This window comes from Bombina bombina, chromosome 3 (assembly GCF_027579735.1).
Source record: "Bombina bombina isolate aBomBom1 chromosome 3, aBomBom1.pri, whole genome shotgun sequence".
Taxonomy (NCBI): Eukaryota; Metazoa; Chordata; class Amphibia; order Anura; family Bombinatoridae; genus Bombina; species Bombina bombina.
In genome coordinates this window covers 503,719,696-503,791,784 of record NC_069501.1, presented here as the reverse complement: position 1 = coordinate 503,791,784, position 72,089 = coordinate 503,719,696, and the positions used below count along the sequence as shown (strand labels likewise).

Genomic DNA, 72,089 nt, shown 5'->3' with positions numbered 1-72,089 from the left:
TACCCACTTTTCTGCCAGGTTTGCAGAGGCTTATACACCTGGAAGGAATATATTCGTTGATGAATCCCTGATGAAGTATAAGGGAAGGCTGGGATTCAAGCAGTATATTCCTTCCAAGCGCTCCCGGTATGGGGTAAAGGTGTATAAGCTCTGTGAGAGCGAGACTGGGTATACTCAGGCCTTCCGGGTGTATGAGGGAAAGGATAGCCACCTTGACCCTCCAGGTTGCCCAGAACATATGGGAACCACTGGCAAGATTGTCTGGGACCTGATATTACCCCTAATGAACAAAGGGTATCACTTGTACTTAGACAATTTTTATACAAGTGTCCTTTTGTTCAAGCTACTGTATTGCTTTGATACAGTAGCTTGCGGTACTATTAAAAAGAACCGCAAAGGTTTCCCAGGACAACTTGTACGCACCCGGCTACGAAGGGGGGAGACCTCTGCTCTGCGCCAAGAGGAGCTGTTGGCACTGAAGTACAGAGACAAGAAGGATGTATACCTTCTTACCACCATCCACACAGAGAGGACGGTGGCGGTCTCTGTACGTGGCAGAGCTGAGATCATAAGGAAGCCAGTGTGCATCAAGTCTTATAACAGACATATGGGTGGGGTTGATCTGGCAGATCAGCTGCTGCAGCCCTACCTAATTATGCGGAAGACAAGGGCCTGGTACACAAAGGTTGCAATTTACCTAATGCAGATTGCAACCCACAACGCTTTTTTGTTGTTCAAAAAAGCAAACCCCGGAATGAAACTGACTTTTTTACAATTTCAGCTCCAGATCATTTCGGGGATTTTGTACCATGATGCACCTGCTCCCCGGGCGGTGATGGGAGAGAGCAGAGTTGGGGCTACTCATTTTATTTTTAAAATCCCCCCTACTGCCGCAAAGCAGAGACCACAAAAAAAATGCAGAGTCTGTACCAAGAGGGGGCAGAGAAGGGACACTGTATATCACTGTCCTGATTGCCCTGGACAGCCTGGACTCTGCATTGGGGACTGCTTCAAGCGGTACCATACAATGGTCAATTTTTAAAAAATAAATAAATTTGCTGTTATTTTTTTTTTGTTATGTTTACTGTTAAATTTTTTGTTATTTTTTTACTTTTAATGTGCCAGATTTTTACATTTCACTAATATATTTTTTTTTCTAAAATGGGGCTGTTCTTTTTTTTTTTTTTACAAAAACCCCTGTCAAACCTATGCATGGGGACATAGGTGTACTCAGGGTGCCTAGCAGAAAACAACCTGTAGTATTTTTTTTTGCACTAACTTACAACAGTCTCTCCTAAATCATAGTCAAAAAGCAATGTGTGTGTAAAAATGAAAATTGAAAAAATGCCACCATACACTTTCTCCAATTTTTTTAGCTAAAACAGTTACTTCAAATGCATCAAAGCACACCATATACAATACCTTGGGGTGTCAACATTTCAAAAATATGCACATTCATGGCAATAAATAAAAGTGGGGTTTACAATAGGCCCCAAACTAAAGATAGGCCTATCAGAAGAAATACTCTCACTTAATAACTAAAATCACAAGTCATAAAATTGTAACATAACCTTCCCAAAATCCTGGCAAACCTATGCATGGGGGGCATAGGTGTACTCAGGGTGCCTAGCAGAAAACAACCTGAAGTATTTTTTTGCACTAACTTACAACAGTCTCTCCTAAATCATAGTCAAAAAGCAATGTGTGTGTAAAAATGAAAATTGAAAAAATGCCACCATACACTTTCTCCAAATTTTTTTAGCTAAAACAGTTACTTCAAATGCATCAAAGCACACCATATACAATACCTTGGGGTGTCAACATTTCAAAAATATGCACATTCATGGAAACAAATAAATTGGGGTATGTTAAAATACCCCCAAAAAGACAATAGGCAAAGAAAATATGTTAAATGTGAAAAAAAAATCACAAACGCATGTTGGACATTTGGCATTACACCCCCCGAACAAGCCAAGAAACTTATGCATAGGTGGTATCACTGTACTCAGGAGATGTTGGTGAACACATATTGGGGTCTTCTTTGGCAGTAACACATAACAGGAGCTGAGAATTCATGTCTAAAGTACAATGTGTGTGAAAAATAACACACAAAAAATGACTGCCTAATAGTTTGACAAAGAATTAGTGCATGGAAAGTGTTAAAATACCAGCATTTGAAATACCCTAGGGTGTCTACTTTTCAAAAATATATGGTTTGATGGGGGTAAATTACATTGGCCGGCTTCAGAAATGTCCTACATAGGACATGGGTGCATGGGATGTGAAAATTCCAAGTTGAAAAACTGGAATGCGCCCCCTAAAAATAAGGCCTTTTAGCCCCCAGAGAACCCAACACACCTATACATGGGTGGTATCACTGTACTCAGGAGATGTTGTTGAATACATATTGAGGTTTTTTTTGGCAGTAACACATAACAGGGACTGAGAATATATGCCTAAAGTACAACGTGTGTGAAAAATAACACAAAAAAAATGACTACCCAAAAGTTTGACAAAGACTAGTGGTTGAAATAGTGCATGGAAAGTGTTAAAATACCAGCATTTGAAATACCCTAGGGTGTCTACTTTTAAAAAATATATGGTTTGATGGGGGTAATTTACATTGGCCGGCTTCAGAAATGTCCCAAATAGGACATGGGTGCATGATGACAGATGTGAAAATTCCAAGTTGAAAAACTGGAATGCGCCCCCTAAAATTAAGGCCTTTTAGCCCCCAGAGAACCCGACACACCTATACATGGGGGGTATCACTGTACTCAGGAGATGTTGTTGAATACATATTGAGGTTTTTTTTGGCAGTAACACATAACAGGGACTGAGAATATATGCCTAAAGTACAATGTGTGTGAAAAATAATGCAAAAAAATGACTACCTAAAAGTTTGACAAAGACTAGTGGTTGAATTAGTGCATGGAAAGTGTTAAAATATCAGCATTTGAAATACCCTAGGGTGTCTACTTTTCAAAAATATATGGTTTGATGGGGGTAATTTACATTGGCCGGCTTCAGAAATGTCCCAAATAGGACATGGGTGCATGATGACAGATGTGAAAATTCCAAGTTGAAAAACTGGAATGCGCCCCCTAAAATTAAGGCCTTTTAGCCCCCAGAGAACCCGACACACCTATACATGGGGGGTATCACTGTACTCAGGAGATGTTGTTGAATACATATTGAGGTTTTTTTTGGCAGTAACACATAACAGGGACTGAGAATATATGCCTAAAGTACAATGTGTGTGAAAAATAATGCAAAAAAATGACTACCTAAAAGTTTGACAAAGACTAGTGGTTGAATTAGTGCATGGAAAGTGTTAAAATACCAGCATTTGAAATACCCTAGGGTGTCTACTTTTCAAAAATATATGGTTTGATGGGGGTAATTTACATTGGCCGGCTTCAGAAATGTCCCAAATAGGACATGGGTGCATGATGACAGATGTGAAAATTCCAAGTTGAAAAACTGGAATGCGCCCCCTAAAATTAAGGCCTTTTAGCCCCCAGAGAACCCGACACACCTATACATGGGGGGTATCACTGTACTCAGGAGATGTTGTTGAATACATATTGAGGTTTTTTTTGGCAGTAACACATAACAGGGACTGAGAATATATGCCTAAAGTACAATGTGTGTGAAAAATAATGCAAAAAAATGACTACCTAAAAGTTTGACAAAGACTAGTGGTTGAATTAGTGCATGGAAAGTGTTAAAATACCAGCATTTTAAATACCCTAGGGTGTCTACTTTTCAAAAATATATGGTTTGATGGGGGTAATTTACATTGGCCGGCTTCAGAAATGTCCCAAATAGGACATGGGTGCATGATGACAGATGTGAAAATTCCAAGTTGAAAAACTGGAATGCGCCCCCTAAAATTAAGGCCTTTTAGCCCCCAGAGAACCCGACACACCTATACATGGGGGGTATCACTGTACTCAGGAGATGTTGTTGAATACATATTGAGGTTTTTTTTGGCAGTAACACATAACAGGGACTGAGAATATATGCCTAAAGTACAATGTGTGTGAAAAATAATGCAAAAAAATGACTACCTAAAAGTTTGACAAAGACTAGTGGTTGAATTAGTGCATGGAAAGTGTTAAAATACCAGCATTTGAAATACCCTAGGGTGTCTACTTTTCAAAAATATATGGTTTGATGGGGGTAATTTACATTGGCCGGCTTCAGAAATGTCCCAAATAGGACATGGGTGCATGATGACAGATGTGAAAATTCCAAGTTGAAAAACTGGAATGCCCCCCCTAAAATTAAGGCCTTTTAGCCCCCAGAGAACCCGACACACCTATACATGGGGGGTATCACTGTACTCAGGAGATGTTGTTGAATACATATTGAGTTTTTTTTTGGCAGTAACACATAACAGGGACTGAGAATATATGCCTAAAGTACAATGTGTGTGAAAAATAATGCAAAAAAATGACTACCTAAAAGTTTGACAAAGACTAGTGGTTGAATTAGTGCATGGAAAGTGTTAAAATACCAGCATTTGAAATACCCTAGGGTGTCTACTTTTCAAAAATATATGGTTTGATGGGGGTAATTTACATTGGCCGGCTTCAGAAATGTCCCAAATAGGACATGGGTGCATGATGACAGATGTGAAAATTCCAAGTTGAAAAACTGGAATGCGCCCCCTAAAATTAAGGCCTTTTAGCCCCCAGAGAACCCGACACACCTATACATGGGGGGTATCACTGTACTCAGGAGATGTTGTTGAATACATATTGAGGTTTTTTTTGGCAGTAACACATAACAGGGACTGAGAATATATGCCTAAAGTACAATGTGTGTGAAAAATAATGCAAAAAAATGACTACCTAAAGGTTTGACAAAGACTAGTGGTTGAATTAGTGCATGGAAAGTGTTAAAATACCAGCATTTGAAATACCCTAGGGTGTCTACTTTTCAAAAATATATGGTTTGATGGGGGTAATTTACATTGGCCGGCTTCAGAAATGTCCCAAATAGGACATGGGTGCATGATGACAGATATGAAAATTCCAAGTTGAAAAACTGGAATGCGCCCCCTAAAATTAAGGCCTTTTAGCCCCCAGAGAACCCGACACACCTATACATGGGGGGTATCACTGTACTCAGAAGTTGTTGTTGAACACATATTGAGGTGTTTTTGGTCAGTAACATATAACAGGAACTGAGAATCCATGCCTAAAGTACAATGCGTGTGAAAAATAACACACCAAAATGACTACCCAAAAGTTTGACAAAGACTGGTGGTTGAATTAGTGCATGCAAAGTGTTAAAATACCAGCATTTGAAATACCCTAGGGTGTCTACTTTTTAAAAATATATGGTTTGATGGGGGTAATTTGCATTGTCCGGCTTCAGAAATGTCCCAAATAGGACATGGGTGCATGACGACAGATGTGAAAATTCCAAATTAAAAAACTGGAATGCGCCCCCTAAAAATAAGGCCTTTTAGCCCCCAGAGAACCCAACAGACCTATACATGGGTGGTATCACTGTACTCAGGAGATGCTGCTGAAGACATATTGGGGTGTTATTTGGCAGTAACCCTTAACGTTCTCAGTAAATGTATTCTTGAATTGCTATTTTGTCAAAAAATCACCACTTTTTTTTTTCAAACTTTGGCATAGATTGGTGGTAAAATAGTTGCATGGAAAGAGTCAAAATACCCCATGTTTAATACCTTAGGTTGTGTTCTTTTAAAAAATATATATATGTGAAGGGTTAATCAGGGATTCCTGACAGATATCAGTGTTCCAATGTAACTATCGCTAATTTTTTTTTAAATTTTTTGGAAATAGCAAAGTGCTACTTGTACTTATTGCCCTATAACTTGCAAAAAAAGCAAAGAACATGTAAACATTGAGTATTTCTAAACTCAGGACAAAATTTAGAAACTATTTAGCATGGGAGTTTTTTGGTAGTTGTTGAAGTGTAGGAGATTTTGAGGGTCAAAGTTAAAAAAGTGTGTTTTTTTCAATTTTTTCCTCATATTTTATAAATTTTTTTATAGTAAATTATAAGATATGATGAAAATAATGGTATCTTTAGAAAGTCCATTTAATGGCGAGAAAAACAGTATATAATATGTGTGGGTACAGTAAATGAGTAAGAGGAAAATTACAGCTAAACACAAACACCGCAGAAATGTAAAAATAGCCTTGGTCCCAAACGGACAGAAAATGGAAAAGTGCTGCGGTCATTAAGGGGTTAAAGGTCCATTATAGAGGGAAAATTATATGCTCTAATTCTTTACAGCATGCACTTTTAACAATAGCGACCCTGCAGTGCTAAGTGTTCAAAGGAGTCAAAGTGATGGTAAATTCTAGGGTTTCAGGTTTCAGACGCTAGGATTTACCATCACTAAAAATAAATAGTACTTTCAGTCATCACTTTATAAAAAAAAATGTGCTAAACTTACACTTTCTGTGTCCTCAGTAAACTCAGTGGCTCCGGCCACCCACATCACAGCGCTCTGAGGTGACGTTTCCACCTCCAAACCAATAGCCATGCTGGCATACAGAACACTGTCATACGACTAGCACAGTTATTGGTTTAGAGGTGGAAAGGAGACCTAATTGAAACAAAGAGTGCTGTGCCGTGGGGGGCCAGAGACGCTGAGTGAAGCGAGAAGGCCACGGCACAGAAAGGGTAAATTTAGCACATTTTCTTATAAAGTGACAACTGCAAGTCCTATTTTTTGTAGTCATGGTAAATCCTAATTTAATTTAGTGTTTAGCCCCTTGACGACACACGTTGTACTGGGTACGTCATACACAAACTGGTCATTAAAGACCTGTACGTCGTTAGGGGTTTAAACCGGCTGAAAGCGATCCTGATCACTTCCAGACGCTTTCAAGGTATTGCCGTGATGCCTCGATATTGAGGCATCACTGCAATACCTTATTTGAAGATCTGTGAGGACAGAGAGAAGAGAGGCGCCTTATGGGACAGTATCACTCGTCACAGGGAGGATAAAAACAAACAGCCCAGAGCGGGGGTACTCACAAGAATGGCAGCATAAAGGTATGCCTCACAACGCAGGACGGGACCTTAGTCGCCCGACAGACAAGCCAGCAGGAGAAATCCCAGGAGTCCAGGACCCAATCAGCAACCGCTAACTGCAATACGTCACAGAGGAGCTGTCTGTGGCGCGTCCAATCACCGGCTGTTACCTGTTTGTATTTCCAAAAGATATTGTGATCCTATGTATCCACTCATCAGCTTGAGATGACACATTCTGTTCTAACATCCATGGCAGATTCTCTAGGAAAATATCCCCTGATGGTATATTGCTAGATGTAGATGAAGTATTCACTCTTCTGTTTGGCCAATGTCAGATTTATATGTTTATAATTTACCTGTGACTGTTATGGGTAAACAGCACTGGGAGGCCCTGACCGCTCACAGAAAGACCGGGAATACATGCTGATTCAAACCTGAGCGTAACGGACCGGTTGCTATGGCCATTCTTGTGAGTACCCCCGCTCTGGGCTGTTTGTTTTTATCCTCCCTGTGACGAGTGATACTGTCCCATAAGGCGCCTCTCTTCTCTCTGTCCTCACAGATCTTCACTTTGTCTTCTCTTCTAAGAGTGCTGCCTCGTCTTCCGAGTGTTTTGCTGGTTCAAGAACCTCCTCATCTTTGTGATCATTCCTTGGTCAAGCTCCACTTCACTATTTGCGCACCTCCAAGAGAGTCCACTTTCTCTTTTTCTCAATACCTTATTTGGCACACCGATGCAGAGAGGGCCACTCTGTGGCCCTCTCTGCATTGGCCAGCAATGGTGCCGATCGTTGGTGGGTGGGAGCAGCTGCAGGGAGGTGGGTGGGCGGCCCATCGCTGGACTAGTTTCAGCAAGGTGGGCGGGAGAGCGCGTGTGGCTGACCGATCAACAGATCAATGCTGGATCTATGGGAGAAGGGAGAGGGGAAATATTGTTTGGAAAGGGGATCTGGGAGGGGGTAGGATATTGAGGGGGGCAGCTTCACTACGGAAAAATGGGGTAAAATAAAAAAAGCACATTTGTTAAGAAATTGGGTACTGGCAGGCAGCTGCCAGTACCTAAAATGGCCACATATAGGAAGAGGGGGGAGGTTAAGAGAGCTGTTTGGGGAGGATCGTGGAGGTTGGGGGGTTAGGGGGGGAACCTACACTGCAGAAACTATGTATCTTTTTTTTTTTTTTTAAAAAAAGCTTTTATTTCAGTACTGGCAGACTTTCTGCCAGTACTTAAGATGGCGGTGACAATTGTGGGATGGGGAGGGAAAAGAGCTGTTTGTGAGGGGTCAGGGAGGGATCAGGGGGTTGAATGTGTCAGGTGGGAGACTGATCTCTACACTAAAGCTAAAATTAACCATACAAGCTACCTAATTAACCCCATTCACTGCTGGGCATAATACAAGTGTGGTGCGCAGCGGCATTTAGCGGCCTTCTAATTACCAAAAAACAATGCCAAAGCCATATATGTCTGCTATTTCTGAAGAAAGGTAATCCCAGAGAAGCATTTACAACCATGTGTGCCATAATTGCACAAGCTGTTTGTAAATAATTTCAGTGAGAAACCAAAAGTTTGTGAAAAAGTTAGCAATTTTTTTTATTTGAATCGCATTTGGCCGTGAAATGGTGGCATGAAATATACCAAAATGGGCCTAGATCAATACTTTGGGTTGTCTACTAAAAATATATATATAAATATACATGTCAAGGGATATTCAGGGATTCCTGAAAGATATCAGTGTCCCAATGTAACTAGCGCTAATTTTGAAAAAAAGTGGTTTGGAAATAGCAAAGTGCTACTTGTACTTATTGCCCTTTAACTTGCAAAAAAAGCAAAGAACATGTAAACATTGGGTATTTCTAAAATCAGGATAAAATGTAGAAACTATTTAGCATGGGTGTTTTTTGGTGGTTGTAGATTTGTAACAGATTTTGGGGATCAAAGTTAGAAAAAGTGAGTTTTTTTCAATTTTTTCATCATATTTTAAATGAGTAAGAGGAAAATTACAGCTAAACACAAACACCACAGAAATGTAAAAATAGCCCTGGTCCTTACAGTGGCGGATCCAGAGCCTGGTCTCGGGAGGGGCACTTCCAGATTTTTTTGTGGCGGGGGATAGAAAATAATGAGTGCTTATAGAACAGACTATTTTATTTAACCTATCGTACAGCTCTAACCTTATTTAAAAACAGTCACATTTGTCTTTCCAAATTATGGATTTAAAAAATTAGAAACAGGTGACATTTAACCACATATAACTTTATTATTTAACAGTTTTGTAGACTTATTTTAGCTAAGCTGAGCAACAATTATCCTGACTGATATGCACCAATAAGTATAATCAATATTTCTTACAAAAACACAATTAGAAGTCCCTGTGTGTGTATTTGTGAATGTATGTGTGTGTGTTTAACTATGTGTGTGTATATTTATGTGTGTGTGTGTGTGTATGTATTTGTGTGTGTATGTACTGTATGTTTGTATATATATATATATATATATATATATATATATATATATATACACACACACACATATATATATACACACACATATACATATATATATATACACACACACACACACACACACATATACATATATATATATATATATATATATATATATATATATATATATATATATATATATATATATATATATATATATATATATATATATATATTCAAACTAAGGAAGAATCTAGAAACTGCAATATTTCTAATTATTTATGCACATGTAGCTCCTCCTGTTGTCAGATTTACACACAGTCATACACAATCTTAAAACTTCACAATGAAGTCTGCTTATTTATAGTCTCTCACACTTAACTACACACACATGCTGTCAGCCTAACAAAGCACACTCAAACATGCATATATATATATATACATACACACATTCACATACTCTGTCACAGACATTCAGTCAGACATACACAGACTGCCTCACATATAGTGTCACACATACACAGTCACACTCACACATACAGTTACACACACTGTCAATGCTGTCACACATACACAGTCACACACATACAGTTACACAGTCACACATACAGTTACACACACTGTCAATGCTGTCACACATACACAGTCACACACATACAGTTACACAGTCACACATACAGTTACACACACTGTCAATGCTGTCACACATACACAGTCACACACATACAGTTACACAGTCACACATACAGTTACACATACACTGTCACACACACACTGTCACACACAGTTACACAAACACTGCCACACATACAGTTACACACACAAACACAGTACATGAATCATAGTTGTAAAAAGTATATTCATATAACAGTGGTTATGCAAAATAGTGGAATGGGTAATAAATGATCAATTTTTTTAAATAATAACTATTTTCAAGTAGACTGTCCCTTTCTCCCAAAGAAGTGCTGTTCAGAAAAGGAACTGTAAAAATGTGTGCCTTTAAAAGCTTCTCTAAGGCAAAATGAACACACAGGTGCAGGGCAGCATTTACTATAAATTGACTTAGAAGTGAATTTTAATGGCCTGATTCAGATAGAGTATTAAATAAGAAATGTACCTTTTTCTCTGTTTGTAGGTAGTAGTATATAAATGTAAACCTAGTACCTACCTACTCAGTCGCACTCGCAAGCAGGGCAGCATGTGTAGACTACAGAGCAGAACGCAGGTCTTTTTTTGCTGTTGTGACGTCACGCGCGTGATCACGTGACGTCCGACAGTCTCACAGAGGCAGCATGCAAGGTGCAGGCTGAGCCTGAGGAATCAGATGACATGATGTACGCACGGCGCAGGGTCAGGGTGCAAGTGCAGACTAGTCCTGCTGCCGCCACTACAGCTGACTCAGAGACAAGTTCAGTATATTCTCGGGGGGGGCAATTGCCCCGTTGCCCCCCCCCCCTGGATCCGCCACTGGGTCCTTAAGGGTAAGAAATTGAAAAATGGCCTTGTCCTTAAGGGGTTCGAGTGATGGTAAATCCTAGCGTTTTTGAACACTAAATTAAAGTGATGGTAAACTTTCCCCTTTGTATAAACAGATCCGTTAGCGATATTTTAGGTGGAGTTTAGTTCATCAGTTGTAATTAAGATACGCTTTAACTTTTTAATGTAGTGCTGAAATTCTAATACCCCGCACTCGTCAAAAATATTTTTTTGTGAGCTAACAGTTTAAACAGTTCTCTAATTGGAGCTTTAGCTACAAAAAAATATTGTGTGAGTGCCATATGGCTAAAGAGTCGATTGGAGAACAGTTCAAACCGTTAGCTCACAAAAACAAAATTCGTTTTAAAGTTGGTGGCCGGAGTGCGGGTATTTGAATTTCAGCGCTACATTTAAAAAGCAAGTTAAAGCGCATCTTCATTAAAACTGATTAATTAATCTCCATCTAAAATATTGCCCACATTCTGGATCAGTTTATACAAAGAAGAAAGTTTACCATCACTGTGTCTTTCTCTATCTATATGTGTGTGTGTCTGTTTTTCTCACCTCTTCTTCCTTATTTATTGCTCCTTCAGTTACTGTCTCTCTTTTGCCTTTTTTTTATCTCTGTCTCTCTCTTGTCCCATCTCGCTCTCGTCTCTGTCTCTCAACCCTACTTTCTGTCTTGCTCTGGTGGGTTTGCCTTTCTGTGTTTGTCTAACCCTCTGTGTCTCTTTCTGTTTATGTGTCTTCCTCTCTGTCATTCTCTCTTACCTTTTTCTTTCTCTGTCGTTCCTTCTCTTTGTGTCTATCTTTGTGTGTCTCACTCTCTGTATCTTTGTGTGTGTGTCTCTTTCTGTTTATGTGTCTTCCTCTCTGTCATTCTCTCTTACCCTTTTCTTTCTCTGTCGTTCTTTCTCTTTGTGTCTATCTTTGTGTGTCTCACTCTCTGTGTGTGTGTCTTTCTGTTTATGTGTCTTCCTCTCTGTCATTCTCTCTTACCTTTTTCTTTCTCGGTCGTTTCTTCTCTTTGTGTCTATCTTTGTGTGTATCACTCTCTGTGTGTTTCTCTCTTTCTGTTTATGTGTCTTCCTCTCTGTCATTCTCTTACCCTTTTCTTTCTCTCTCATTCTTTCTCTTTGTGTCTATCTTTGTGTGTCTCACTCTCTGTATCTTTGTGTGTGTGTCTCTTTCTGTTTATGTGTCTTCCTCTCTGTCATTCTCTCTTACCCTTTTCTTTCTCTGTCGTTCCTTCTCTTTGTGTCTACCTTTGTGTGTCTCACTCTCTGTGTGTGTGTCTCTTTCTGTTTATGTGTCTTCCTCTCTGTCATTCTCTCTTACCCTTTTCTTTCTCTGTCGTTCTTTCTCTTTGTGTCTATCTTTGTGTGTCTCACTCTCTGTATCTTTGTGTGTGTGTCTCTTTCTGTTTATGTGTCTTCCTCTCTGTCATTCTCTCTTACCCTTTTCTTTCTCTGTCGTTCCTTCTCTTTGTGTCTATCTTTGTGTGTCTCACTCTCTGTGTGTGTGTCTCTTTCTGTTTATGTGTCTTCCTCTCTGTCATTCTCTTACCCTTTTCTTTCTCTCTCGTTCTTTCTCTTTGTGTCTATCTTTGTGTGTCTCACTCTCTGTATCTTTGTGTGTGTGTCTCTTTCTGTTTATGTGTCTTCCTCTCTGTCATTCTCTCTTACCCTTTTCTTTCTCTGTCGTTCCTTCTCTTTGTGTCTATCTTTGTGTGTCTCACTCTCTGTGTGTGTGTCTCTTTCTGTTTATGTGTCTTCCTCTCTGTCATTCTCTTACCCTTTTCTTTCTCTCTCGTTCTTTCTCTTTGTGTCTATCTTTGTGTGTCTCACTCTCTGTATCTTTGTGTGTGTGTCTCTTTCTGTTTATGTGTCTTCCTCTCTGTCATTCTCTCTTACCCTTTTCTTTCTCTGTCGTTCCTTCTCTTTGTGTCTATCTTTGTGTGTCTCACTCTCTGTGTGTGTGTCTCTTTCTGTTTATGTGTCTTCCTCTCTGTCATTCTCTTACCCTTTTCTTTCTCTCTCGTTCTTTCTCTTTGTGTCTATCTTTGTGTGTCTCACTCTCTGTATCTTTGTGTGTGTGTCTCTTTCTCTTTGTAGACCTAATGACCAAAAAGTTGCCAGCATGGAGAGAAATCACACAAAAAGTTTGAGGTTATTTTTTGAGCATTATTTTGTCATGTAGGTGTCTCTCACACCCAGATCCCGCATAGAGAGATAAACTGCTCTCAAGCTATTTGCCTTTCTAAACTTGTTTGAGGGCTCTCACAATACTAATGAGACATCTTTGATCATCTCGCCAGTGCTGAGAGCTTTAGATCATCAGGTTCTATGTCTCAAACCTTTTTCTACCTCTTTCCCAGGGGCGTAACTAAAGGGGTTTCAGAAGTCTCAATTGAGACTAAGCCCACAACTCTTAAAGGGACATGAAACCCCAAAAAAAAACTTCCATGATTTAGGTAGAAGATACAATTTTAAACAACTTTCCAGTTTACTTCTATTATCAAATTTGCTTCATTCCCTTGGTATCATTTGTTGAAGGAGCAGTAATGAACTACTTGTTTATAACGGAACACAGGGGTGAGCCAATGACAATAGGTATATAAATGCATCCACCAATCAGCAGCTAGAATCTAGGTTTTTTGCTGCTCCTGAGCTTACCAAGATAACCCTTTTAGCAAAGGATAGCAAGAGAAGGAAGCAAATTAAATAATAGAAGTAAATTATTAAAATTGTATATTCTGTCTAAATCATGAAATACATTTTTAGGGTTTCATGTCCTTATAAGGGGGCCCATCTGGGGCCTGTAAACAGTATTGGCAGTACTCCCCCTGCATCATGTCTGACCCCTGTGTGTGCTTCCCTGCAAAACAATGATCACAAACCTGCCACCATATTTGTAAACAAATGCTAAGCATATCCTCTGGAACAGGATTCTTCAAACCAGGGGTCGGGACCCATTATTGGGTCACGACTTGTGTGTGTGCTGTATGAGAGTGTGTGTGATGTGTATATGTGTAATATTAGAAAGTGTGTTGTATGAGAGTGTGTATGGGGTTTGTATTGTATTAGAGTGTATGTGTGTAATATGAGAGTGTGTATGTTGCATGAGAGTGTGTATGTGTAATATGAGAAGGTGTGTTGTATGAGAGTGTGTATGTGTGTTGTATGTAAGTGTGCATGTGTAATAGCAGAGTGTGTATTTGTAATATGAGAGTGCATGTTGTATGAGAGCGTGTATGTGTAATGTAAAAGTGTGCATGTTGTATGAGAGTGTGCATGTTGTATGAGAGTGCATGTTGTATGAGAATGTGTATGTGTAATGTGAGAGTGTATGTTGTATGAGAGTGTGTAGCGTGTGTATAGTATGAGAGCGTATGTGTTGTATGAATGTGTCTATGTGTAATATGAGAGTGTGTGTGGTGTTTGTATTGTATGAGAGTGTGTATGTTGTATGAGAGTGTGTATGTTTAATATGAGAGTGAGTGGCGTGTGTATAGTATGAGAGTGTTTGTGTTGTATGAAAGTGTCTATGTATAATATGAGAGTGTGTGTGGTGTTTGTATTGTATAAGAGTGTGTATCGCTATCTAGCTATCGCTATCTTTATTTGAAAAAGAAGGCATTCGATTAAGGAGCAAGCCAATTTTTGGTTTATACCCTGGACAGCACTTGTTTATTGGTGCTGTCCAATCGGTGAGGACAACCCAGGTTGTGAACCAAAAATGGTCCGGCTTCTAAACTTACATTCTTGCTTTTCAAATAAAGATAGCAAGAGAATGAAGAAAAATTGATAATAGGAGTAAATTAGAAAGTTGCCTAAAATGGTATGCTCTATCTGAATCATGAAAGAAAAAATTTGGGTTCAGTGTCCCTTTAAATCGTGGTTTTCATTTTTAGTATAACAACTTTTCAGATTATTTTACAGTATATCAAACCATTACTGATTTGGTTATATATCATTAGATTTGTTAACGTGAATTAATGAAACTATTGTGAGGTGAACTATCTCCAGTTTAATATGTTAATCATTAATATTTTATCAACTTTTCAGATGTACTTTATTGTAAGGAGAAAAATAACGAGTAACTTAATAATTTAAATAGTTTTATTTAACCAAAGAAAAATAACTATCTTAAAGTGAATGTAAATTATACGGTTTTTAATGTACACTACCAAATCTCAATAAACTTACAATTGAAACCGCAATGTTTTTTTTTCCCAATAATCATGTTATCATATTATTAATATTACAACTTATCTCCGTTTTGAATAATAACGCCTCCCATCCTGGACTTCCTGTATTCTGACTACATTGCGTATAGAGCAGTCCCGCTTGCTCTATTACGTAGTCCTGAAGCGCGCTCCCGAAGATAAATCAATTAGCGCATGCGTTTTAAAACTACGGCTAATATGCGCATGCGTGCCCTGATCCATTTCGAATCATCTGCAAACAAATTCACATTGCGCCTGCGTGTTTTCGCCGCATGCGCTAGACGTGGACGAACATTGCTTGTTGATCACGATTCGGAAGGGAACGCATGCGCAGTTAGATCGCGTGACGGAGAAAAAAGGGGCTGGACACCACAGGGTATAATCTATTATTCGTTTAAGGAACTGTCCATCAACTTAGAAATGAGGGACAAGATTGCGGGCGGAGGAATAAAGTAAGAAAAATACAGATAAATAACTTTATATTCTGATTTGTTATTCAATTATAAAAAAATCATGACTTAAACTAACGTTTATTTTTGGAGATTCACAACATGAGGATGAGAGGTGACCGTGACTTTACATTCACTTTAATAATAACAATTTTCCAATTTACTTTTCTTATCTAATTTGCTTTGTTCTGTTATTATCCACTGTTGAAATGCATACATAGGTAGGCTAAGAAAAAATGCACTACTGTGAACTAGGGGCGCGATCCGATATACGACGCAGATTTCGGCGCAAGTGTGGAAACCTGCGCCACCCGTAGTTTCATCTCGCAGAGCGACCTATCACATATACGGCACAGACAGTTACTAAAGTGCCGTAAGTCGGACAAACTAGCGATGTCCAGAAATAAGCGTAAGTACAAATTTCTGGAGTCGCCAGTGACTTACGGCACTTCAGAAACTGCCGCCGCATAAAAAAACGAACTAAAGTATAAAATCTCCCGTTACTGTCTAACACGCCTCCCAAAAATAACCCGACACATTTACCCCTCTATCCGCAATCCCCCCTCTCACTCCTAATAATAAATATATTAACCCCTAAACCGCCGCTCCCGGACCCCGCTGCCAGCTACATTAAATGTCTTACCCCCTAATCTGACTCCCTACACCGCCACCAGCTACATTAAATGTTTTAACCCCTAATCTGATCCCCCTACACCGCTGCCAGCTACATTAAATGTCTTACCCCCTAATGTGAGCCCCCTACCCCGCCGCCACCTACATTAACTATATTAACCCCTAATATGATCCCCCTACACCGCCGCCACCTATAATAACTCTATTAACCCCTAATCTGAGCTCCCTACCCCGCCGCCACCTATTTTAACTATATTAACCCCTAATGTGAGCCCCCTACCCCTCCGCCACCTATATTATATGTACTACCCCCTAATCTGACCCCCTTACACTGCCGCCACCTATATTAAATTTATTAACCCCTAATGTGAGCCCCCTTCACCGCCGCCACCTATATTAAAATTATTAACCCCTAATCTAATCCCCCTACACCGCCGCCACCTATATTAAATATATTAACCACTAAACCTAAGTCTAACCCTAACACCCCCTAACTTAATTATTATTAAAATAAATCTAAATAATATTAATAATATTAACTAAATTATTCCTATTTAAATCTAAATACTTACCTATAAAATAAACCCTAAGATAGCTACAATATAATTAATAATTACATTGTAGCTATTTTAGGGTTTATATTTATTTTACAGGTAACTTCTAATCAGCCAATAGAATTACAGTAGCTCTTATTCTATTGGCTATTCAAATCAGCCAATTGAATTAAAGTAGCTCTCATCCGATTGGCTGATTTGAATTTGAAGGCTCAAATCAGCCAATAGGAATTCAATGGACGCCATTTTTAATCGCGTACCTTGAATTCCTATTCAGTGTACGGCGGAGATCGTATGAAGAGGATCCTCCACGCTTCATGGCTCCGGTCTTCAGTTCCAGCGTCGTCGATCTTCAGTTCCAGCGTTGCCGGTCTTCAGTTCCAGAGAGGACGATCTTCAGCTCAACGATCATCGGTCTTCAACTCCTCCGACCGCGCCGGCTGGTTCCTGGAAGAAGAAGAGGTCACCGCCTGGAAGAAGACTTCTCCGCCTGGAACAGGACCTTCTCCGCCGGTCTTCAGGACAGGTAAGGACCACTTGGGGGTTAGACTTAGGTTTTTTTAAGGGGGGATCGGGTGGGTTTTAGAGTAGGGGTGTGTGGGTAGTGGGTTGTAATGGGGGGGTTGTTCTTTTCTCATGTTGTATGAGAGTGCATGTTGTATGAGAATGTGTATGTGTAATGTGAGAGTGTATGTTGTATGAGAGTGTGTAGCTTGTGTATAGTATGAGAGCGTATGTGTTGTATGAATGTGTCTATGTGTAATATGAGAGTGTGTGTGGTGTTTGTATTGTATGAGAGTGTGTATGTTTAATATGAGAGTGAGTGGCGTGTGTATAGTATGAGAGTGTTTGTGTTGTATGAAAGTGTCTATGTATAATATGAGAGTGTGTGTGGTGTTTGTATTGTATAAGAGTGTGTATGTGTAATATGAATGTGTGTGTGTATTGTATGAGAGTATGTGGCGTGTGAATAGTATGAGAGCGTATGTATTGTATGAAAGTGTGTAATATGAGAGTGTGTGTGGTGTTTGTATTGTATGAGAGTTTGTGTGTGTGTTGTATGAGAGTGTGTATGTGTAATATGAGAGTGCGTGTGGTGTGTGTATTGTATAAGAGTGTGTGGCGTGTGTATAGTATGAGAGCGTATGTGTTGTATGAAAGTGTCTGCGTAATATGAGAGTATGTGTGGTGTATGTATTGAATGAGAGTGTGTGTGTGTAATATGAGAGTGTGTATGTTGTATGAGAGTGTGTATGTTGCATGAGTGTGTGTGTATTATAAGAGTGTGTATGTTGTATGACAGTGTGTATGTGTAATAAGGGAGAAATGGTGTATGTTGTATGAGAGTGAGTGTGGTGTGTGTATTGTATGAGAGTGTGTGGCGTGTGTATTTTATGAGAGCGTATGTGTTGTGTAAAACTGTGTATGTGTAATATGAGAGTGTGTGTGGTGTGTATTGTATAAGAGTATGTGTGCTATGTGTATGTTTAATATGACAGTATGTGTGGCAGGGTGGATTTGATTTAAATCACAATTTAAATCACTAGTCGGTAATACCGATTTAAATCAATTTAAAGGGACACTAAACCCATTTTTTTTTCTTTCATGATTCAGACAGAGCATGCAATTTTAAGCAACTTTCTAATTTACTCCTATTATCCATTTTTCTTTGTTCTCTTGCTATCGCTATCTTTATTTTAAAAAGAAGGCATTTGATTAAGGAGCAAGCCAATTTTTGGTTTAGTACCCTGGACAGGACTTGTTTATTGGTGCTGTCGAATCGGCAAGGACAACCCAGGTTGTGAACCAAAAATGGTCCGGCTTCTAAACTTACATTCTTGCTTTTCAAATAAAGATAGCAAGAGAATGAAGAAAAATTGATAATAGGAGTAAATTAGAAAGTTGCCTAAAATTGTATGCTTTATCTGAATCATGAAAGAAAAAATTTGGGTTCAGTGTCCCTTTAAATCATGGTTTTAATTTTTAGTATAACAACTTTTCAGATTATTTTACACTATATCAGACCATTACTGATTTGGTTATATATCATTAGATAAGCATAGATAGTTTGTTAACGTGAATTAATTAAACTATTGTGAGGTGAACTATCTCCAGTTTAATAGGTTAATCAATAATATTTTATCAACTTTTCAGATGTACTTTATTGTAAGGAGAAAAATAACGAGTAACTTAATAACAATTTAAATAGTTTTATTTAACCAAAGAAAAATAACTAATATCTTAATAATAACAATTTTCCAATTTACTTTTCTTATCTAATTTGCTTTGTTCTGTTATTATCCACTGTTGAAATGCATACATATGTAGGCTAAGAAAAAATGCACTACTGTGAACTAGGGGCGCGTTCATATATACGGCGCAGATTTCGGCGCAAGTGTGGAAACCTGCGCCGCCCGTAGTTTCATCTTGCAGAGCGACCTATCACATATACGGCACCGACAGTTACTAAAGTGCCGTCGGACAAACTAGCGATGTCCAGAAATAAGCGTAAGTACAAATTTCTGGAGTCGCCAGTGACTTACGGCACTTCAGAAACTGCCGCCGCATAAAAAAACAAACTAAAGTATAAAATCTCCCGTTACTGTCTAACACGCCTCCCAAAAATAACCCGACACGTATACCCCTCTATCCGCAATCCCCCCTCTCACTCCTAATAATAAATATATTAACCCCTAAACCGCCGCTCCCGGACCCCGCCGCCAGCTACATTAAATGTCTTACCCCCTAATCTGACTCCCTACACCGCCACCAGCTACATTAAATGTTTTAACCCCTAATCTGATCCCCCTACACCGCCGCCAGCTACATTAAATGTCTTACCCCCTAATGTGAGCCCCCTACCCCGCCGCCACCTACATTAACTATATTAACCCCTAATATGATCCCCCTACACCGCCGCCACCTATAATAACTCTATTAACCCCTAATCTGAGCTCCCTACCCCGCCGCCACCTATTTTAACTATATTAACCCCTAATGTGAGCCCCCTACCCCTCCGTCACCTATATTATATGTACTACCCCCTAATCTGACCCCCTTACACCGCCGCCACCTATATTAAATTTATTAACCCCTAATGTGAGCCCCCTTCACCGCCGCCACCTATATTAAAATTATTAACCCCTAATCTAATCCCCCTACACCGCTGCCACCTATATTAAATATATTAAATATATTAACCACTAAACCTAAGTCTAAGCCTAACACCCCCAACTTAATTATTATTAAAATAAATCTAAATAATATTAATAATATTAACTAAATCATTCCTATTTAAATCTAAATACTTACCTATAAAATAAACCCTAAGATAGCTACAATATAATTAATAATTACATTGTAGCTATTTTAGGGTTTATATTTATTTTACAGGTAACTTCTAATCAGCCAATAGAATTACAGTAGCTCTTATTCTATTGGCTATTCAAATCAGCCAATTGAATTAAAGTAGCTCTCATCCGATTGGCTGATTTGAATTTGAAGGCTCAAATCAGCCAATAGGAATTCAATGGATGCCATTTTAATCGCATACCTTGAATTCCTATTCAGTGTATGGCGGAGATCGTATGAAGAGGATCCTCCACGCTTCATGGTTCCGGTCTTCAGTTCCAGCGTCGTCGATCTTCAGTTCCAGCGTCGCCGGTCTTCAGTTCCAGAGAGGACGATCTTCAGCTCAACGATCATCGGTCTTCAACTCCTCCGACCGCGCCGGCTGGTTCCTGGAAGAAGAAGAGGTCGCCACCTGGAAGAAGACTTCTCCGCCTGGAACAGGACCTTCTCCGCCGGTCTTCAGGACAGGTAAGGACCACTTGGGGGTTAGACTTAGGTTTTTTTAAGGGGGGATCGGGTGGGTTTTAGAGTAGGGGTGTGTGGGTAGTGGGTTGTAATGGGGGGTTGTTCTTTTTTTTACAGGTAAAAGAGCTGAGTACTTTGGGGCAATGCCCCGCAAAAAGGCCCTTTTAAGGGCTGGTAATAGAGATGATTACTTTTTTAATTTAGTTTAGGGTAGGGAAATTTTATTATTTTGGGGGGCTTTGTTATTTTATTAGGGGGCTTAGATTAGGTGTAATTAGCTTAAAATTCTTGTAATCTTTTTTATTTTTTGTAATTTAGTGTTTGTTTGTTTTTGTAATATAGATTAGTGTATTTATTTATTCTATTGGCTGATTAGAAGTTACCTGTAAAATAAATATAAACCCTAAAATAGCTACAATGTAATTATTAATTATATTGTAGCTATCTTAGGGTTTATTGTATAGGTAAGTATTTAGATTTAAATAGGAATAATTTAGTTAATATTATTAATATTATTTAGATTTATTTTAATAATAATTAAGTTAGGGGGTGTTAGGGTTAGACTTAGGTTTAGGGGTTAATAATTTTAATATAGGTGGCGGCGGTGTAGGGGGGATTAGATTAGGGGTTAATAATTTTAATATAGGTAGCGGCGGTGTAGGGGGATTAGATTAGGGGTTAATAAATTTAATATAGGTGGCGGCGGTGTAGTGGGATTAGATTAGGGGTTAAAAAATTTAATATAGGTGGCGGCAGTGTAGGGGGATTAGATTAGGGGTTAATAAATTTAATATAGGTGGGGCGTTGTAGGGGGATTAGATTAGGGGTTAATAATTTTAATATAGGTGGCAACGATGTAGGGGGATTAGATTAGGGGTTAATAAATTTAATATAGGTGGCAGCGGTGTAGGGGGATTAGATTAGGGGTTAATAAATTTAATATAGGTGGCAGCGGTGTAAGGGGGTTAGATTAGGGGGTAGCACATATAATATAGGTGGCGGCGGGGTAGGGGGCTCAGATTAGGGGTTAATATAGTTAAAATAGGTGGCGGCGGGGTAGGGGGCTCAGATTAGGGGTTAATAGAGTTATTATAGGTGGCGGCGGGGTAGGGGGATCAGATTAGGGGTTAATATAGTTAATGTAGGTGGCAGCGGGGTAGGGGGCTCACATTAGGGGGTAATACATTTAATATAGCTGGCGGCGGTGTAGGGGGATCAGATTAGGGGGTAATACATATAATGTAGGTGGCGGCGGGGTCCGGGAGCGGCGGTTTAGGGGTTAAACACTTTATTAGGGATTGCGGCGGGGGATTGCGATTGACAGGTAGATAGACATTGCACATGCGTTAGGTGCTCCAATACTCATCGTAAGGCTTACTACGCCTGCAATTTGTGGCGAGGTGAAAATGGAGTAAGATTTCTCCATTTTCACCACGTAAGTCCTTACGCTGTATATTGGATACCAAACTGTGCGGGTTTGGTATATCACTCTATGGGCCAAAAAACTACGGCCGAAGGGTGAAATATACGAGCGTAACTTCTATGTTACGCCGTATATGTGATACCAAACCAGCGACGCTGGATATCGGATCGGGCCCTAGCTACTTGTCACTGTCTCACCTGAAGTGTTCAGCTAGGCCCCGTATCATAACAATAAAACAAATTTGATAATAGAAGTAAATCTGACTATTGTATGCTCTATCTGAAACGCAAACATTTTACTTTATGATTATGTCCCTTTAAGGTCTATTTCTCAACTCTGTATGTTTATTCTATAACATTTTGCTGTGAAGAAGGGGCAGGTTATTTCACAATTTTAAGAACTACAAAACCAATAATATGTGATAATATCTTCTAGATAGAAAAAAATGCCCAAAATAATCTAACAGAAACCTTTGGGTGAGCAAAATATTAATTTACCAAAAGATTTAAACATTAGAGCCATAAATATACAGCATCTTGCTATAAAATTAAAAAATAATCTATTTTGTAGGATGAATAACTTTTGGATTATAAATGTATTTTAAATATAAACTATATTTAGATAGATTTTTCCTCAAAAAGCATTTTATTTAAAAAGAAATCTGATTATATTAAAACAATCTGATTGAAATAAAAAAAATAATAATCTGATTTAAATGAAAAAATAAATATTTTAATCCAACCTGGTGTGTGGTTTGTGTATTGTATGAGTGTGTGTGTGTGTTGTATGAGTGTGTGTGTGTGTGTGGTGTGTGTGTGTTGTATGCAAGTGTATGTTTTGTATGAGTGTGTGTGTGTGTGTGTTGTATGAAAATGCGTGTGGTGTGTGTTGTATGAGAGGGCGTGTGTGGTGTGTGTGTGTGTGTTGTATGAGAATGTATGTATTGTATGAGTGTGTTACCCCTCAACTATCCCGATTTTCGCAGGACAGTCCCAATTTTAGGGGTCTGTCCCACTGTCCCGGGTTGCTTGCCATCTGTCCCCCATTACCCCATGCATTTAAAAGATTACCTGTAGAAAAGTAATGGTGTGTGGGTTAAGCAGGAGTAAGAAGGCTGTATACCCTCTGACCTCAGGTAATGGTGACCTCTAACCTCTGGTAGTAAGGATGTTTAACCCCTGGTGATAATACTAGCATGCCTTCAGTAAAATATGATGAGCAGCGCTAACGCCAGGGTAACGAACAGTGTCAGCCTCAGACTGCCAGCTAATGTGCTTGTCAACCCCAGGACCCCATACAATGAATTACAGATACCCATATATGATGTAGTGTGTGTGTGTATCTGCATGTATAAGTGTATACAATGTAATTTGTGTATCTGCATATATAAGTGTAAGCTATGTAGTGTGTGTGTATCTGTATGTATAAGTGTGTGTGTAAATCTGCATGTATAAGTATATGCTATATAGTGTGTATGTGTGTATCTGTATGTATAAGTGTAAGCTATGTAGTGTGTGTGTATCTGTATGTATAAGTGTGTGTGTAAATCTGCATGTATAAGTGTATGCTATGTAGTGTGTGTGTATATCTGCATGTATAAGTGTAAGCTATGTAGTGTGTGTGTGTCTGCATGTATAAGTGTAAGCTATGTAGTGTGTGTGTGTATCTGTATGTATAAGTGTGTGTGTAAATCTGCATGTATAAGTGTATGCTATGTAGTGTGTGTGTGTGTCTGCATGTATAAGTGTAAGCTATGTAGTGTGTGTGTGTGTGTGTATCTATGTATAAGTGTAGGCAATGTAGTGTGTGTGTGTATCTGCATGTATAAGTGTAAGCTATGTAGTGTGTGTGTGTGTATCTGCATGTATAAGTGTATGCTATGTAGTGTGTGTGTGTATCTGCATGTATAAGTGTAAGCTATGTAGTGTGTGTGTGTATCTGTATGTATAAGTGTGTGTGTAAATCTGCATGTATAAGTGTATGCTATGTAGTGTGTGTGTGTCTGCATGTATAAGTGTAAGCTATGTAGTGTGTGTGTATCTGTATGTATAAGTGTGTGTGTAAATCTGCATGTATAAGTGTATGCTATGTAGTGTGTGTGTGTGTGTCTGCATGTATAAGTGTAAGCTATGTAGTGTGTGTGTGTGTGTATCTATGTATGCTATGTAGTGTGTGTGTGTGTCTGCATGTATAAGTGTAGGCAATGTAGTGTGTGTGTGTATCTGCATGTATAAGTGTAAGCTATGTAGTGTGTGTGTGTATCTGCATGTATAAGTGTATGCTATGTAGTGTGTGTGTGTATCTGCATGTATAAGTGTAAGCTATGTAGTGTGTGTGTGTGTGTGTATCTGTATGTATAAGTGTGTGTGTAAATCTGCATGTATAAGTGTATGCTATGTAGTGTGTGTATCTGTATGTATAAGTGTGTGCTATGTAGTGTGTGTGTGTGTCTGCATGTATAAGTGTAGGCAATGTAGTGTGTGTGTGTATCTGCATGTATAAGTGTAAGCTATGTAGTGTGTGTGTGTATCTGCATGTATAAGTGTATGCTATGTAGTGTGTGTGTGTATCTGCATGTATAAGTGTAAGCTATGTAGTGTGTGTGTGTGTATCTGTATGTATAAGTGTGTGTGTAAATCTGCATGTATAAGTGTATGCTATGTAGTGTGTGTGTGTGTCTGCATGTATAAGTGTAAGCTATGTAGTGTGTGTGTATCTATGTATAAGTGTGTGTATCTGCGTGTATAAGTGTATGCTATGTAGTGTGTGTGTGTCTGCATGTATAAATGTAAGATATGTAGTGTATGTGTGTGTATCTGCATGTATAAGTGTAGGCAATGTAGTGTGTGTATCTGCATGTATAAATGTAAGCTATGTAGTGTGTGTGTATCTTTATGTATAAGTGTGTGGGGGGGGGGGCTGTCCCTCTTGAATTTTGAAATGTTGGGAGGTATGTGTGTTTTATGAGAGTGCGTGTGATGTGTGTGTGTTTTATGAGAGTGTATGTATTGTATGAGAGTGTGTGGTGGCTGTGGGTTTTTCTGAGAGTATGTGGTGTTTGTGTGTTTTTATGATAGTGTGTGGTGTTTGTGTGTTGTATGAGAGTGTCTGGTGTTTGTGTGTTGTATGAGAGTGTGGTGTGTGTGTTGTATGAGAGTGTATGTATTGTATGAGAGAGAGTGTGTGGTCTTTGTGTGTTTTATGAGAGTGTGTGTTTTGTATGAGAGTGTGTGTGTGTTGTATGATAGTGTGTGTTGTTAACTATTACAACACCTTCATGTTTGACTACAATCAGGTATAGAGTATGCACACATTTTACTTTACCAAAAATTGCAGCTAACATATTGTACATCACCTCAGATATTTTCAGACCAAGCATAAAAATAGGGTCGCAAAGGTATGTGGTATCACTCGGTCTTGGGAAAAAAAGTTTGAAGCACCCTGCTCTGAAACATACTAACCAACAAGGGTTCAAAAAGGTATTTACAGCAAAAATGAGAATACAATAAAGTGATGTTGGATACCAAATATGATCCAACACTACCATCAAGTGAGTATTTGATGTAATGACACGTGATTGTAACTAACAAGATAACATTCTAATGTAAAATGCAATAAAATACTGTTAGATACCATAAATAATCCAACAGCACCATCTAGTGGATTTTGGATGTAATAACATATAAATGCTACCATCAAAAGAACAATACATACAATTCCTAACTAAAATACAGCTCACATAAATACATGTGTGTGTTATTATACTCCTTGTGAAATATTAGTGCAAACATAACCAAAAATGTACTGTGTTACATGATTATCTGTACATAAACTAACCTAAAAATATCATTATATAACTTCATATGCACATATACTGTATATGTGAACGTATGAAACAAAATCATCAGAATTTACTGGACTAGCTATTGCAAAGCAACCCAGGAATTCAACTCTTGAACATCCTTGTGCTCCTGGTCTTCCTGCTGTGGCTAATTAGACGAGGCTGCTCCAAAATGATATGAGAATCACTGACAATCTTAGGATAACAACAGTATGCTCTATAGGTCTCCTGTCCTTTTGGGGAGGGGTGACGAGACTCACTATAGCATTGCCCTATACATAGACAATCTATGGATAATGGAAGTATACACTCCATGTCTTTTGTCCCTTTGAAAGGTAGGTGACGCCAGACTGACAGTAGAATTGCTCTATACACAGACTGTGGCTGCGTTCGGGCAGCGCTCCAAGCGAACTGGAACTCGCTTGGAGCGTTTTCCTCACACTTGCAAGTGAGATGCCTGGCGTTTTTTGAGCTTTCTGCTGACGTAAGTCCCAGCACTTCCAGCGTGCTGGAAAAGCTGGGACTTTTCAGAGCAAGCTCAGACGCTTGGAAACATGGAAGCCTCCACACACGTGTTGCTGTGGAGGCTGCCATGTTTTTATATATATATAATATGATTTTTCGTGTGCTCTAGAGCAGTGTTTCTCAACAGCCGGGCCTGCTGGTGGGCCGCGACCCGACATAACCTCCAGACACTCGCTCTGACAGGCCTGCCTTTACACATCTCCGAAATTTCGGACGGGCCTTTTAGAGTGCTTTTTTTTTTAAACTTTTTATTTATACATACAAAGGTAAAGATACAAGTCCTTCAAATAATTTTACATTTCATCTTACAAGGTGTAATAGTGAAAGAAGATACAAATCCAAATAAACATTCTGCCCAACGGGGTTGCAGTTCACCACTCAAGCTATCTACTTCATAACCTGTTGGCAACACAAACAGAATATAAACAGCCTCTCAATCAGGCTTACCTTTCACCTCACAGGGTGTATACCTGAGCACCGATAACAGTATAGGGAAAAAATTTAAATAGATCTGTCTACCATTCCTTTAATCATTCAATTCCCCTCCAAAAATGTGAAATATACTACTATGACAGTCTAGAGCTCTAACTTATGTTATCGAAGTCAGTTCCTAACTACCTTCAGCCTTAAACTGCCCTACTGCGATAAAGTACCTCATTTTCTCTCCCCTTTTCTTCTAGTACACCTTGTACCACCCTATGCTTAATATGTAGTTTTACCCTTATATTATCCTCCAAATTATCTAAACACAATGGACATGCCATCCACTCAGACAAACCTCACAAAACAACAACCATAAACACAGACAACGACAAACGACTTTTAGAGTGCTACTGCGCATGTCTGTTTGCGCAGTGTGAGCGGGTAGCGGCGCACTGTAGCGGCGTGCAGCGTGCAGAGACTGTGAGTAGCGGCATGCAGAGCGTGAAGCATCGGCTCACAGGTAAGGAAGTCCACTGACACCAATGACATATAATTACGGCCACTGACACTAATGTGTATATTTAGGGCGCCCACTGGACACCAATGTGTATGTGTAAACTATATATATATATATATATACTGGCACCAATTAATTAGCATATAATTAACCCACTGTAATATATATATTATAATTTAATATAATATATATAGTTTACAGTGGGTTAATTTTATGATAATTCATTGGTGCCAGTGGGATATTTATATAGATCCCACTGAAACCCAATTATTATTACATAATTAAACCACTGTAAACCATATATATTGTATATATATATATATATATATATATATATATATATGTGTGTGTGTGTGTGTGTGGATATATATAGATTTACATATATATATATATATATATATATATATATATATATATATATATATATATATATATATATATATATATATAAAATCAAATTGAAGATAGAAAAAATATAGAGGTAGAAAAAGTAAGAAAAAGTAAATAGGATTTCCTAGCCAGCACTTCCCATTTCATTACAGTGTAGGGTAATAGGGAATGTTTATATGTTGTAGACTAAGGTAGTTAATAAAGTTATATTTTTTGTATTACTAATGCGCATTCTGACTCCTTGCTTTGGCTGTGATTTTGGAACCCCTCTGCTGCGGTATCTCTGTTTAAGTATATTGTAATGAAATGGGAAGTGCTGGCTAGGGAATCCTATTTACTTTTTCTTACTTTTTCTACCTCTATATTTTTTCTTAGAGCTGGTATGACTGAATCCTTAAGAGATTATACCCACTCCCGATGCTTACCGGGCCTTGGACAAGTCCGGTTAAAACTTCCCGGGCCTTGAGGTCACTTAGGTTGAGAACCACTGCTCTAGAGAATGTAGCCCATTTCTTTTCACTTCATACGTAGCGTATGAAGTGAAAAGAAATGGGCTACATTCTCTTGAGCACACGAAAAATCATATTACAGGTAGCCCTCAGTTTACGCTGGGGTTAGGTTCCAGAAGGAATGGTTGTAAATCGAAACCGTTGTAAATTGAAACCCAGTTTATAATGTAAGTCAATGGGAAGTGAGGGAGATAGGTTCCAGGCCCCTCTCAAAATTGTCATAAGTAACACCTAATACATTATTTTTAAAGCTTTGAAATGAAGACTTAAAATGCTAAACAGCATTATAAACCTAATAAAATAATCACACAACACAGAATATATAACTAAACTAAGTTAAATGAACAAACATATTTGCTAAACAGCATTATAAACCTAATAAAATAATCACACAACACAGACTTCACTTGCATTTTTCTGAAAACAGTTCTTCCTATGCATTCCAATCTGGGCTGATTTATAGACAGGAAGATCTTGTTCCTTTGAAATCTGCTCGATAGCTCAGGTCTGGTTAAACTGATTAATTTCAGCTTGCTTGGCTTTGCTGCAACACAAGCGGACAGCTCCACCTACTGGCTATTTTAATCAATGCACTGCTTCTCAATGCTTTTCAATAGCAGTCACATGACTGGAAAAAAAGGTTGTTATTCTGAAGGTGTAAATTGAACCGTTGTAAAACGAGGGCCACCTGTATATATATATAAAAACATAATAGACCTGACGTTCAATCATTGTGCCTACTAACTACTATTTCCCTCACGGGGTGGGCTGGCGACAGTATTGTCAAAAAGTGGGGGTATTTTGTAATTATTCATAGTGAGGCTTAGGCATAGTGGGGTATCTAATCACCGTTTGTTTCCGTGAATTCAGGGGTGGCAGGTCTACTTGAGTTTCGCTACACACAATCACATGCTCAACCCTCTGCAGCCCATTGGCTATTTATTAGCCTTATTTAGTAATAAATAGCCAATGCGCTGCAGAGGGTTGAGCATGTAATACACAAGGGAGCTTAAACGTTCGCATGCGCAAAGTCCATTATTGCGCAGCAGATCCCTTTGCGCATGCGAACGTTTTCTCTAAGCTCCCTTGCTTGTGAAGTCACCTAGCACCACGTCATCGCTGGAAGCGAAGTGCCTCCACTAGCTCCTGAGCGCTGCCCGAACGCAGCAAATGTAGTACACTACTGCTGATTGGGTTAGGTCTGCTCAGAACCATCAGTGTTGGCTCCTGGGTGGTGCTTTAACTGTGTTTAATTCCTTTGTAGCGGTTAAACACATAGCATTGCCTGGTCGCTGGTGTTAAAATGATATGCTCTAATGAATTAGATCATTTAATTTTTCCGTTATAAGGGCCCTTTAAATTGTATGGCTCTCATACTGATTTAGCTATTTCCTCAACTTATTTGTGACCTATATTAAATAAAAGTAAATAAAAGTGCATTGGAATAATGTTTACTAACTCAAGTACCATTAACAGGCATTATGCTATGTATTTTTTTCCACCTGAGCAGGTGAATCTATTACAATACTGTTTAGAAACACTGAATTAGAACATGGGGAATACCAAATTTATGTTTGTATGACCTATGTTATTTGGCTATAGATGATTCATTAGTTGTATTAGAATTAGCTCTGCTATTTTAAACTGGGACTGCTTATCCCTATACACAACATGTACTAGCTGGAAGTAAAAAGATCTAGCCTTGTCACTGTGAATGGTTCGTTCCCATCCCTATGTAAGAACTGACCACTAGGGGGCAATATGTCCATTAGTTGTAAAATAATTAGCCCTGACACGAGTGGTTTAGTTTTTACCCCTATGGAGGACATGACCTGTAGGGGGGAAAGTCAATTAGCATGTGATTACGCAAAGGGAGTGTTCTAGTTCTCATCCCTAATCAGGACCTAATTGGTAGGGGGTAAAAGGTCCATTATACATATTGCAATTAGAGAACTGTCACTTATGGAATAACACTGTCACACTATTTGTATACATGACATGACCACAATGGCAACAAATTGTTACAAGGATGCAATCTACTGCTATCGCCGAACGCTGACCACTTGGGGGGCGGGGCAAAAGGTCCATTAGCAGCATGGGATAAAGTCATGTCAATGTGGACGGTTTAAATTCTGTACCTATCCGCTAGGGGGTAAACATGTCCTGACCACTATTGGCAGCATATCCTTTAGCAGTATGGGCTCTAGTTGTATTGCTTTGAAAGCTTTATTTCCCATCCCTATACAGTACGTGACCACTAGGGGCAAAAGGTCCATTGGCAGTATGGGATCTAGCACTGTCATTTTTCAATGATCTAGTTCTCATCCTTATAAAGCCAGGATCTGTTCAATAGGAAGTAAAAGGTACATTAGCTGTATATTTAGTATCTTCATGCTGAGTAAACTAGATACAGAAGCTAGTAAGACAACAAATAAAAGGGATAATGTATGTATGTATGTATATATATATATATATATATATATATATATATATATATATATATATATATATATATATAGATAGATAGATAGATAGATAGATAGATAGATATACTGTGTGATTCGAAATAAGAAATTAAAATTAATGTAAGGAAGAAGCTTGTACGTGCTACGTTTGCCGTATATTTATAAACTGACGTTGCCCCCATTCACTGCAACTTCCTAAATTTGTGCTGCCTCTGCTTGCCCGTACTTAAAATGGCCAACGATGTGCTAAATACGTATTTTATTTTTTTAGTCAAGGCGCTGTTTATTGGTTACCAAAATGATACTACTGTTTGTACAGTATTTGGTATTTTCCAGGTTCCAAAATGGCCACTATGCATTTAGACTTTCATGACGTCAGGCTGTAAAACGGACTAACCACCCTATACGGAGTAAGCGTTCCGGGGCTGGTTGGCAGCTTGATGAGGTGGACCAGGAAGTGAGGACCGAAAAGCAGGGGCTTTTGGCTGGGGAGTATTTCCCATTAACACCAACATGACTAACGGTAAGCCAGTGAAAATCGAGGCGTGCAACAATTTACCCCTGAGAATGTGCATTGCGTGTGAGGGTTTGTGTACTGCACCTTTGTTTACGTGACACATATCTGCAAATAAACAGGGTAAATCTACTAATATACCAATGGCTACATCTGACCATGTCTAGTAAGTTGTCTGCTTTATAATGTACAAGTCAGATAACAGCTTACTAATGGCAACTTCATATATGTTTACATTATGGTTTTTGCATCTTAGTTGTCAGTAACAATGAAACCCCTTAACTGTCAGAAAACAAACATAACAGAGATCTAATCCATTAATTGTAAGGAATACATACGGCAATTAAGCGGTTAATCATTGCTTGTGCTAACGTAGTAGTGATTTAACCCCTAGATTAGCTTTGTTGCAGGTATCCGTGAATTAACCTTTGATTGCCCTGAACATACACACACTCCACTAATTTAACCATAGATTGCTTGGAGCAAACATAGATCAGTTATTTAGCACTTGAAGGTGCTGGTGTTTTGAACATCAGTGTTTTATCCACTTAAAGGGCCAGTAAACCTAAAAAATATTGTTATATAATTCTGCACTATGTGCAGAATTATATAACATTATATTAGTGCTAGTTTTTTATTACAAATATATCTGGTGTTTTTTTTTTATAAAAAGAAGAGGGTTTTCCAGACCCGCCCTCTATGCTCTACTGAGCGGGTCTGGTTTTAGCATATGAGTATTATGTCCCTTAAAAGTGCCAGTAAACCTAATAAATAATGTTATATAATTCTGCACATAGTGCAGAATTATATTAGTGCTAGTTTTTTTATTACAAATATATCCGGTGGCCCGACCGCGCCATTACATTCAATGCAGCTCGCTCCTGCTGTCAGACAGAGCAGGAGCGAGCTGCATTGAATGTAATGGCGCGGTCGGGCTGGGCTGTGATTAAACAGCTGGCCCGATGCGCTCTAAGGGAAAACCAGACCCGCTCAGTAGAGCACAGAGGGCGGGTCTGAAAAACCCACTTCTTCTTTTTATAAAAAAATCACTGGATATATTTGTAAATAAAAAAAACTAGCACTATGTTACGGTACCAACAGGATACCAAGGTTAATACCAGATGAACAATGTCCTGCATAGGGAATCAGCAATTCACAACCAAGCCAGTTTTCAGGTTTAAAACAGAATGACATTTATTAAAGGCTAGATGCCTAGTATTTATACAGGTTTGACACCCCCCCCAGATGGGGGTTGAAAGACTGTTGTACATTACATGGAGGGAACAAGCCCTTTGACATGATACAATAGAATTATATTACTTAAACACTTCAACCACAAGACACTCTTGGCCCTTCTTATCACTTAGGCGTTTTCTCTCTGGAGGTGATCAAACAATAGAATGCTTAGCACTAATTAGATTATAGCTGGAGCCAGCAACTCTGTCTTTAGAAATTAGTTTCTTAGCTAAACACAATTAACTCCTTCAGTCCTGACAGAAGGGTCTGTCACATATCTCCCCCGTTGTGGAACACTCCGGCAGACCCGGCTTGACCCTTTGGCGGGTCAACCTGGGGATGACCGGACTAGGAGGTGGTAGGCATGTCAGTTTGCCAGGACAATCCATCTGTATTCCCGTTATGAGAGAGAATTCCTGTCCATACAAAGAAGGGTTCAACTTCCTCAGTGCCCAGACTAGGGCTAAACAGTCCTTCAAAATCCCATCAGCTTCTTTACGAGTTTTCTGTACCTGCTCTTTATAGGTATCCACAATCCCTTCATACTGACATAGGGTGCCCTTGAGTTGCTGCACCTCACTATGAGCCAGCGTCAGCTTCTCCTCAAGTGTCGCTAAGTTTGTCTTTAAGGTTTCATGTCCCACTCTCAAGCTGGTGTTTTCTGCAGTCTGTCGGTGCAGCTTGTCTAGCAGAGATTCACGTTCTAAACGTGCTTTTTCCTCTGCGCTCCTCTTCTCCTTCATCAGCGCATTGTAACGGGACCTCCACATATCAATAGCGGATAGAGATTTACTGAGCTCAGCGTCCTGGGGCTTAGCAGCAGGTGGGTCAGTCTCTGCTGCACGGGTAGTCACAGAGTTAACATCAGCGGGACCCATAGGAGCGTAGGCAGAAACAAGGGGGGCCAAGTCATTTCCAAGAAGAACATCAGCAGGTAAGTCCTTCTTGACCCCCACATTCACAGGTCTAGCGCCCACTCCCCAATCCAAATGTACCCTGGCAACAGGTAGGCTGAACACATCGCCCCTTGCTACCCTCACAGCCACAGTGTCTCCAGTGTACTGTTTCTCAGACACCAAGTTCTTTTGAAGCAAGGTCATGGTAGCACCAGTATCCCGTAGACCACTGACCTTCTTCCCATTCACTTTAACCAGTTGCCGGTTATTCCGGTGGGCAGCTTGCACAAGGTCTGCCTCATGTAGGATGCTCCAGCATTCTTGCGCCTCTACGTAGCGGGCCGCAGGCTGAGGATTACGTGGGATTCCGCCGGCAGGTCTTCTCCAGGACTGCGCTTGGTTCGCTGCGTTTAGGGGACACTCTGGTCTTTTGTGCCCTAGTTGCTTACATCCAAAGCATCGAATCGGTTGTGAGTAGCCCCGCAAATTGAACAGGGCTCTCTTAGGGTAGTTCGTGGCCGGAGGCCGTGTGGTATAGCGGTGCGCCGGGGTTTGGTAACTGGCAGCTGCTGGGGTGACTGGGGGTCTGTACTCCACTCTAGCAGGGGGCTTAGTGGTAGCAGTGTCCAGTTTGCGGGCATCCGTATACTCATCTGCCAAGCGAGCCGCTTCCTGCAGGGTGGAGGGTTTACGGTCCCGAACCCACTCTCGAACTCCTGCGGGTAACTTGTCGAAGCAATGTTCCAACAGGAATAGCTGCAGCACCTCTTCCCCAGATATGGCTTGGCACCCCGCTATCCAGTGAGCTGCTGTGCGGTGCACCTTACATGCCCACTCAAGGTAGGAATCTCCAGCTAATTTAACAGTGTCTCTGAACCGCCTCCGGTGTAACCGCATACCTGGAGAGCAGAGCCTCTTTTACCGTATTATAATCCCTGACTTCCTCATCTGGAATGGCCCGAAAAGCCTCTCTGGCCCGGCCGGATAATTTTCCAGATAATATCGTGACCCAGTCCTCTGCGGGTACCTTGTGTAGTGCACATTGCCTCTCAAAATCCGCAAGGTACCCATCAATCTCTCCTTCTGTTTCCAGGAAGTTTTTAAAAGCTGCAAAATTTACTTTTCTCTTTTCCATCTTAGTCAGTATTGTAATAATCCCCCTCTTCCTGAGGTTACTGGCTTGTGTAGTTGCTCTTCTGGGCGATAAGGTTCATTCCGTCGCTTGCCACCAATTGTTACGGTACCAACAGGATACCAAGGTTAATACCAGATGAACAATGTCCTGCATAGGGAATCAGCAATTCACAACCAAGCCAGTTTTCAGGTTTAAAACAGAATGACATTTATTAAAGGCTAGATGCCTAGTATTTATACAGGTTTGACACCCCCCCAGATGGGGGTTGAAAGACTGTTGTACATTACATGGAGGGAACAAGCCCTTTGACATGATACAATAGAATTATATTACTTAAACACTTCAACCACAAGACACTCTTGGCCCTTCTTATCACTTAGGCGTTTTCTCTCTGGAGGTGATCAAACAATAGAATGCTTAGCACTAATTAGATTATAGCTGGAGCCAGCAACTCTGTCTTTAGAAATTAGTTTCTTAGCTAAACACAATTAACTCCTTCAGTCCTGACAGAAGGGTCTGTCACACACTAATATAATGTTATATAATTCTACACTATGTGCAGAATTATATAACATTATTTTTTAGGTTTACTGGCACTTTTAAGGGACATAATACTCATATGCTAAATCACTTGAAACTGATGCAGTATAACTGTAAAAAGCTGACAGGAAAATATCACTTGAGCATCTCTATGTAAAAAAGGAAGATATTTTACCTCACAATTTCATCAGCGCAAGCAGAGTAAGTTCTGTGTAAAAAGTTATACTCAGCTGCTGCCCAGCTGCAGGTAATAAAAATAATAAATGAAGAAATGAACAGCAGCCAATCAGCATCAGCAGTGCTGAGGTCATGAACTCTTTTACTGTGATCTCATGAGATTTGACTTAACTCTCATGAGATTTCATTGTAAACTTCCTTGAACTGAATAGGAAAATAACATGAGTGCACGAGGCTCATCCCTTCGGCTGTCCCGGGACAGACATACTGATTTGCTGCTTAGAAATCCTTTACAATGGGATGTAGCTACTGAGGAACTTTAGAGGTAAAATATATTTCTTTTTTACATAGAGATGTTCAGGTGATATTTTCTAGTCCGCTTTTTACAGCTATACTGCATCAAGTGTTTAAACATTTGGGTATTATGGCCCTTTAAATTCATCTAACACATGTAGCAGGGATTTAACCCCTTGATTGCATCGTTTATTTTTGTGGGGGCCAGCTTACTAATACCCGCGCTAACGCTGTTCCTACCCTTTTTATGCGCCAAATATTTTTATTTAAATAGGCCTCCTAATATTTCTCTCTCTTTACTCAACCAGATTACCAACTGTCTCTCTGCTATTTCCTCTTGTATGTCCTCACACTACCTCCAACTCAATCTGTGTAAAACTGAGCTGCTTCTTATTCCCCCCTCCTCTTCGAGACATCTAAAACCTGACATTTCTCTTAAAGTTGGAGACTATTCTCAACGCCTCACCCCAGGTCTGCTGTCTTGGGTCACACTTGACTCGGAATTCACATTTACTCCACATATACAAGCACTCGCCAAATATTGCCTTGCACACCTATGTAACATTTCCAGAATTTGTCCTTTCCTTACTCATGTAACTAAAAAAATATTAATTCATTCTGTCACACATAGAATATTGCAATCTACTTCTAAATGGCATTCCCAAACACCGCTTCTCCCTCCTCCAATCTATTATGAATGCTTCAGCTAGACTCATCCACCTAAGTCGCCAATGTACGTCCGCTGCTGTGCACTGCCAGTCTCTACACTGGCTCTTCATACACTCTAGAGTACAATTCAAAGTATTAACCCTAACCTATAAGGCACTCAACAGCCTCACTCCCAACTGTATTTCCTCTCTCATCTCCAAATATTCCCTGACCCGTCCTTTTCGATCAACCTCTGACCTACGTCTCTCCACTCCTGTTATCTCTACATCCCACTTCCGCCTTCAAAACTTCTCACGTACTGCTCCTGTTCTCTGGAACGCTCTACCCTGCTCCATAAGACTGTTTCCAACCTTCGATAGCTTCAGACACTCCTTGAAAACCCACCTATTCAGAGAGGTGTACCATCTCGCCTGTTTTTTCATCCTACCCAAAATAATTCTTGAACTGCCTGACTCACTGCTGCAACTACAATCCATGTGACAAGCTAGCCCAAACCTTATGTCTCTGCACCCTCAACCTGTAGACTATAAGCTCTCCGGAGCAGGGCCCTCTTCCTCTTGTACTAGATTACTCTCTTATGTCTTGTTTCTTATCACAAATCTTTGTCATTGTTTACCCCTATCTCTGTTCCCAGCGCCACAGAATTTTGTGGCGCTATATAAATAAATGATAATAATATTACTCAATTTACGAAAGAGCAGCTGTTAAAAAATATTTTTTTTGTATAAAAAAAAGTCAAGTAAAAGCTGTTTTTATTTTAACCCTTTCCCTCCCAGACTTATTTGTCTACATTGGAACAAATTTCCAATGTAAACAAATAAGTAAAAAAAACTGAAATCACACGATCGTTCATGCGATCGCGTGATTTCAATGATGGGATTGTGTCAGGGGGGAGTGCCTATGTCACTAGGCATGCCCTCCAGCCCACGATCCCATTCAGGAAGCGCCTTTGGCTTCAGTACAGCCAAACAGCGATAACGTTCTATGCCATCCTAAGGGCTTTAAAGCCCAGTGCAGTTAGGACAGCATAGAACATCCATAAGGTAGGGAAGGAGTTAAGGGACAGTTAACATCTTGAGAGTTGTTTATGAACTATTTATTTTTGCATGGTAATAAAACTTTGCAATATACTTTCATTAAAGGGATATGAAGCCCACATTTGTTCTGTCATGATTCAGATAGAGCATGCAACTTTCTAATTTACTCCTGTTATTAATTTTTCTTCGTTCTCTTGGTATCTTTATTTGAAAAAGCAGGAATGTAAGCTTACGAGCTGGCCCATCTTTGGTTCAGCACCTGGGTACTGCTTGCACATTGGTGGCTAAATATACCCACCAATCAGCAAGTGCTATCCAGTGTCTGAACCAAAAATGGGCCGGTTCGTAAGCTTACATCCTGCTTTTTTTAAATAAAGATACCAAGAGAACAAAGAAAAAATAATAGGAGTAAATTAGAAAGTTGCTTAAAATTGCATCCTCTATCTGAATCATGAAAGAAAAAAATTTGAGTTCAGTGTCCCTTTAACCCCTTAACGACCAAGGACGTACGCCATACGTCCTCAAAAAAAATACAGTTAATGACCGAGGACGTATGGCGTACGTCTTTGGTCTGGAAAGCAGCTGGAAGCGATCCTGATCGCTTCCAGCCGCTTTCCGGTTATTGCAGTGATGCCTCGATATCGAGGAATCCTGCAATAACCCCCCTTGGCCATCCGATGCAGAGAGAGCCACTCTGTGGCCGTCTCTGCACCGGACATTGATGGCCGGTATCGTTGGTGGGTGGGAGCTTACGTGGGAGGCAGGTGGGCGGCCATCGATGGGTCATTTGACGTTGAGGGGGGCGGGATCGCCGGGGGCACGTGCACGGGGTGGATGCGGGTGGGAACGTCTACACTACAGAAAACAGTTAAAAATAAAAGTTGGGTAAAAGTATTTTTTATTAAAAATCAAAGTGATTTGGGAGGTGGAGGGGGGTTGTTCTTTGGGGGGAAGCTACACTGCAGAAAATAAAAATAAATAAAAAGCATTTTTTTGCAGAAACTGGGTACTGGCAGTACCCAAGATGGCTCCCAGTAAGGTAGAGGGGGAGGGTTAGAGAGCTGTTTGGGGGGGGGGGATCAGGGAGGTTGGGGGCTAAGGGGGGAATCCTACACATCAGCATATGTAAATATGCTTAAAAAAATATATATATTTTTTTAAAATACCTTTTATTTTAGTACTGGCAGACTTTCTGCCAGTACTTAAGATGGCGGGGACAATTGTGGGTTGGGGGAGGGAAGAGAGCTGTTTGGGAGGGATCAGGGGGTCTGATGTGTCAGATGGGAGGCTGATCTCTACACTAAAGCTAAAATATTTTTTTTTATTTGATCGCATTTGGCAGTGAAATGGTGGCATGAAATATACCAAGATGGGCCTAGATCAATACTTTGTGTTGTCTACTACACTAAACTAAAGCTGAAATTAACCCGAGAAGCTCCCTAATTAACCCCTCCACTGCTGGGCATAATACATGTGTGGTGCGCAGTGGCATTTAGCGGCCTTCTAATTACCAAATAAAAATGCCAAAGCCATATGTGTCTGCTATTTATGAACAAAGGGGATCCCAGAGAAGCATTTACAATCATTTGTGCCACAATTGCACAAGTTGTTTGCTAATATTTTTTCAGTGAGAAACCTAAAGTTTGTGGAAAAAGTGAAAAAAAAATTTTTATTTGATCTTATTTGACGGTGAAATGGTGCCATGAAATATACCAAAATGGGCCTAGATCAATACTTTGGGATGTCTTCTAAAAAATATATATACATGTCAATGGATATTCAGGGATTCCTGAAAGATATCAGTGTCCCAATGTAGCTAGCGCTAATTTTGAAAATAAGTGGTTTGGAAATAGCAAAGTGGTACTTGTATTTATGGCCCTATAACTTGCAAAAAAAGCAAAGAACATGTAAACATTGGGTATTTCTGAACTCAGGACAAAATTTAGAAACTATTTAGCATGGGTGTTTTTTGATGATTGTAGATGTGTAACAGATTTTGGGGGTCAAAGTTAGAAAAAGTGTGTTTTTTTTTTTTTTTTCCTCATATTTTATAAAAAAAATTTTTATAGTAAATTATAAGATATGATGAAAATAATGATATCTTGAGAAAGTCCATTTAATGGCGAGAAAAACGGTATATAATATGTGTGGGTACCCCAGAGGCAGAACTTTTTTTCACTTTCTACAATGAGATTTTTTTAGTGAAAAATTTTCTGCAGGTCATTTTTAAATGAATAAACATTGTAAATTTGTCAGTTACACTAAAGCACCAGATCAATTGCAATGAGAATAAAGCAATATTTAAAGTTTTATAATCTAGTGCAGTAGTTGAAAATTGCATTGCAAATTAGCTGCTGACAAAAAAAGTAATTGTAAAATTTCTATTGAATTAATTTGTTTCCTTTTCTCTTAGTCTAACATAGAAATGTAGTAATAAAAAAGGTGCATTGCTCATACGAACATCTTACAGTCAGAGAAAGACAGCTTTGCAGACTGTGAAAAGCTAGGGAACGAGCTTGCAAAGATCTGAGAGCCAAACAATCAATGCACTGCTGCTTTGCAGCACTACTGCATATTTTATTATTATTCTTTATTTATAAAGCGCCAACAGATTCTGCAGCGCTGTCCATGGGTAACAAATATAAAAGGACAGTACACCAGACAAAATTTAACAAATACAGGGGAAATTGGGAGCCCTGTTCCCGTGGGAACTTACTGTTGTCTTCAAACAGCACTTTGCTCTGGATGCACTGTATTAAGGAAAACTTATACAATGCAGCCAGATAACCGCTTTGTTTAAAAAGAACAGCCTAATGTGGAGCAGCGCTGAAAAGTTAAAGTGCTAACAGTTCCTGTTGTTTCTGCAGACATGCTGCATTTTCTGCGATGACATCTCAGATCACTCTATGTTCTGCCTTGGGGGTGGGTACAGTAAATAAGTAAGAGGAAAATTACAGCTAAACACAAACACCGCAAAAATGTAAAAATAGCCTTGGTCCCAAATGGACAGAAAATGGAAAAGTGCTGTGGTCAGGTAGGTCCTCCAAAAAAATACCCTTAGCGACTGAGGACGTACCCTGCACATCGTCGGTCTGGGAAAGCGGTGAAAGCGATCCTGATGGCTTCCAGCCGCTTTCCGGTTATTGCAGTGATGCCTCAATATCAAGGCATCCCGCAATAACCTTTTTTACCCCTCCGTGGCCCTTTCTGCACTGGCCATCGATGGCTGCAATCGTTGGTGGGTGGGAGCCGAGGCGGGTGGGCGGCCATCAATGGTTTGGAGGGCTGGATCGGGGTCGCACATGGACGCGTGCACGGGGGGGGTGGTGGGCAGGCACGTGCACGGGGAGGGAGCGGGTGGGAACCGCTATACTACAGAAATTTTTTGTATGAAAAGTGGGAGAGAGGTGGGTGGGAAATAAAAATAAAATGTGTCTAAGGGATCTGGGAAGGGTTGGGGGGTTGATCTTTGGGGGGGAGCTACACTACAGATTTTTTTTTTTTTATTTTTTTTTTTAAATAAAAATAACATCTTTTTTTTGTAAACTGGGTACTGGCAGACAGCTGCCAGTACCCAAGATGGCTCCAAATAAGTTAGTGGGGGAGGGTTAGAGAGCTGTTTGGGGGCTAAGGGGGATCCTACACAGCAGCATATGTAAATATGTTAAAAAAATAAGATAGCTTTTATTTTAGTACTGGCAGACTTTCTGCCAGTACTTAAGATGGCGGGGAGAATTGTGGGGGAGGGAACAGAGCTGTTTGGGAGGGATCAGGGGGTGTGATGTGTCAGGTGGGAGGCTGATCTCTACACTAAAGCTAAAATTAACCCTGCAAGCTCCCTACAAGCTACCTAATTAACCCCATTCACTGCTAGCCATAATACACGTGTGATGCGCAGCGGAATTTAGCGGCCTTCTAATTACCAAAAAGCAACGCCAAAGCCATATATGTCTGCTATTTCTGAACAAAGGGGATCCCAGAGAAGCATTTACAACCATTTATGCCCTTATTGCACAAGCTGTTTGTAAATAATTTCAGTGAGAAACCTAAAGTTTGTGAAAAAGTGAACATTTTTTTTGTTATTTGATCGCATTTGGCGGTGAAATGGTGGCATGAAATATACCAAAATGGGCCTAGATCAATACTTTGGGATGTCTTCTAAAAAAAATATATATACATGTCAATGGATATTCAGAGATTCCTGACAGATATCAGTGTCCCAATGTAACTAGCGCTAAAAAGTGGTTTGGAAATAGCAAAGTGCTACTTGTATTTATTGCCCTATAACTTGCAAAAAAAGCAAAGAACATGTAAACATTGGGTATTTCTAAACTCAGGACAAAATTTAGAAACTATTTAGCATGGGTGTTTTTTGGTGTTTGAAAATGTGTAACAGATTTTGGGGGTCAAAGTTAGAAAAAGTGTGTGTTTTTCAGATTTTTCCTCATATTTTATAAATAAAAATAGTAAATTATAAGATATGATGAAAATAATGGTATCTTTAGAAAGTCCACTTAATGGCGAGAAAAATATATAATGTGTGGGTACAGTAAATGAGTAAGAGGAAAATTACAGCTAAACACAAACGCTGCAAAAATGTAAAAATAGCCTTGGTCCCAAACGGACAGAAAATGGAAAAGTGCTGTGGTCATTAAGGGGTTAAAGGGAAATTAAACCCAATTTTTTTCTTTCTTTCAGGTTTCAGATAGAGAATGCAACTTAAAAAAATGTACTCCTATTATCAATTTTTCTTTGTATCTTTAATTGAAATGCAGGAATCTAAGCTTAGGAGACGGCCCATTTTTGGTTTAGCACCAATCAGCAAACGCTACTCAGGTGCTGAACCAAAAATGGTCCGGCTCCTAAGCTTAAGTTTCTGGTTCTTAAAATAAAAATACCAAGAGAACGAAAAAAAAATTGATAATAGGAGTAAATTAGAAAGTTGCTTAAAATTGTATTCTCTATCTGAATCATTAAAGAAAAAAAATGTGGGTTTTATATCCATTAAAGCAACTTTCTAATTTACTCCTGTTATCAATGTTTCCTCGTTCTCTTGGTATCTCTATTTGAAAAAGCAGCAATGTAAGCTTAGGAGCTGGCATGTATTTGATTCAGCACCCTGGGTTGGTGGCTACATTGTTTAAAATTGTTCTATCTGAATCATGAAACATCATTTTGGGGTTGTATGTCCTTTTCAATACTCTGCAACCCCACTCTGTTTGCTTGGTCAACCACTTCCTGGCTGGGCTGTTGTTGCTCCTAGAATAAAGTGACAATTACATTTTTTCAGGATTCAGATAGAGGATACAATTTTAAGCACCTTTACAGTTTACTTTGTTCTCTTGGCGTCTTTTGTTGGAAAGCATACCTAGGTAGACTTAGTAGCAGCAATACACTACTGGGAGCTAGCTGCTAATCTGTGACTGCTCATATATCCCTCTTTCCATTGGCTCGCCTAATGTGTTCAGCTATCTCCCAGTAGTGCACTGCTGCTTTTGAGTATACCTAGGTATGCTTTCCAACAAATGATACCAAGAAACTTAATTATGAAAGAAAGATTGGAGGTTTTATATCTCTTGAAGCTTGTAAATAAAAACATGGCCGATCACTCACTCCAGAGTTCCAAACTGACTCTGGAAGCAGCATCAGCATGAGAACAGTGTGTCGGGAGCTTGAAACCCAAAATATTTATTTCATGATTTAGGTAGAACATACAATTTTAAACAACTTTCCAGTTTACTTCTATTATCAAATTTGCTTCATTCTATTGGTATCTTTTGTTGAAGGAGCAGCAATGCACTAATGGTTTCTAACTGAACACATGGGTGAGCCAATGACTATATATATATATATATATATATATATATATATATATATATATATATATATATATATATATATATATATATATATATATATATATATATATATATATATATATATATATATATATATAATATATATCTAATATATATCTATCTCTATCTATATCCGTTCAACCCCTCAAGGTAGAAAAACGCTTCACTCTCCGGTCTCTTTCAAAATCCTTTATTAAGTATCCAGCATCATATGACAAAATTCCCATCATATGATGCTGGATACTTAATAAAGGATTTTGAAAGAGACCGGAGAGTGAAGAGTTTTTCTACCTTGAGGGGTTGAACGGATATTGCTATATGTTTTCAGCGCAGCACCCCGGCGGATGTCTTATGTCACAGTGAGTGCACCTGTCTGGATATTTGTGTGTATATATATATATATATATATATATATATGCAGCCACCAATCGGTTCTTTGCTGCTCCTGAGCTTTCCTAGATAAACCTTTCAGCAAAGGATAACAAGAGAAGGAAGCAAATTAAATAATATAGGTAAATTGCAAAGTTGTTTAAAATTGTATGCTCTGTCTAAATTCTGAATGTCTAATTATGACTTTACTGTCCCTTTTAATGAAGGTGCTACAGATTTGCAGCTCTACTGTATATTTTACTGTTCAATTCAAACAGCACTTTGCTGTGGATACGCTATGTTAAGGAAAACTTACACAGTGCAGCCAGAGCAAAGCTCTGTTTGAAGAAAACAGCCTGATGGGGAGCAGTTCCTGCATGTGTCCTGTTCTTTTTGCCGACATGCTGCATTTTCTGTGATGACCTCTCAGATCAATGCATGTTCTGCCTTGGGGACAGACACACTCCAAAATGCTAGAAGAGTTGCGCCTGTTATAGCCACAAAGGGGAAGCCAACAAGCTCATATACATGTCATGGTTAGGTCTCCACATACTTTTGGCCATATAATGTATGTAGAAGAGTATAAACATTTAGGAACTAGGACACTTACTTTAAGAGACATAGTAATCCCTGAACAATGTTTGACTTGGAAAACCAAAATTTTTCACATTGGCAAACTTTAATTTCATTTTATTCTTTCAGTTTACTCTTTGGACGGGCTCCTGGTTTTTGCTCTGCTTTTTGTCTGTACGTGTGCTTACTTCAAGAAGGTGCCTCGTCTGCGTAGCTGGCTGTTGTCTGAAAAGAAGGGTGTTTGGGGAGTCTTTTATAAAGGTAAATGCAATATATATTCCTAGTGTATATATAGGATGTGGTAGGGCCAGTGTTTGGGTGCAAGACTTTTGACACAACTTACTGCTAAGAACACAATTATTTTTGTTTCGCATAGGGGCTTTATTATTAGTATTAATACAAATAATAATCCATATGAGCTACTTCCCTTAACACATAGGGTTTGTGAGTTCAGCTATCTTTTAAGGTATATTAAAGTGAATGTCAAGTTTGATGAATCAGTGTCTGGTTTTTAAAAACAGGGGCACTTTCATTCATCAAACTTTATATTTCACTTGTTTTGTTAAAATACTTAACTTTTAATCTTGAAAGCCGCTCCAGCGCTTCCCCCGCCCGTTGCAAGCCTCTTCATATGTCAAAAATGACGAATCCGGCTTCCTACAATCAAGGCGTTGCCTCAGGCAATGATTCCCCTGGGGGAAAAGCCGTGATCGGAGGATGCCGTATTCGTCATTGCTGACGTATGAAGTGACGAGCGGTAAAGAGGGTGAATCACTGGAGCGGCTTTCAATATTAAAAGGTAAGTATTTGAACAAAATTAGTGAAATGTAAAGTTTAATAAATGAAAGTGCCCCAGTTTTTAATAGGATTTTTAAAAACCGGGCACTGATTCATCAAACTTGACATTCACTTTAAACGGTCTGTTTCATTGTTGTAATAAAAAAGCAAGCTCTAAGCAGAATATTTATTATTCAACACTTTTATTACTTTTTTTTTTTTAATTTGTGCAGGGTTCCTTACTTCCTGTCACAGCCCTACAAGAAGGATGGGGCCTCCACAGGAAGGCAATTTAGCTGTTATTCCTTAAAGGGACAGTATACACCAATTTTCATTTAACTGCATGTAATACACTACTATAAAGAATAATATGCACAGATACTGATGTAAAATCCAGTATAAAACCGTTTAAAAACGTACTTAGAATCTCTCAGTTTAGCACTGTTGAAAAGATTAGGTGGAACACCCACTGCAAGTAGTTTTATAGAAAAAAAAAACAGATCATCACCACACCCCCTTCCTCTGCATTTGAAAAGACTCTTTACGCAGGAGCAAGCTAAAGTAGCTATACATAAGTATTCTAAAACTTTGGGGCTTGGTTAGGAGTCTGAAAATCAGTGCAATGTTATTTAAAAATAAGCAAAACTATATTAAAAAAAACAAAAAACTGTAAAGGCTATATAAATGGATCATCTACAAAACATTTATGCAAAGAAAAATCTAGTGTATAAGGTCCCTTTAAGTGTTGCTAGGTGACGCCTATCTGCTTGCTGCAATTAGTTTATTGCCCATATTCAGTATAGGACTTTTGCTGCAAAACTTCCTTCCCCATTAAACTTAAGTTTTGCAATGGTAAGCTCCCTTATCACACTGGGGGCATGGTTAGACTGAGAATGTTTAAGTGCTGATTTAGTAACAAAACAAGTTTTGTATAAAGGAGTACTGTGTTATCCCTTTAAAGTGCCATTATAGTGAATATATGTAATGCGCTAATTCATTGGAGCATGCAATGTAATCACCAGTGACCCTGCAACTCGGGAGCTGCACAATATTGCAGGTCCTGAGCAGAAACTGCTGCTGACCCTATAACCACTACTAATCACACAACACAGCTGTGCAGCTAGCAATTCTGATAAACTCAGCAGCAGTTTCCGTTCGGACCAAATGTTGCTACAGAGCTGAATTTGAACTATGTGTTTAACCCATGTTTAGGGGAGAAGCACATAGAGTTGCAGTGGTATAATTACATGCTATAACGAATTAGAGTATTCCCCCCACCCTCACTATAATGGCCTTTTAATAGACAGGAGGTATCAGACATGCAGCTATTTTTACGGAAGGGGTTACCAGGGGTAAAGCTATATGTTACCTTGGGATGTGCCAGATGCTTTACTGTTTTTAGACTGCGGTAACAGATGTGCTCTACCATACAGATATGTTTTAGTCAAGAAGATGTGGAAGATGTTGGGTGCAGTGATTTTCACAAGTGGTTATGCCATCCTTGTGCCCAGGTATTTACGTGGGTCCGTGTGGCACAGCTATTCTCATAGACTGGGCCATAAGTTGGTTCATTTACTTTATAGACATCAAATGCTAAGCTGTTTCTCAGACAACCTGATATCTGTGCTGGGTAGGGGAGCTGTTTTCAGGACATAATCTGTTCAGTAACTCAGATATACTTCTGGCAACTCTCTTCCAAAAAAATGTGCCCTATGATCTCTGATACTGGGTAGCTGATCACTATTCTTTAACCTGTATTCCACATATTCCTCTATATTACACATAAACAGTAGTATAATGTCTTTATATCATATACTATATGTATTAACATATTTTTGCAATATCTCTTCTAGCTGCAGTTATTGGCTCCCGTCTACATTTGGCTGTTTCTGTCTCGTGTATTACAATGGCCTTTTACGTTTTGTTCATAAAGTGACCTCTGTGATATCGTCAAGTCACACCTCACTTCCAGCACCTCCCAAAAAAAATTGGGGACCAGAAACCGAACCAAGCCAGGAAATTAAAAAAATAAAAATAAACTGCTGCAAGAAAATCATCCTCTGCTGGATATGGATTAATATTACTTCATCAAAATGATGGTGTTTATAAAGACTATAATACCATATCCCCTTAGGGAGTAAACTTTTCCTATCTTGCTCTATAATATAAAGCCTCTTTTCAATTGTAACTGAAAGCTGAATTTGAAAAAGATGTTAAAGTTAAAGGACTTTAAAACTGTTTTCCATAGTTGCTGCTGTATGTATGATAGTTATGACAGTTGAGGGAATAAACCAATATAACGTACTATGTGGCCATGATACAAACAAATGTATCATTAATGTATTTAATAGACTAAAGCAGGGTGTCCAGCCTGTTTTTTTGGAGGCTCGTTCAGGCCAGGATATAAGGGACTTTCTGCTTGAGTACAGGTTCAATTAGAGAGATCCCCAATTGCTTTAACCCCCAGATAAAGACAACCTATGTTATTTCCAAGATACTGTGTTCCATCTTTACTTGCCACTGGTACAAGTACTGCAGTTTGGTTTGTACACTTAAAACTATAGGATAATACACATAACTGTGTTGCATGGAAAGGATTCAAAACACACTTTACTCAAAATTAAAAGTACTGTGTTCCTTTAGACCACTGTGTTAGCAAAGTAACCCAATGGCCATAGCAAGCGTGAGGCGTGAGGGAGGCAGACATGTTAGGATCACAACAAAATGGTGGTTTTGTCTTTATAAACCTATAACTATGGAACTGTGGGATACCACAGGAAGTAGACTATGCTTTGCAGTCTGTGATTTGACACTAATAATTGTTTTTTTTTGGCTACTAGTGGGACAGAATTGCAGCAACTTTTAGAAACCATTGCAAAAACAAATTAAACATTTTGTTACAAACAGGTGTGACTGATTTGTGTTTACATATTTGTTTGCAGTACGGTTATATGAACTTACAGTTACTGGAGATAACTGGGGGAAAAGGTTATTATGTATTAGTATACATTATTAAAGGGATAGGAAACTCAAAAAGTGTATTTTGTGATTCAGACAGATTCATACAGTTTTAAAAAAAAGTTTCCAATTTACTTCTATTGTCAAATTTGCTTTGTTCCTATGATATTCTTTGTTGAAGAGATATCTAGGTTGGCATCTGGAGCACTGCATGGCAGGAAATAGTGCTGCCATCTAGTACTCTTGCAAATGGATAACATTCTTGCAAAACTGCTGCCTTATAGAGCTCCAGACGGCTCCTAAGCATACGTCCCTTTTCAACAAAAGATACTAATAGAACAAAGAAAAAAATAATAATAGAAGAAAGTTGTTTAAAATCACATGCTCTATCTGAGTCGTGAAAGAAAAAAACATTTTCGTATCCCTTTTAACAAGAGGTTAATACAGCAGAATTTTATGTAAACCAAATGTGTTCACCTCAAAAGTCAGGAACCAAAAAAAACATTGACTTGAAGCTGCCTTTAAAGGGACAGTTTACTCAAAATGTTTCTCCCCTTTAATTTGTTCCCAATGATCCACTTTACCTGCTGGAGTGTATTAAATTGTTTGCAAAGTATTTCCATTACCCTAATATTGGCATTTGAAATAGTTTATTTAGCCTGTGGTATCCCCACCCATCCTGAAAGTTTTTGGACTCCAGGTCAAGCTGTGTAAACACAGCCAGTAATAGAAATTACACTCCCAGTGGGGTATAGAAGAGATAAGGTAATAAAATGTTAATTTGGCATTGTTCTCTACAAGTATTGGTGATTGGTTTATGGACAGATATAAGATAAGGAAGCAGGTATATGTACACGTGATAAAGTAATGAGCTCTGATTATACCTACAAGCTCAGCCTATTTTATTAGGTTGTGGCTTCAAAACACAAAATCAGCTAATTCATATACACAAATAAGCCTTAAAAAAGCAAATCTCATATATTTTAAACTCATCTGGTAAAAAAAGTAATTGGAAACACATTAAGGGAAAAACATTTTTACAGTATACTGTCCCTTTAAGTTACAGACTTTGGGACCAACTTCTTTATATGGTCATCATTGTACATTACAGATTTTAGTATAAAAGTGAAAGTGTATCCTCTGCACCATTGTTAGCAATGCATAAAATGCTGTAGAAGTCCTGGCTAAATTACAAATTTAAAGGGATACTGAACCCAATTTTTTTTCTTTCGAAATTCAGACCGAGCATGAAATTTTAAGCAACTTTCTAATTTACTCCTATTATTAAATTTTCTTCATTCTCTTGGTATCTTTATTTGAAATGCAAGAATGTAAGTTTAGATGCCGGCCCATTTTTGGTGAACAACCTGAGTTGTTCTTGCTGATTGGTGGATAAATTGATCTACCAATAAAAAGTGCTGTCCAGAGTTCTGAACCAAAAAAAACTTTGATGCCTTTTTCAAATAAAGATGGCAAGAGAACGAAGAAAATGTAATAATCAGAGTAAATTAGAAAGTTGCTTAAAATTGCATGCTCTCGAAAAGAAAACAATTGGGTTCAGTGTCCCTTTAACTGATTTGCAAAAGGGTTTGAAGATGTATTTAATGATAGTATGTTGCTAATGTTAGTTGTACATAGCTTTTATATCTATAATGTGTTAATGCAATAACTACAGGTACTAAGGCATTAATGTGAAGTAAACTAGATTAAAGGGACATGAAACACTTTTTTTTCTTTTGTGATTCATACAATTTTAAACAACTTCTCATTTTACTTCTATTATCAAATGTGCTTCATTCTTTGGTATCCTTTTGTTTAAGGAGCTGCAATGGACAACTGGGAGCTTGCAGAATACATAATGTGAGCCAATAAAATATCCATATATGCGCAGCTCCCTCCCAATAGTGCATTGCTTCTCCTTAGCTTACCTTGGTATGCTTTTCAACAAAGGGTGCAAAGAGAACAAATTACATAATAGACGTATATTGGAAAGCTGTGTAAAATTGTGCGTTTTATCTGAATCACGAAGGTTTAATTTAGACTTTTTTTTGACCCTTTTGTTTAGCTGTATCCAAAATAGTTGTAAGGTTATATTGTTGCTTTATCAATGATATCACTCAAAAGACTGCATTTTACTCTTTAACATTTGTATAGGATACTTGTATCTCTTATATTAGAGCACTGTAAGAAAAACAAATGTTTCTGTCTGTGTGAAAGAGTGAAAATAATAATAATGGTGGTGAAGAAAATAACAATTTATATAGAAGATATGCGCTTCTCTTGGAATGGCATTTCCTGCTCTATAAGAATGAATGAAATAGTGATCATAAGCAGCACAACATTCATTTAGCTCATTTATGCCAGTGGTGAGGCTTGTTCTGTGCAGATCCAATTAAAGTACAAATGTTATTTCTTAAAGGGACACTGAACCCAAAATTTTTCTTTCGTGATTCCGATAGAGCATGCAATTATAAGCAACTTTCTAATTTACTCCTATTATCAAATTTTCTTTGTTCTCTTGCTATCTTTATTTGAAAAAGAAGGCATCTAAGTTTAGGAGACAGACAATTGTTGGTTCAGACACTGGACAGCAATTGTTTATTGGTGGGTGAATTTATCCACCAATCAGCAAGAACAACCCAGGTTGTTCACCAAAAATGGGCCATCATCTAAACTTACATTCTTGCTTTTCAAATAAAGATACCAAGAGAATGAAGAAAGTTTGATAATAGGAGTAAATTAGAAAGTTGCTTAAAATTGCATGCTCTATCTGATCACGAAAGAAAAAATGTGGGTTCAGTGTCCCTTTAAAGGATCGGTAAATACAGTAGATTTCTATAATCACTATAAGCACTTAGTCTGAACTTCAAATGAGTAGTTGATTATTTTTTTTTTCTGACAAATTTCAAAGTTATGTCTATTTCCCCTCCCCCTGTATCAGGTGACAGCCCTCAGCCAATCACAAATGTATATTCTGTGAATTCTTGCACATGCTCAGTAGGAGCTGGTGACTCAAAAAGTGTAAATATAAATCGATTGTGCACATTTTGTTAATGGAAGTAATTTGGAAAGTTATTTAAAATTGCTGCTCTATCTGAATCATGAAAATGTTATTTTGACTTGAGTGTCCCTTTTAAGACAACCCTAGTATTGCTTTAATTTAACAGCTTGGATATAAACAGCCAATCCTATTAGCCACCAGCTCAATATGAAGACCTGTTGTTTCCTTACTAAAGCTCAAAGACTATGGTCCTGATGATCTAAAGGTCTCTAGGCTGGCGAGATTATTAAAGGATAGTAAACACTAAAAATGTTATAAAAAGATAGATAATCTCTTTATTTACCATTCCCCAGTTTTGCATAACCAACACTGTTATAGAAATATACTTTTCTCTTGTTAAGTGTATCCAGTCCACGGATCATCCATTACTTATGGGATATTAACTCCTCCCCAACAGGAAGTGCAAGAGGATTCACCCAGCAGAGCTGCTATATAGCTCCTCCCCTAACTGCCATTACCAGTCATTCTCTTGCACCCAACGACTAGATAGGATGTGTGAGAGGACTATGGTGATTATATTTAGTTTTATACCTTCAATCAAAAGTTTGTTATTTTATAATAGCACCGGAGTGTGTTATTCCTTCTCTGGTAGAATTTGAAGAAGAATCTACCTGAGTTTTTACTATGATTTTAGCCGGCGTAGTTAAGATCATATTGCTGTTTCTCGGCCATCTGAGGAGAGGTAAACTTCAGATCAGGGGACAGCGGGCAGATTAATCTGCAAAGAGGTATGTAGCAGCTTATTATTTTCTGACAATGGAATTGATGAGAAAATTCTGCCTTACCGATATAATGTAAACTCAGCCTTAAATGCAGTAGCAGCAACTGGTATCAGGCTGTCATGTATGTATATTTTACACTTCAGTATTCTGGGGAATGGCACTTCACTGGAATTAATTATACTGTGTGCATAAGTCTTTAGCCTAATTTGCAGGGACTGGCAACAGGCTCTTTAATAACACTTAATTTATGTTAAACGTTTTTTGCTGGCATGTAAAATCGTTTCATTTTCTGAGGTACTGGGTGAATAAAATGTTTTGGGCATTATTTTTTCCACTTGGCAGTTGTTTTATTTAATTTATGACAGTTTACTGATCTCTCTCACTGTTGTGTGTGAGGGGAAGGTCAAAAAATTCAGTCAGAAGCTCATTGTATTTCCTGCATGATCCGGTTCATCTCTACAGAACTCAGGGGTCTTCAAAACTTGTTTTGAGGGAGGTAATCATTCACAGCAGAGCTGTGAGATTGTAGTTGACTGTGATAAAAAACGTTTATTTCTGTAACTTTTTTTTCTGCTATCAGGGTTAGTTATCCTTCGCTAATGGGAACAAGCCTTTGCTAAAATTGTGTTTTTTACAAAGATTTGATGCTATAACCTTTCAGTTTATTAACTTTCAACTGTCATAACTCTTTCTGTGCTTCTTATAGGCACAGTACGTTTTCATATTATAGTAAATTACTTGAAAAGTATTTCCAAGTTGCTAGTTTATTTGCTAGTGTGTTAAACATGTCTGATTCAGAGGAAGACATCTGTGCTATATGTGCTAATGCCAAAGTGGAGCCCAATAGAAATTTATGTACTAACTGTATTGATGCTACTTTAAATAAAAGTCAATCTGTACAAATTGAACACATTTCACCAAACAACGAGGGGAGAGTTATGCCGACTAACTCGCCTCACGTGTCAGTACCTGCATCTCCCGCTCGGGGGGTGCGTGATATTGTGGCGCCGAGTACATCTGGGCGGCCATTACAAATCACATTACAGGATATGGCTACTGTTATGACTGAAGTTTTGGCTAAATTACCAGAACTAAGAGGTAAGCGTGATCACTCTGGGGTGAGAACAGAGTGCGCTGATAATGTTAGGGCCATGTCAGATACTGCGTCACAACTTGCAGAACATGAGGACGGAGAGCTTCATTCTGCGGCTGACGGTTCTGATCCAAACAGATTGGATTCAGATATTTCAAATTTTAAATTTAAGCTGGAAAACCTCCGTGTATTACTAGGGGAGGTGTTAGCGGCTCTGAATGATTGTAACACAGTTGCAATACCAGAAAAAATGTGTAGGTTGGATAAATATTTTGCGGTACCGTCGAGTACTGACGTTTTTCCTATACCTAAGAGACTTACTGAAATTGTTACTAAGGAGTGGGATAGACCCGGTGTGCCGTTCTCACCCCCTCCGATATTTAGAAAGATGTTTCCAATAGACACCACCACACGGGACTTATGGCAAACGATCCCTAAGGTGGAGGGAGCAGTTTCTACTTTAGCTAAGCGTACCACTATCCCGGTGGAGGATAGCTGTGCCTTTTCAGATCCAATGGATAAAAAGTTAGAGGGTTACCTTAAGAAAATGTTTGTTCAACAAGGTTTTATATTGCAACCCCTTGCATGCATTGCGCCTGTCACGGCTGCAGCAGCATTTTGGTTTGAGTCTCTGGAAAGGGACACTTGAATCAGCTCCATTAGATGAGATTACACACAGGCTTAAAGCTCTTAAGTTAGCTAACTCATTTATTTCAGATGCCGTAGTACATTTAACTAAGCTTACGGCTAAGAATTCCGGATTCGCCATTCAGGCGCGCAGAGCACTGTGGCTAAAATCCTGGTCAGCTGACGTTACTTCTAAGTCTAAATTTCTTAATATACCTTTCAAAGGGCAGACCTTATTCGGGCCCGGATTGAAAGAAATTATCGCTGACATTACAGGAGGTAAAGGCCATGCCCTGCCTCAAGACAGAGCCAAACCTAAGGCTAGACAATCTAATTTTCGTTCCTTTCGGAATTTCAAAGCAGGAGCAGCATCAACTTCCTCTGCTCCAAAACAAGAAGGATCTGTTGCTCGCTACAGACAAGGCTGGAGACCTAACCAGTCCTGGAACAAGGGCAAGCAGGCCAGGAAACCTGCTGGTGCCCCTAAAACAGCATGAATTGAGGGCCCCCGATCCGGGAACGGATCTAGTGGGGGGCAGACTTTCTCTCTTCGCCCAGGCTTGGGCAAGAGATGTCCAGGATCCCTGGGCGCTAGAGATAATATCTCAGGGATACCTTCTGGACTTCAAATACTCTCCCCCAAGAGAGAGATTTCATCTGTCAAGGTTGTCAACAAACCAAATAAAGAAAGAGGCATTTCTACGCTGCGTACAAGAGCTTTTATTAATGGGAGTAATCCATCCAGTTCCACGGTCGGAACAGGGACAAGGGTTTTACTCAAATCTGTTTGTGGTTCCCAAAAAAGAGGGAACTTTCAGGCCAATCCTGGATTTAAAGATCCTAAACAAATTCCTAAGAGTTCCATCGTTCAAAATGGAGACTATTCGGACAATTTTACCCATGATCCAAAAGGGTCAGTACATGACCACAGTGGATTTAAAGGATGCTTACCTTCACATACCGATTCACAAAGATCATTACCGGTATCTAAGGTTTGCCTTTCTAGACAGGCATTACCAGTTTGTAGCTCTTCCATTCGGATTGGCTACGGCTCCGAGAATCTTCACAAAGGTTCTGGGTGCTCTTCTGGCGGTACTAAGACCGCGAGGAATTGCGGTAGCTCCGTACCTAGACGACATTCTGATACAAGCTTCAAGCTTTCAAACTGCCAAGTCTCATACAGAGTTAGTACTGGCATTTCTAAGGTCGCATGGATGGAAGGTGAACAAAAAGAAGAGTTCTCTCTTTCCACTCACAAGAGTTCCCTTCTTGGGGACTCTTATAGATTCTGTAGAAATGAAGATTTACCTGACAGAAGACAGGTTAACAAAGCTTCAAAATGCATGCCGTGTCCTTCATTCCATTCAACACCCGTCAGTAGCTCAATGCATGGAGGTGATCGGCTTAATGGTAGCAGCAATGGACATAGTACCCTTTGCACGCCTACATCTCTGACCGCTGCAATTGTGCATGCTAAGTCAGTGGAATGGGGATTACTCAGACTTGTCCCCTACTCTGAATCTGGATCAAGAGACCAGAAATTCTCTTCTATGGTGGCTTTCTCGGCCACATCTGTCCAGGGGGATGCCATTCAGCAGGCCGGACTGGACAATTGTAACAACAGACGCCAGCCTACTAGGTTGGGGCGCTGTCTGGAATTCTCTGAAGGCTCAGGGACAATGGAATCAGGAGGAGAGTCTCCTACCAATAAACATTCTGGAATTGAGAGCAGTTCTCAATGCCCTTCTGGCTTGGCCCCAGTTAACAACTCGGGGGTTCATCAGGTTTCAGTCGGACAACATCACGACTGTAGCTTACATCAACCATCAGGGAGGGACAAGAAGCTCCCTAGCAATGATGGAAGTATCAAAGATAATTCGCTGGGCAGAGTCTCACTCTTGCCACCTGTCAGCAATCCACATCCCGGGAGTGGAGAACTGGGAGGCGGATTTCTTAAGTCGTCAGACTTTTCATCCGGGGGAGTGGGAACTTCATCCGGAGGTCTTTGCCCAAATACTTCGACGTTGGGGCAAACCAGAGATAGATCTCATGGCGTCTCGACAGAACGCCAAGCTTCCTCGTTACGGGTCCAGATCCAGGGATCCGGGAGCGGTTCTGATAGATGCTTTGACAGCACCTTGGACCTTCGGGATGGCTTATGTGTTTCCACCCTTCCCGATGCTTCCTCGATTGATTGCCAGAATCAAACAGGAGAGAGCATCAGTGATTCTAATAGTGCCTGCATGGCCACGCAGGACTTGGTATGCAGATCTAGTGGACATGTCATCCTGTCCACCTTGGTCGCTACCTCTGAAACAGGACCTTCTGATCCAGGGTCCCTTCAAACATCAAAATCTAATTTCTCTGAAGCTGACTGCTTGGAAATTGAACGCTTGATTTTATCAAAACGTGGTTTTTCTGAGTCAGTTATTGATACCTTAATACAGGCTAGGAAGCCTGTTACCAGAAAGATTTACCATAAGATATGGCGCAAATACTTATATTGGTGCGAATCCAAGAGTTACTCATGGAGTAAGGTTAGGATTCCGAGGATATTGTCTTTTCTACAAGAAGGTTTAGAAAAGGGTTTATCCGCTAGTTCCTTAAAGGGACAGATTTCAGCTCTGTCCATTCTTTTACACAAACGTCTGTCAGAAGTTCCGGACGTTCAAGCTTTTTGTCAGGCTTTAGCTAGGATCAAGCCTGTGTTTAAAACTGTTGCTCCACCATGGAGTTTGAACTTAGTTCTTAATGTTTTACAGGGGGTTCCGTTTGAACCCCTTCATTCCATTGATATCAAGTTGTTATCTTGGAAAGTTCTGTTTTTAATGGCGATTTCCTCGGCTCGAAGAGTCTCTGAGTTATCTGCCTTACATTGTGATTCTCCTTATCTGATTTTTCATTCAGACAAGGTAGTTCTGCGTACTAAACCTGGGTTCCTACCTAAGGTGGTCACTAACAGGAATATCAATCAAGAGATTGTGGTTCCATCTTTGTGTCCTAATCCTTCTTCGAAAAAAGAACGTCTGCTACACAATCTAGATGTAGTCCGTGCCCTGAAATTTTATCTACAGGCAACTAAGGATTTTCGACAAACGTCTTCCCTGTTTGTCGTTTATTCTGGTCAGAGGAGAGGTCAAAAAGCTTCGGCTACCTCTCTCTCCTTTTGGCTTCGTAGCATAATACGGTTAGCCTATGAGACTGCTGGACAGCAGCCTCCTGAAAGAATTACAGCACATTCTACTAGAGCTGTGGCTTCCACTTGGGCCTTTAAGAATGAGGCTTCTGTTGAACAGATTTGCAAGGCTGCAACTTGGTCTTCTCTTCATACTTTTTCCAAATTTTACAAATTTGACACTTTTGCTTCTTCGGAGGCTGTTTTTGGGAGAAAGGTTCTTCAGGCAGTGGTTCCTTCCGTATAAAGAGCCTGCCTGTCCCTCCCGTCATCCGTGTACTTTAGCTTTGGTATTGGTATCCCATAAGTAATGGATGATCCGTGGACTGGATACACTTAACAAGAGAAAACATAATTTATGCTTACCTGATAAATTTATTTCTCTTGTAGTGTATCCAGTCCACGGCCCGCCCTGTCACTTTAAGGCAGGTAATTTTTCCATTAAACTACAGTCACCACTGCACCCTATGGTTTTCCTTTCTCTGCATGTTTTCGGTCGAATGACTGGTAATGGCAGTTAGGGGAGGAGCTATATAGCAGCTCTGCTGGGTGAATCCTCTTGCACTTCCTGTTGGGGAGGAGTTAATATCCCATAAGTAATGGATGATCCGTGGACTGGATACACTACAAGAGAAATAAATTTATCAGGTAAGCATAAATTATGTTTTTACCTCTGGCACCTTGTATCTAAGCTTCTGCTGACTGCCTCCTTATCTCAGATCTTTTGACAGACTTGCATTTTTTAGGGCAATTAGTACTGACTCTTAAATAACTTCTTGTGCGTGAGCACAATGTTATTTATATTAAACACATGAACTAACACCATCTAGCTGTGAAAAAGTATCTAATGCATTCAAATTAGAGGCGGCCTGCAAGGGCTTAGAAATTAGCATATGAGCCTACCTAGGTTTTGCTTTCATCTAAGAATACCAAGAGATCAAAGTAAATTTGATGGTAAAAGTAAATTAGAAAATTGTTTAAAATGGCATGCCCTATCTGAATAAATAAAGTTTCATTTGGACTTTACTATCCCTTTAAAGAATGATCGGCAGCACTTTTATTTCCCTGGTGGAATGATCTAAAGCCTGAAAACATGGTGTCTTGCTGAGGGGCGTATACTACATTTTCGTATTGGGAAGAAGATGCGGACATTACAAAAGTGCACATTAATATACATATTTTAAAAACGAATAATAATTGTATTGTTAAGGTGCATCAAAATTTTTTTATTTTTTTTTAAACTTAAAATTTGTATGTAAATTACACAGGAATAAATGTATTAAATATGCACGTCTTAAATCATAATTTAAGTACACTGGATGTGTAAAAATCACTTAGAAATTTGTACTTACAAGTAATTGTTTTTTTCATAAAATGGGCATATAATGAAATTGTCTCTAATCCCAGCGTATTTTTGTAAAGATTTTTGCACTACAGATCTTGCAGTTTTTTTCTAAAAGGTGGAGAATTTTCTCAAAATACTGATAACCCTAATAGAAAAACACATGCCTAGGCAATTGTAAGATGCTTTTACGCAGAAAGCAGCGCAATTTGATTTATATTGGCTGCTGAATTTAATTTTTAAAGTGCGCCCCCTGCTGACTGCTAACCGTCCTACACAGCGAAGTTTCCCTTTCCAGCGATTTCCATTACTTTCAATAGGAGACGTCTTGTCACTCGCACGGACAGCTATTTATTTTACAATAATTTCATCAGGGCAGCCCCTGCGAGGGTCAGCATGAAACACCACGTCTGAACTTGCAAGGTTTAGATAATCAGACCCTATATTACCTCTGCCCTCTGTTGTTCAGTCTCTATTGTTTATCTCTTTGTTGTCTGAGGTCACTTGCAATGCACTGTAAAAGCATAAGAGGAAAAACTGAACCAATGGGTTGTACAATTATTATTATTTTTAGTTAAAAGTAATTCAGTGCTATTGTAAGTGCACAATTACCAATAAGAAACTAGAGGTTGATGGGTTACATGGTGCTTGAACACTTAATATGTATGTACACAGATTCATTTTAAAATAATAAAAAATGTTTTGTTTTTATTGGAACGTTCACATTTGTTATTTCTTTCAAATGGATCTTACCAAGTATCTGCTTCAGAGAAAGAAAGAAATGTAGTAGTGCAAAAAACAAACAAACACGTTCTTAAAGGGACAGTCTAGTCCAAAACAATAATTCATTATTCAGATAGGGCATGTTATTTTAAACAATTTTCAAATTTACATCTATCACCAATTTTGCTTTCTTCTCTTGGTATTGTTAGTGGAAAGCTAAACCTAGGAGGTTCATTTGCTAATTTCTAAGCACTTGAAGGCCGCCTCTCATCTCAGGGCATTTTGACAGTTTTTCACCACTAGAGGGTGTTAGTTCATGTGTTTCATATAGATAACACTGTGCTCATGCACGTGGAGTTCCTAGGAGACAGCACTGATTGGCTAAAATGCAAATCTGTCAAAAGAACTGAAATAAGGGGGCAGTCTGCAGAGGCTTAGATACAAGATAATCACAGAGGTAAAAAGTGTATTTATATAACTGTGTTGGTTATGCAAAACTAGGAAATGGGTAATAAAGGGATTATCTATCTTTTTAAACAAATATTCTGGTGTAGACTGTCCCTTTAATTTTTAGAGCATCTACTTTGTACATTCCTTTTGAACTCCTTTGTGTTTAAAGGGACAGTCAACACCAGAATTTTTGTTGTTTAAAAAGAAAAATAATCCCTTTATTACCCATTCCCAAATTTTGCATAATCAACACAGTTATAATACGTTTTACCTCTGATTACCTTGTATCTAAACTTCTGCTGACTGCCCCCTTATTTCAGTTCTTTTGACAGACCTGCATTTTAGCCAATCAGTGCTCACTCCTAGGTCACTTAACGTGAGTGAGCTCAATGTTATCTATATGAAACGCATGAACTAATGCCCTCTAGTGGTCAAAATGCATTCAGATTAGAGGCAGACTTCAAGATCTAAGAAATTAGCATATGAACCTCCTAATTTTAGCTTTCAACTAAGAATACCAAGAGAACAAAGAAAAATTGGTGATACAAGTAAATTGGGAAGTTGTTTTAAATTACGTCCCATTTAAATCATGAAAGATTTTTTTGGACTTGACTGTCCCTTTAAACTAGATATGGTGTACACATAAAGCATGTATTGTTTTCCACTGAAATGGCCCTTTAACAGTTATTTCTAAAAGTGAAGTATGTGCAGTGTAGTGAGCAGATTCCATCAACATGCCTGTTTTATAGATAAACCAATCGGCCCACAAAACACCATATTATACTGTAGAAATACATTCTAGAGTAAAAATAGATTTTATTTTTAAACATTCCATATCACTTCTCTCTCTCTAACGTTATCTGTAATTTTTCGCCTCAACACATTTAACGTGCCCTCCCACCACAAGGGAGCAGCAGATTAGAATCTGCCGTCCGCGCCCCACATACGGGACTGTATTGTCCCATAATGCACTTCACGGACAGCTATATAAATAGAAAGTGAGGGCGGAAGGATTTATAGAGTGCGGCAGTGGTGTGTGAGTAGGTGAATGTGTGTGTGGCTGGTGAGTGCATGTTTGTGTGTATGCGCCGCTGCCGCCTCTGTATTACACAATGATCATCCTTCCTTATTTGATTCCCCCGGGGTGCAGCCTGTCCCGTGGTGGGAGATGATAATAAACCTCTCGCTAACCCTTCCTCGGGTTGTGTGCATTGAGCTCAGGTCTACAGGCTATTCTGGGATATGATGAATTCATCAGATATACTAGGCCGGGGTTTCCTTTTGGGACCTCTGCTCTATGAGTATATAAGCGATTCTGATCCCAGAAGCTGAATTCGCCAGCTCTTGTGTCTTTCACATTTTAAATAAAATCTATGGGGTTGTTTTTTTTTACACACGCGTATGATTTTGTGTTATGTTAAAAGAAGCACTTGTGTTGTATGTGGCGCTAAACATCATCGCTATTTATAGTTAAGTTTTTATGTTAACGCTAGAGGTAAATTTTCCTTCTCACTACTTATGGTTTATACGTAGTGCTTCAGGTTTTATATTTAACATATACGTGTACTGTATATTTGTTTCACTCTGGTATTGGTGACACTTTAATAATGTCTATACCGTGGATAAGATCGTGTTCAAGCAGTAGTATCTTATAAACAATTGTACCTATATTATAACATTTGTCTCATTAGCCCCTTTGTTCGTTGCTTTTTTCATGAAAATGTTTCAGCCCACTACAAGCAACCCCATAAAATATTAAAAAGCATTGTGCTTCAGTTTTTTGTTTTTTTTTACTATTTCATTTCAATCTCAGAGTTGTATTTTTGTCCCCACTTACAGACCAAAGACATTTGTATTCCATGTAATTCACAATTCTGACCATTCTGCATGTTCTATTGAGTATTGCTTATATTATTTCCTTTGCTATGGATGTTTTTGAAAGGGTGTGCCCCAAGATTCCAAAACAATACAAGTTTTGTTGACAAAATGTTTAATTTGAGTTTGTATGCGCCTATTTTGATATGCAGTGCTTAAAGGGGCAGTATACACATTTTCATTTAAAGGGATACTAAACTCTTTTTTTTCTTTCATGATTCCGATAGAGCATGCCATTTTAAGCAACTTTCTAAGTTTACTCATATTATCAATGTTTCTTTCTTCTTTTGGTATCTTTATTTGAAAAGCAGGAATGAAAGCATAGAAGCCAGACGACAAAGGAAGTTGGTTTCTTATTCAAGCCGTTTCTAATTCGTGAAATTCTGTTTCTTATTCATGGAAGTTGGTTTCTTATTCATTTTTTTGTCAGACTGCTTTAAATTGACTTTAACCCCTTAATGACCACAATGTACCCTGTATGTCACTGGTCGTTAAGGGTTTTTTCAGGACATAATAGCACAAGTCTAGCAAGAATACGTTATTAATGCCCTCCCTCCAGAAGGCTTTGTGGAATAGAGCAGTCTCAACGCTGGTGGCAAGACCGTGCTATAAAACAATCAAGTCCCAAAAAAGGCCAGCGACATACAGGGTACGTCGCTGGTCCTTAAGGGGTTAAAATAAAAATATAGGTTTTATTTATATAATAATATGATTCATATAATGTAGTTACACAGAGGTGGATTCCCTTTATACAACAATTGAATATACAAACTTGAAAAAAGGGCATACGTTGGCACCAATACAAATATTACTATTTTGAATAAGTAACAGATATTTTCAAAGGGTTAATAACCATTGGGCCACTGAATTCACTATGAATATATACAGGGTAGATCCCCCTCCATGCCATGCAATTGTTTTTAGCCTAGCCCAATGTTGTTTTTGGCACAGAAATCGATGCCAACCCTGGCATAGGTGACATAATTCTCATTTTTAATAAGTAACATATTTTCAAAGGGTTAATAACCATTAACCATGTTTTTAGGCCTGGCCTAATGGTGTTTTCGGCACAGAAATTGTTGCCAACACTGGCATAGGTAGCATAATTCTCATTTTTGAATAAGTAACAGATATTTTCAAAGGGTTAATAACCATTGGGCCACTGATTTCACTATAAATATATACAGGTTAGATCTTCCTCCATGACATGCAATTATTTTTAGCCTGGCCCAATGGTGTTTTTGGCACAGAAATTGATGCCAACACTGGAATAGGTGACATTATTACCATTTTTGAATAAGTAACAAATATTTTCAAAGGGTTAATAACCATTGGGCCACTGATTTCACTATGAATATATACAGGTTAGATCTCCCTCCATGATATGCAATTGTTTTTAGCCTGGCCCAATTGTGTTTTGGGCACAGAAATTGTTGCCAACACTGGCATAGGTGACATTTCTCATTTTTGAATAAGTAACAGATATTTTCAAAGGGTTAATAACCATTGGGCCACTGATTTCACTATAAATATATACAGGGTAGATCCCCCTCCATGCCATGCAATTGTTTTTATCCTGGCCTAATGGTGTTTTGGGCACAGAAATTGATGCCAACACTGGCATAGAAGACATAATTCTCAATTTTGAATAAGTTACAGATATTTTCAAAAGGGTTAATAACCATTGGGCCACTGATTTCACTATAAATATATACAGGTTATATCTCCCTCCATGACATGCAATTGTTTTTAGCCTAGCCCAATTGTGTTTTGGGCACAGAAATTGTTGCCAACACTGGCATAGGTGACATATTTCTCATTTTTGAATAAGTAACATATATTTTCAAAGGGTTAATAACCATTGGGCCACTGATTTCACTATGAATATATACCGGGTAGATCCCCCTCCATGCCATGCAATTGTTTATAGCCTGGCCCAATTGTGTTTTGGGCACAGAAATTGTTGCCAACACTGGCATAGGTGACATTTCTCATTTTTGAATAAGTAACAGATATTTTCAAAGGGTTAATAACCATTGGGCCACTGATTTCACTATAAATATATACAGGGTAGATCCCCCTCCATGCCATGCAATTGTTTTTATCCTGGCCTAATGGTGTTTTGGGCACAGAAATTGATGCCAACACTGGCATAGAAGACATAATTCTCAATTTTGAATAAGTTACAGATATTTTCAAAAGGGTTAATAACCATTGGGCCACTGATTTCACTATAAATATATACAGGTTATATCTCCCTCCATGACATGCAATTGTTTTTAGCCTAGCCCAATTGTGTTTTGGGCACAGAAATTGTTGCCAACACTGGCATAGGTGACATATTTCTCATTTTTGAATAAGTAACATATATTTTCAAAGGGTTAATAACCATTGGGCCACTGATTTCACTATGAATATATACCGGGTAGATCCCCCTCCATGCCATGCAATTGTTTATAGCCTGGCCCAATTGTGTTTTGGGCACAGAAATTGTTGCCAACACTGGCATAGGTGACATTTCTCATTTTTGAATAAGTAACAGATATTTTCAAAGGGTTAATAACCATTGGGCCACTGATTTCACTATAAATATATACAGGGTAGATCCCCCTCCATGCCATGCAATTGTTTTTATCCTGGCCCAATGGTGTTTTGGGCACAGAAATTGATGCCAACACTGGCATAGAAGACATCATTCTCAATTTTGAATAAGTAACAGATATTTTCAAAAGGGTTAATAACCATTGGGCCACTGATTTCACTATGAATATATACAGGTTAGATCTCCATGACATGCAATTGTTTTTAGCCTGGCCCAATGGTGTTTTGGGCACAGACATTGATGCCAACCCTGGCATAGGTGACATAATTCTCATTTTTGAATAAGTAACATATTTTCAAAGGGTTAATAATCATTGGGGCACTGATTTCACTATGAATATATACAGGGCAGATCCCCCTCCATGACATGCAATTGATTTTAGCCTGGCCCAATGGTGTTTTGGGCACAGAAATTGATGCCAACACTGGCATAGGTGCTCTAATTCTCATTTTTGAATAAGTAACAGATATTTTCAAAGGCTTAATAACCATTGGGCCACTGATTTCACTATGAATATATACAGGGTAGATCCCCCTCCATGCCATGCAATTGTTTATAGCCTGGCCCAATTGTGTTTTGGGCACAGAAATTGTTGCCAACACTGGCATAGGTGACATATTTCTCATTTTTGAATAAGTAACATATATTTTCAAAGGGTTAATAACTATTGGGCCACTGATTTCACTATGGATATATACAGGGTAGATCCCCCTTCATGCCGTGCAATTGTTTTTAGCCTGGCCCAATGGTGTTTTTGGCACATACATTGATGCCAACACTGGAATAGGTGACATTATTACCATTTTTGAATAAGTAACAGATATTTTCAAAGGGTTAATAACCATTGGGCCACTGATTTCACTATAAATATATACAGGTTATATCTCCCTCCATGACATGCAATTGTTTTTAGCCTGGCCCAATTGTGTTTTGGGCACAGAAATTGTTACTAACACTGGCATAGGTGACATATTTCTCATTTTTGAATAAGTAACAGATATTTTCAAAGGGTTAATAATCATTGGGCCACTGATTTCACTATGAATATATACCGGGTAGATCCCCCTCCATGCCATGCAATTGTTTATAGCCTGGCCCAATTGTGTTTTGGGCACAGAAATTGTTGCCAACACTGGCATAGGTGACATTTCTCATTTTTGAATAAGTAACAGATATTTTCAAAGGGTTAATAACCATTGGGCCACTGATTTCACTATAGATATATACAGGGTAGATCCCCCTCCATGCCATGCAATTGTTTTTATCCTGGCCCAATGGTGTTTTGGGCACAGAAAATGATGCCAACACTGGCATAGAAGACATCATTCTCAATTTTGAATAAGTAACAGATATTTTCAAAAGGGTTAATAACCATTGGGCCACCGATTTCACTATAAATATATACAGGTTATATCTCCCTCCATGACATGCAATTGTTTTTAGCCTGGCCCAATGGTGTTTTTGGCACAGAAATTGATGCCAACACTGGAATAGGTGACATTATTCTCATTTTTGAATAAGTAACAAATATTTTCAAAGGGTTAATAACCATTGGGCCACTGATTTCACTATAAATATATACAGGTTAGATCTCCCTCCATGACATGCAATTGTTTTTAGACTGGCCCAATGGTGTTTTGGGCACAGAAATTTATGCCAACCCTGGCATAGGTGACATCATTCTCATTTTTGAATAAGTAACAGATATTTTCAAAGGGTTAATAACCATTGGGCCACTGATTTCACTATAAATATATACAGGGTAGATCCCCCTCCATGCCATGCAATTGTTTTTATCCTGGCCCAATGGTGTTTTGGGCACAGAAAATGATGCCAACACTGGCATAGAAGACATATTTCTCATTTTTGAATAAGTAACAGATATTTTCAAAGGGTTAATAATCATTGGGCCACTGATTTCACTATGAATATATACCGGGTAGATCCCCCTCCATGCCATGCAATTGTTTATAGCCTGGCCCAATGGTGTTTTGGGCACAGAAATTGTTGCCAATACTGGCATAGGTGACATAATTCTCATTTTTGAATAAGTAACATATTTTCAAAGGGTTAATAATCATTGGGGCACTGATTTCACTATGAATATATACAGGGCAGATCCCCCTCCATGACATGCAATTGATTTTAGCCTGGCCCAATGGTGTTTTGGGCACAGAAATTGATGCCAACACTGGCATAGGTGCTCTAATTCTCATTTTTGAATAAGTAACAGATATTTTCAAAGGCTTAATAACCATTGGGCCACTGATTTCACTATGAATATATACAGGGTAGATCCCCCTCCATGCCATGCAATTGTTTATAGCCTGGCCCAATTGTGTTTTGGGCACAGAAATTGTTGCCAACACTGGCATAGGTGACATATTTCTCATTTTTGAATAAGTAACAGATATTTTCAAAGGGTTAATAACTATTGGGCCACTGATTTCACTATGGATATATACAGGGTAGATCCCCCTTCATGCCGTGCAATTGTTTTTAGCCTGGCCCAATGGTGTTTTTGGCACATACATTGATGCCAACACTGGAATAGGTGACATTATTACCATTTTTGAATAAGTAACAGATATTTTCAAAGGGTTAATAACCATTGGGCCACTGATTTCACTATAAATATATACCGGGTAGATCCCCCTCCATGCCATGCAATTGTTTATAGCCTGGCCCAATTGTGTTTTGGGCACAGAAATTGTTGCCAACACTGGCATAGGTGACATTTCTCATTTTTGAATAAGTAACAGATATTTTCAAAGGGTTAATAACCATTGGGCCACTGATTTCACTATAAATATATACAGGGTAGATCCCCCTCCATGCCATGCAATTGTTTTTATCCTGGCCCAATGGTGTTTTGGGCACAGAAAATGATGCCAACACTGGCATAGAAGACATCATTCTCAATTTTGAATAAGTAACAGATATTTTCAAAAGGGTTAATAACCATTGGGCCACTGATTTCACTATAAATATATACAGGTTATATCTCCCTCCATGACATGCAATTGTTTTTAGCCTGGCCCAATGGTGTTTTTGGCACATAAATTGATGCCAACACTGGAATAGGTGACATTATTCTCATTTTTGAATAAGTAACAAATATTTTCAAAGGGTTAATAACCATTGGGCCACTGATTTCACTATAAATATATACAGGTTAGATCTCCCTCCATGACATGCAATTGTTTTTAGACTGGCCCAATGGTGTTTTGGGCACAGAAATTTATGCCAACCCTGGCATAGGTGACATCATTCTCATTTTTGAATAAGTAACAGATATTTTCAAAGGGTTAATAACCATTGGGCCACTGATTTCACTATGAATATATACAGGGTAGATCCCCCTCCATGCCATGCAATTGTTTATAGCCTGGCCCAATTGTGTTTTGGGCACAGAAATTGTTGCCAACACTGGCATAGGTGACATATTTCTCATTTTTGAATAAGTAACAGATATTTTCAAAGGGTTAATAACTATTGGGCCACTGATTTCACTATGGATATATACAGGGTAGATCCCCCTTCATGCCGTGCAATTGTTTTTAGCCTGGCCCAATGGTGTTTTTGGCACATACATTGATGCCAACACTGGAATAGGTGACATTATTACCATTTTTGAATAAGTAACAGATATTTTCAAAGGGTTAATAACCATTGGGCCACTGATTTCACTATAAATATATACAGGTTATATCTCCCTCCATGACATGCAATTGTTTTTAGCCTGGCCCAATTGTGTTTTGGGCACAGAAATTGTTACCAACACTGGCATAGGTGACATATTTCTCATTTTTGAATAAGTAACAGATATTTTCAAAGGGTTAATAATCATTGGGCCACTGATTTCACTATGAATATATACCGGGTAGATCCCCCTCCATGCCATGCAATTGTTTATAGCCTGGCCCAATTGTGTTTTGGGCACAGAAATTGTTGCCAACACTGGCATAGGTGACATTTCTCATTTTTGAATAAGTAACAGATATTTTCAAAGGGTTAATAACCATTGGGCCACTGATTTCACTATAAATATATACAGGGTAGATCCCCCTCCATGCCATGCAATTGTTTTTATCCTGGCCCAATGGTGTTTTGGGCACAGAAAATGATGCCAACACTGGCATAGAAGACATCATTCTCAATTTTGAATAAGTAACAGATATTTTCAAAAGGGTTAATAACCATTGGGCCACTGATTTCACTATAAATATATACAGGTTATATCTCCCTCCATGACATGCAATTGTTTTTAGCCTGGCCCAATGGTGTTTTTGGCACATAAATTGATGCCAACACTGGAATAGGTGACATTATTCTCATTTTTGAATAAGTAACAAATATTTTCAAAGGGTTAATAACCATTGGGCCACTGATTTCACTATAAATATATACAGGTTAGATCTCCCTCCATGATATGCAATTGTTTTTAGCCTGGCCCAATTGTGTTTTGGGCACAGAAATTGTTGCCAATACTGGCATAGGTGACATAATTCTCATTTTTCAATAAGTAACATATATTTTCAAAGGGTTAATAACCATTGGGCCACTGATTTCACTATGGATATATACAGGGTAGATCCCCCTTCATGCCGTGCAATTGTTTTTAGCCTGGCCCAATGGTGTTTTTGGCACATACATTGATGCCAACCCTGGCATAGGTGACATTATTCTCATTTTTGAATAAGTAACAGATATTTTCAAAGGGTTAATAACCATTGGGCCACTGATTTCACTATAAATATATACAGGTTATATCTCCCTCCATGACATGCAATTGTTTTTAGCCTGGCCCAATGGTGTTTTGGGCACAGACATTGATGCCAACCCTGGCATAGGTGACATAATTCTAATTTTTTAATAAGTAACATATTTTCAAAGGGTTAATAATCATTGGGGCACTGATTTCACTATGAATATATACAGGGCAGATCCCCCTCCATGACATGCAATTGTTTTTAGCCTGGCCCAATGGTGTTTTGGGCACAGAAATTGATGCCAACACTGGCATAGGTGCTCTAATTCTCATTTTTGAATAAGTAACAGATATTTTCAAAGGCTTAATAACCATTGGGCCACAGATTTCACTATGAATATATACAGGTTAGATCTCCCTCCATGACATGCAATTGTTTTTAGACTGGCCCAATGGTGTTTTGGGCACAGAAATTTATGCCAACCCTGGCATAGGTGACATTATTCTCATTTTTGAATAAGTAACAAATATTTTCAAAGGGTTAATAACCATTGGGCCACTGATTTCACTATAAATATATACAGGTTTGATCTCCCTCCATGATATGCAATTGTTTTTAGCCTGGCCCAATTGTGTTTTGGGCACAGAAATTGTTGCCAATACTGGCATAGGTGACATAATTCTCATTTTTCAATAAGTAACAGATATTTTCAAAGGGTTAATAACCATTGGGCCACTGATTTCACTATGAATATATACCGGGTAGATCCCCCTCCATGCCATGCAATTGTTTATATCCTGGCCCAATTGTGTTTTGGGCACAGAAATTGTTGCCAACACTGGCATAGGTGACATATTTCTCATTTTTGAATAAGTAACAGATATTTTCAAAGGGTTAATAACCATTGGGCCACTGATTTCACTATGGATATATACAGGGTAGATCCCCCTTAATGCCATGCAATTGTTTTTAGCCTGACCCAATGGTGTTTTTGGCACATACATTGATGCCAACACTGGAATAGGTGACATTATTACCATTTTTGAATAAGTAACAGATATTTTCAAAGGGTTAATAACCATTGGGCCACTGATTTCACTATAAATATATACAGGTTATATCTCCCTCCATGACATGCAATTGTTTTTAGCCTGGCCCAATTGTGTTTTGGGCACAGAAATTGTTGCCAACACTGGCATAGGTGACATATTTCTCATTTTTGAATAAGTAACAGATATTTTCAAAGGGTTAATAATCATTGGGCCACTGATTTCACTATGAATATATACCGGGTAGATCCCCCTCCATGCCATGCAATTGTTTATAGCCTGGCCCAATTGTGTTTTGGGCACAGAAATTGTTGCCAACACTGGCATAGGTGACATTTCTCATTTTTGAATAAGTAACATATATTTTCAAAGGGTTAATAACCATTGGGCCACTGATTTCACTATAAATATATACAGGGTAGATCCCCCTCCATGCCATGCAATTGTTTTTATCCTGGCCCAATGGTGTTTTGGGCACAGAAAATGATGCCAACACTGGCATAGAAGACATCATTCTCAATTTTGAATAAGTAACAGATATTTTCAAAAGGGTTAATAACCATTGGGCCACTGATTTCACTATAAATATATACAGGTTATATCTCCCTCCATGACATGCAATTGTTTTTAGCCTGGCCCAATGGTGTTTTTGGCACAGAAATTGATGCCAACACTGGAATAGGTGACATTCTCATTTTTGAATAAGTAACAAATATTTTCAAAGGGTTAATAACCATTGGGCCACTGATTTCACTATAAATATATACAGGTTAGATCTCCCTCCATGATATGCAATTGTTTTTAGCCTGGCCCAATTGTGTTTTGGGCACAGAAATTGTTGCCAACACTGGCATAGGTGACATATTTCTCATTTTTTAATAAGTAACATATATTTTCAAAGGGTTAATAACCATTGGGCCACTGATTTCACTATGAATATATACCGGGTAGATCCCCCTCCATGCCATGCAATTGTTTATAGCCTGGCCCAATTGTGTTTTGGGCTCAGAAATTGTTGCCAACACTGGCATAGGTGACATTTCTCATTTTTTAATAAGTAACAGATATTTTCAAAGGGTTAATAACCATTGGGCCACTGATTTCACTATGGATATATACAGGGTAGATCCCCCTTCATGCCGTGCAATTGTTTTTAGCCTGGCCCAATGATGTTTTTGGCACATACATTGATGCCAACCCTGGCATAGGTGACATTATTCTCATTTTTGAATAAGTAACAGATATTTTCAAAGGGTTAATAACCATTGGGCCACTGATTTCACTATAAATATATACAGGTTATATCTCCCTCCATGACATGCAATTGTTTTTAGCCTGGCCCACTTGTGTTTTGGGCACAGAAATTGTTGCCAACACTGGCATAGGTGACATATTTCTCATTTTTGAATAAGTAACATATATTTTCAAAGGGTTAATAACCATTGGGCCACTGATTTCACTATGAATATATACCGAGTAGATCCCCCTCCATGCCATGCAATTGTTTATAGCCTGGCCCAATTGTGTTTTGGGCACAGAAATTGTTGCCAACACTGGCATAGGTGACATTTCTCATTTTTTAATACGTAACAGATATTTTCAAAGGGTTAATAACCATTGGGCCACTGATTTCACTATAAATATATACAGGGTAGATCCCCCTCCATGCCATGCAATTGTTTTTATCCTGGCCCAATGGTGTTTTGGGCACAGGAATTGATGCCAACACTGGCATAGAAGACATCATTCTCAATTTTGAATAAGTAACAGATATTTTCAAAAGGGTTAATAACCATTGGGCCACTGATTTCACTATGAATATATACAGGTTAGATCTGTATGACATGCAATTGTTTTTAGCCTGGCCCAATGGTGTTTTGGGCACAGACATTGATGCCAACCCTGGCATAGGTGACATAATTCTCATTTTTGAATAAGTAACATATTTTCAAAGGGTTAATAATCATTGGGGCACTGATTTCACTATGAATATATACAGGGCAGATCCCCCTCCATGACATGCAATTGTTTTTAGCCTGGCCCAATGGTGTTTTGGGCACAGAAATTGATGCCAACACTGGCATAGGTGCTCTAATTCTCATTTTTGAATAAGTAACAGATATTTTCAAAGGCTTAATAACCATTGGGCCACTGATTTCACTATGAATATATACAGGTTAGATCTCCCTCCATGACATGCAATTGTTTTTAGACTGGCCCAATGGTGTTTTGGGCACAGAAATTTATGCCAACCCTGGCATAGGTGACATCATTCTCATTTTTGAATAAGTAACAGATATTTTCAAAGGGTTAATAACCATTGGGCCACTGATTTCACTATGAATATATACCGGGTAGATACCCCTCCATGCCATGCAATTGTTTATAGCCTGGCCCAATTGTGTTTTGGGCACAGAAATTGTTGCCAACACTGGCATAGGTGACATATTTCTCATTTTTGAATAAGTAACATATATTTTCAAAGGGTTAATAACCATTGGGCCACTGATTTCACTATAAATATATACAGGGTAGATCCCCCTCCATGCCATGCAATTGTTTTTATCCTGGCCCAATGGTGTTTTGGGCACAGAAATTGATGCCAACACTGGCATAGAATACATCATTCTCAATTTTGAATAAGTAACAGATATTTTCAAAAGGGTTAATAACCATTGGGCCACTAATTTCACTATGAATATATACAGGTTAGATCTCCATGACATGCAATTGTTTTTAGCCTGGCCCAATGGTGTTTTGGGCACAGAAATTGATGCCAACCCTGGCATAGGTGACATAATTCTCATTTTTGAATAAGTAACAGATATTTTCAAAGGGTTAATAATCATTAGGGCACTGATTTCACTATGAATATATACAGGGCAGATCCCCCTCCATG

At 38.9% G+C, this 72,089-nt stretch overlaps 1 protein-coding gene across 2 annotated transcripts; it reads left to right on the top strand.

Moving 5' to 3' along the window:
* The first annotated feature begins 30,547 nt into the window (after positions 1 to 30,547).
* Positions 30,548 to 47,707, top strand: TMEM167B (transmembrane protein 167B). Of its 2 annotated transcripts, none has more exons than XM_053706882.1 (4): positions 30,548 to 30,624; positions 31,063 to 31,249; positions 44,154 to 44,285; positions 46,655 to 47,707. In XM_053706882.1, exons 2-4 carry the CDS (start codon positions 31,240 to 31,242, stop codon positions 46,735 to 46,737), a joined length of 225 nt encoding a protein of 74 aa, XP_053562857.1. In that variant the 5' UTR covers positions 30,548 to 30,624; positions 31,063 to 31,239; the 3' UTR covers positions 46,738 to 47,707. The 2 variants fall into 2 exon arrangements, with proteins under 2 accessions (XP_053562857.1, XP_053562856.1); XM_053706881.1 differs by having other exon boundaries at positions 30,558 to 30,624; positions 31,046 to 31,249.
* The last annotated feature ends 24,382 nt before the right edge of the window (positions 47,708 to 72,089 follow it).

Bases quoted from the DNA above. Each gene is read 5' to 3' on its own strand.
- TMEM167B (XM_053706882.1), top strand. The intron at 44,286-46,654 runs GTAAATGCAATA...TATCTCTTCTAG, and splicing joins TTGGGGAGTCTTTTATAAAG to CTGCAGTTATTGGCTCCCGT.